The sequence below is a fragment of the Magnolia sinica genome, chromosome 9, assembly GCF_029962835.1.
Source record: "Magnolia sinica isolate HGM2019 chromosome 9, MsV1, whole genome shotgun sequence".
In the NCBI taxonomy this organism is placed as follows: domain Eukaryota; kingdom Viridiplantae; phylum Streptophyta; class Magnoliopsida; order Magnoliales; family Magnoliaceae; genus Magnolia; species Magnolia sinica.
Genome location: NC_080581.1, coordinates 7,130,860 through 7,191,807, shown reverse-complemented (window position 1 = coordinate 7,191,807; position 60,948 = coordinate 7,130,860). Strand labels below are relative to the sequence as shown.

The 60,948-nt window shown below is 39.6% G+C and overlaps 2 protein-coding genes and 3 long non-coding RNA genes across 8 annotated transcripts; 3 read left to right on the top strand and 2 right to left on the bottom strand.

The window, feature by feature from the left end:
• Nucleotides 1-956: 956 nt before the first annotated feature.
• On the top strand, nt 957-2,658 carry LOC131256788 (uncharacterized). The gene is made up of 2 exons (XR_009176950.1): nt 957-1,446; nt 2,120-2,658. It is a non-coding gene; the product is annotated as an uncharacterized LOC131256788 (long non-coding RNA).
• Nucleotides 2,659-7,518: 4,860 nt separating this feature from the next.
• LOC131256787 (uncharacterized) lies at nt 7,519-16,056 on the top strand. 2 transcript variants are annotated; one of them, XR_009176949.1, is made up of 13 exons: nt 7,519-7,876; nt 8,028-8,093; nt 8,313-8,369; nt 8,482-8,569; nt 11,617-11,682; nt 12,853-12,960; nt 13,082-13,382; nt 13,499-13,637; nt 13,823-13,920; nt 14,501-14,695; nt 15,232-15,383; nt 15,472-15,546; nt 15,677-16,056. It is a non-coding gene; the product is annotated as an uncharacterized LOC131256787 (long non-coding RNA). The 2 variants fall into 2 exon arrangements; XR_009176948.1 differs by lacking the exons at nt 14,501-14,695; nt 15,232-15,383; nt 15,472-15,546; nt 15,677-16,056 and adding an exon at nt 14,123-14,397 and having other exon boundaries at nt 7,530-7,876; nt 13,499-13,920.
• A 2,311-nt stretch (nt 16,057-18,367) lies between these two features.
• On the bottom strand, nt 18,368-19,267 carry LOC131256377 (mitogen-activated protein kinase kinase 7-like). Its single transcript, XM_058257306.1, has one exon. The coding sequence runs from the start codon at nt 19,265-19,267 to the stop codon at nt 18,368-18,370; it is 900 nt and encodes a 299-aa protein (XP_058113289.1).
• Nucleotides 19,268-24,268: 5,001 nt separating this feature from the next.
• On the bottom strand, nt 24,269-29,361 carry LOC131256786 (uncharacterized). Of its 3 annotated transcripts, XR_009176947.1 has the most exons (6): nt 27,552-29,361; nt 25,629-27,326; nt 25,417-25,500; nt 25,207-25,303; nt 24,930-25,052; nt 24,269-24,802 (listed from the first exon to the last, which is right to left on the bottom strand). It is a non-coding gene; the product is annotated as an uncharacterized LOC131256786 (long non-coding RNA). The 3 variants fall into 3 exon arrangements; XR_009176946.1 differs by lacking the exons at nt 24,269-24,802; nt 24,930-25,052; nt 25,207-25,303 and having other exon boundaries at nt 25,311-25,500; nt 27,552-27,595; nt 27,678-29,361; XR_009176945.1 differs by lacking the exons at nt 24,269-24,802; nt 24,930-25,052; nt 25,207-25,303 and having other exon boundaries at nt 25,311-25,500.
• An 11,528-nt stretch (nt 29,362-40,889) lies between these two features.
• LOC131256373 (F-box/FBD/LRR-repeat protein At1g13570-like) lies at nt 40,890-41,909 on the top strand. Its single transcript, XM_058257305.1, has one exon. It carries the CDS (start codon nt 40,890-40,892, stop codon nt 41,907-41,909), a length of 1,020 nt encoding a protein of 339 aa, XP_058113288.1.
• Nucleotides 41,910-60,948: the final 19,039 nt, after the last annotated feature.

The window sequence follows — 60,948 nt, the reverse complement described above, 5'->3', positions numbered from 1 at the left end:
TTTTTTTTTTTTTTTTTTTTTTTAAAGGTAAGGATAATTTGATTGGTCTAGTTCTTGTACCATGGCTTGCCCTAAATGTATTAATCAATGAATGGTTCGGATTGACGATAAGTCACTCATGTGCGGTTTAAAAGGCTTAGTGATGTTGCTAAGGTCCCTAAAGGTGGGGACTGTTACCAAAACCCACATTTACAAGCAATTTAGTTTGAATAAAAGGGTACTACACCAAAAATCTTAATTAGGAACGGCTATGTGCTTGGTTCAAAAACGGTTGTAAACCGTTTCCAATCAGTAACTGTTCAAATAGAAGCTACGTTCTACCCCTGCCCTTTATAAGCCCCATTATGATGTAAGGGTTTTATCCACGCTGTTCATTCATTTTCTTATATGATTTTATGGCATGATTCCGAAAACGAGGTAGAACCAATGTTGAAGTGGGCCACAAAAGTATGGATTGAATGCCCACATTTAAAAACTTTTTGGGAGCTGTAAAAGTTTCAGATCTAGTTGATATTTGTGTTTTCACTTCATCCAGGTATACTTGACTTTATGAATAGGCTGGATGGTAAATAAACGTCACGATGGCCCCCTGAAAGTTTTCAATGGTGGCTGTCATTATCACCGTTGTTTTCTTTGGTGTGGTCGACTTGAGTTGTGGGCCTGCCTCGTCTTTGGCATCGTACTGTAAAATGATCTGAGAAAGGGGATGAATGGTGTGGATAAAATGCTTACATCACAGTGTGCCTACAGAGCCCTTCTTAGACCGATTATCATCTGGCGGGGTAGGACCCAATGTACGCCGATTTTCTACCGAAGCCATTTCGCAGTTACAGCGCAATTGCTGGGTGGGGCCACTGCAATGTAAATGAGAAATCCATTCCGTTCATACGTTTTGCGAGCTTATTTCAGGACATTAAGCAAAAAATGAGAAGCATAAAAATCTCAAGTGGGTCACACGGAGGGAATCCATGGGGATTCGGTGAGAACTGTTGAAACATTCTCATGGCTATAAGAGTTTTGTATCAGCCTTTCTTTTTGGCGTTTTCACTTCATCATATTGAGAATGACCTTACGGTTTGGATAGCATATAAACTCAGCCCCAGCTCTCTGCCTCATCCAAAACCCTAACCTTACTTCCCCAAAATCCTTCCGCCACAACGCCCTCTTGTTCAACCTCATCATCTCCAAGCTCTTCCCCGACATGGAGCAGATCCTCTTCTAGATGAAGCAGTAGCAGCACCGTTTCGTCCCCAAAGAATCCCTCTTCTGCCACGTCATCTCCTCCTATGGCTGCTCCTGCATGCCCGGCCCCGTCCTCCTCACCTTCGACCAAATCCCTTCCTTTGGCTTCCAAAGAATAGTCACATCTCTCAATTTCCTTCTCAGTGCACTCTTGGGTTGTAGAGAATTCAAAAATTTTCAGGAATTTTATCTGCATCTTGATCGGTACACAGTTCCTAATGCCTATACTTACAATGTTTTGATAAATGCCTGTTGTTCGAATAAGTCTTTGTGTGATGCTTGGAACCTGTTCGATGAAATGCGTAGGAGGGGAATTTAGTCAAATGTCATTACTTACAGAACTTTGGATGACATGCTTGGAACCTGTTCGATGAAATGTGTAGGAGGGGAGTTCAGTCAAATTTCTGTTTTATCTCACAATGGTCACCGTAAATTTTGTGCTTGTGGATTGTACAAGTGGGAAAGTGCAGTGATATCATGTAATCCATGATTTTCTATTCAAGTCAAACCAGGGGAAACATTAATGATTACACTTTACCTTCTTTTTATTCCATGGATTCCCATGCATCAAATAGGCCCCTTAGCATCCATATTGAGTGTCTCCAACTTTGGATCGTGTTACTTTCAAGTTAGATAGTTTGAGAACAAGTCGCCAAGTCTTTTAACCATGTTTGGGAACTGTGGACACATCAATATTCTCATGAAACCATTGTTTTCATGCAATGATTCAATTTTCTGTCCTTGCATTGCTACTATGCTACGCTAGCGCATGTCTCTCTCAAATGCTGCGCATGAACTTGTGGTTGTGATCAGTTAATCATTTTACCATAAACATCTCTTAAGAACTCATCATTGCCTTGTGATTGTTATTTTTTAGGGCTGCAGAGAAGATGAAACCCAAGGAATTGGAATCTCAGGTCCCTGAGAAAGATGTTTCCAAAGACAAGCATTGATTTATCTTAGGCAGGTAGTTTGTAGTATTAACTTGCTGCTTTGCTTGTAAATCTTGAAACATCACCTTGGTCTAGAGCAGAGGAATTGTAGGATCTTCAACGCGAGGCAATTTCACATCTTACTTGGGTTATCAATTATGATTTTTTTTTTTCCTTGATTGGAATATCTTAGCCCCAGAATCTTGGATCTCCCTTTAGTCAAATGTTGACTTTTGCTGAATCCCTTTTCGTAGCCATAAATCTGTAGATAAGAAATTCAAAGGTTATTGGCCATGGTGGGGTCTTATATAATTCCTCTTGGGAGCAAGGTTTCAAATCTTGGACATTGACTTGTCTGGAGCATATGAACATTTCATGGGGTGACAGTTTTCAACCAACAAGACCATATGGACTCTATTTCCTCCAGTTGTTAACATGTTAGTGCAGAATCATATGAGTGAATTAGAAGCTTGGTTTTCAAGGAGGATAGACGCTCCAAAAGATTTAGATGTCACAAACACATCACTGAATTCGATGACCTGTCTTGACCGCTTTGGAAAATTAACCTTGATGCAGTAAGCATCCCAGAAGTAGTTGTCTGGTGGCTTGCTTAGTTGGAAATTGGGCCATAACATTGGGGAAAAAAAAAACTCCAAATTTACATGGCTCACCCGATGAATAGATCTGTGCACTGATTGGACGATTTAGATGTCACAAACACATCATTACGGCCTCACAATGCTAGGTTTTGCCACCATTCTTTTCAACGAGAAAAATAATAGATGCTACCCATTTCACTGGACAGAAGGACGCTCACGTACATAAAAAAATCGGAGGTAGTGGGCCAACCTATTCGAGGGGTTGGATGTCATGGGCTCTTCTTCACTGTAGCTCTGTTTTTATTTATTTATTATTATAATAGAAGTGAGGTAACTCTTTTGAAGGTTTCTTCTCCTGAAATTTGTGAAATTCTCAGGTACCCATTTATGTTCTTAATGTATAATGTCCTTCTGGGAGTAAATGATATCTGTTTTCAGTCTCATTTGGAGTTTTGATTGCATGCAGTGGTGCTTATTGTTGGGATTTTATCTGCTAGGTGTTCTTTTCTTCCATGCGAGCAGCTGCTACCCAACTGCTGCGTTGTTGATCTTCTTGGCCGGGCTGGATATTTGGCTGATGTTGTCCTTGCATCCCATGTTGCTGCCAGGCAATGGCCCGTCCACAGTGGGTCTCACCAAATCAAACAGTTGAGATTGGCTGTGAAGACAACCTTTCTCACAGCAGGCTATATGGTTACTTTCTCTTCATTTATTTTCAAACTCTCAGAGATGGGTGTTGGAGTCTGCTTTGGTTTCTTACTAGTTTTGGCAATTTGTACTCTGGTCCCACAGCTTGTTAGGTTCTACACAAGAATTGGGTTCAAGGCCGTGCATGAAGTTACCAGTTCGTCGATGGGTGACCTGGCTCACATGTTGGTATGGGGAGGGAAGGGAACTAGAATGGATGCAGATATTGAAGAGCTTCTCGTGAAATGGGGCAGCAGGTTTAAAGCTCAGAATTGAAATCCAAATGGAATTCAGACTTTTACAAACTTAAGCGAGCGAACTGTTTTGTTGATTTATTCTTGAGGTGAGTAGTGGTGGTTTTTTTTTTTTTTTTCTTTCTTTCTTTCTTTTTACAATTATCTGTCACATGCAATTTGCACAACATTTTTTGCTGAAATACATTCACCTAATCTTTACTGCTCATTGATCATCACAAATCCTGCACATGTTTTGTATGTCCGCACATGTAAGGAATCACTGTTCTTGTATAGACCCACTGATTTGATAAATACCCCCCATCCCTTCTGCTTTTTATCAGATAATAATACTAAATTAGAAAGTAGACATGATGGGTGCATTTTTATCAGGTTGCAACAGACACAGGGTACTTTCTCATATTGATCTCAACTGTTCATGTTTGCTAATTTCTTGTAATCATGCATCATTGATGTTCCTATAACCTTTGAATCCTATAACCTTTGAATCTTGGATTTGAACATGACTCATTAAAAATTTTACTTTTCAATATTCCATGTTCCTATTCATGCACAATCATCCGAAACCAATTTTCTTCAAATGGCACTAGTAGCATATAATCCACAACATGATTCGGTTCAGATCATCATCTAAGATACAATTCAGTGGTGGATAACACCCGCAATGGATATATTAATTTTCAAATTATATTTTCAACAGTAACGGGTTGGACGATATTTCATTTCTTTTATGGTGGTTGACATGCAGAGCTAGTGGAACCAGAATAGGATACAGAGACCTCTTCATAGTACATGTGGCAGAACCCGTCTCTCTAAGTTATAGCCTAAAATTTCTGATTGGTCTAGCAGTCCTAAACTCTAACTCAGGTACACTTGTTTGTTGAGAGAAGAATGTTGGATAATTTTTATTTTTAATCATCCAATAAATGTCCGCCAATCTGATAGTCAGATAATCAAATAAGCTAAGTGCCTGATTATAATCCATGACACTCTTCTAGGGCATCTAAGTTATTTTTTCTTCCAAGCATCGTCTTTGGAATATATAATAATTTAATTCCTAAGCTAAGTTTCACTATTGGCAATTTAGAATTTGGCTGGAATTCAATTCCTGATTTTAAGCCATTTACTATCCTTTCTAAAAGGCTACTTCTCAAATTCTTATAGATTGGATTCAAATTTGAAGTTGTCAAACACAAATAATGCACTGAAATTCTCAAGAATCCAATTACTAGTCGTGATTGAGGTCCCTGGTTTAGCCATGAGAAAGAAAGGGAGGATGCATTTTATTTATTTTTTAATGTATGTTAAATTGATCTCATGTGAAATTTTTTAATATGAAATTTTCAGTGTATATGTTTTTCATTCACACAGTAAGCATTTATAAATATAATGGTCTGAATATATTTATTTTCAAAAAATTGATTGATAGAATACTAATTGTAAGGATTAATTGGAATTCCAACAATACAAATTCAAATTTTGAATGGACCAAAATATACAGTCAATTATAAATTAAAAAAAGAAGTTCGAAGGTGTCTCTAACCTCTTTGAAGTCACCTGTGCTGCCAAAGGAAAAGAAAAAGAAGTTTACGAAGGAGAAGGTATGTTTTGTAGTTTTTTTTTTCACATGGCTGCTTGCTTTTGGGATATGGAATAGAAACGTCTTGGTTTTATACTATTTCCCAAACTCCACCTCCTTATTTTATGCATGACTTGGAGCTGCTTACACTAATAGATCCTTAAGCAGTCAACAGAAAAAGTCAGTCTTGCCCTTGGTTAAGCACAAATATCACTATTTTGCCATGCATTTGAATTAATCTTCTTTTATATACTAAAATTTAATTTGGTCTTACTAACAGGTGAAACCAGTCATGTCATATTTACTTCTTCGAGAGAACTCTGCTTTACCGATTGCTGCATATCAGGTAATTACAGTTGTTATTACGCCTTTCAAGTATATCTTACCCATCTTAAACTTATATTCTACCTCATTCATCATTGTTATCTTAGTTTTCCTTCCAGCCATTTGGGCTTGGTTGTTAAATGGCACATAAGCAAATGTTTTATGGTTGGTTATACAACCTATGAAAGAGCATAACTGCTCCATCTTTCTCTATGTTTGATTCATTCACTATTAGTTCGTCGACAAGACCTCTTGAAAAGGTAAACACTATATTTTTGCTATCGTCCAGTTTTTATTTATCTTGAACAGGGATTACCCTGCTTTCTAATTTTATCATAGACTAATTGTTTATCTCTACGCCTCTTTCCATTTCAGGCCGTTTTAGTCCCATGAATGTCAAGTTCCTTGAAGAGGATGCGGCTGGAAATTGGACTGGAGATTTTTCTATATTTGCACACAATTCAGGTATTGCTCTATTTCTCTTCCTTTTTAATAGATATTTTCTAGAGCTTTGCTAAGTGCACCTGGCATGTTCAATGAAGCTCATTTTCACACCACAAACATGGCACATGGCACATAGCTAGGTGCCAGATCCAAACCATCCATCAGGTTGGTCTGACCCTCTGCATGTTTTTCCAAAAGTTTATGCATGGGATGGCAGGAAGATTAACATTACCTGTAACCAGCTGTAGGTTAAAATGATCTAGAGCCATTCACAACACTCGCAAAACATGAGCAAGATCTGATCCATTATCAATGATGAGAAGGGCGTGGAATTCAAACAGTCTGAACAGGTCCCCACAATCGCATAGTGGTGGGCTTCACCTCTATGGTTGAGTTTCAAATCAAGCATCAGGAACTGAACAAAGAGAACTAGTGAGGGATGTTAGAGGTATGATCAACTTATCCATTAGTCAGTATCGAACAATGTTTCTTCTGAACTAATTGATTTGAAAATTTCAGCCTGTAATATCTATTCTATGATCAATGGTCCTAACTATCCTAAAAAGGGCAGTTTTGTTGTAGTGATGGTGGAATCAATTTGTATAGCCAACCCCGTTAGTAGAGATAAATATTTGGTTGTTCTGTAGAATTTATTTCTATATTTGGATTTTTGGAGTTGTTCAGCTTGTGATAGAAAGACAGACATTCCAGAATGTACTGGAAGGCTGTGCTATAAATTGCAGATCCATATGCATGATGTTATGATGATTTTTTATGAAATATAGCTGCAGTTTATTGCCTGGTTCCCGCGATGGGGAATTTCTGGGTGAGATGCCCTTCCTCCTGTTGTGTGATTACACTTGATAACCTTATATGGTGCTATGCCATTTATGGATTATATATCTTATTCTATCTAATTCCATTTGTATGATTGCTGTAAACGTTTTTTTTGGAGTTCTAGCTGGCACAGAAAATTTCAGAGTTAGGTTTGTTTTGATCTTGCTTCGTCACTTTCTTTTTAGTTTGGTTAAATTTCAAGAATATGATTTTGCAAATGCAGGGTTATGATCTCATCTAGTGGGAACAATTTAAAACTGCTTTGTCACCTTTTTGGACTGTATGTTTTGATTGTATTGGTGGACTGCGTCCCAAGTACATCTTGTATAGCTTGATTAGTTGTTTCTAGAGACTGGACATGATAGATGTAATGCAGGTTTTGGAGAAAATAGAGAGCAAACTTGGAAGATCTAGGCATTCTTACAGGAAGAGAGGTGAGATGCAACCTGAACTTCTCAATCTCCAGCAATTTAAATAATTTCCAGAATGCAGATAAATTTTTTATAACTGGGAATTGATTTTGTGCAACTAGGAATCCTTATAACTGTCTTCAGCAGTGATATGTCATTTTCCGGCAGCTAGGACAATAATTCAACCTCCAAAAATATAAATTCCAGCATTCAACAGATTTATTTTTTTTGGAATAAATCAATGTTAGTTATTTCCTGAATACATGACTAAATACAGAGTTATTTCCTAAATGCCTGCTATTCTTTATGGGCTTGGCTTTTAGTTATTTGTTCTCCTTGGTGTTTGTATGATTGTGCTGTGTAAATGTATTTAAATATTCTAATATTTAACTGCAGGCCCTTGACACATTCAACACAGCAGTTGTATCGCCTATATACTATGTGATGTTTACGTCCTGCGGTCTATGTGAAGGTAACACCTGAGGATGTTCATAAGTTCAACTTGCCCCCAGAATATGTCAATAAAACTCCATCTGGTGAAACTTTTGTTAAACCAAATTTACAGAAGGTTCTGTTACTAATCTGTCACTAAATGTTTCAATTTGTTCTCTGAAGCCATGGCCAGCTGTTAGATGAAGGCTTGTACATTTTGTGCAGAGCCATGGACATGTAAATACATATGCTCTCAGATAATGACATAGAGGTCATTTCTCTTTCAGGGCATACTTCCAGAAATTCTCGAAGAATTATTGGCTGCTCGTAAAAGGGCTAAAGCAGATCTTAAGGTGTTTTAGTTTATTTTATTATGATGAATGTATTTTACATTTCTAGCTGTTATTGAGCACTGTACAATTTACTTTTATATATGTGCGCGCGCCTGTGCATACGTCTTTATTTCATCGTTTCTTGCATGCTTATTGTTGATGATCAATGATTAAACCCTTTCTGGTTGTGTTAATCTTGCATTCTTTAGATGGTTAATTACAAGTTATATCATGTTTCAGGAAGCAAAGGATCCATTTGAGAAGGCTGTACTGAATGGTCGTCAGCTGGCTCTGAAAGTAAAACTCACCACCATCCTTTTGTTTTCTATTCAACCATTCTTTTCATGTGAATCTACCCTTGTGATATTCTGATGCTCTGTTCCTTCTGGAATGTGTGTTGATTTTTCAGATAAGTGCGAACTCAGTGTATGGATTTACTGGAGCTACAGTGGGACAACTACCTTGTTTGGAGATATCTTCCAGTGTGACAAGCTATGGTAATTAGAAGTTCTTTCCACATTACCATCTCCCTCATCATACTTATTTTTTAGTGTATTTTAAAAAAAATAAAATTAGTTGAGGAGATTTCAAAGAAATTCCTTTCTTTCCATGACCTTGTAACTGCCTTAAACATCCCAGGTCTGGATTGACTTGGATGAGAAAACCTAAGTGCAACCATAGCCACCAAGCGTTGTGAATTTGTCGTCTACAAGCTTCTTCGTCTGCTTAAAAGTAGACCTTTCGCCTCAGTTCTTATGCAACTGAGGCTAAAATGTAGACTTTTCTCCTCGGTTCTATGGAGAAATCGGGCCCACAGAGCAATGACTGCTAGTGGCAGGGTGAGTAGCTAATCCGTTTCTATTCCACACGCGCTAGGGACGGTGGATCCACAGCTTCCCCGCAATTTAACCCAAACACGTTTGTTGGTAAAACCAGGATCTACATTTTCATTTCTCTTCCAAACATGGAGTGGGATGGCCTCCAAGCCATGGTATTACACAAAAATCCTGGCACCATGTAATTATTACATTGTGCTAATTCCATCCCACCTAAACCTATCTAATCCCATGCACCAAACACCCCCTAAGGCTGTCAAAGGTCAGGGCTGAAGTCCGTCCACGCCTGACTGACAAAGTGAAAAACATAGTACCGAGTGTCTAGGCCATGATGGGCCAAAACAAATGGCCGGATCATGGACCATGATGCTTATGCATGACTGCTGCCCAACCACCTATTATCTGCCAGATATGGGCTGTTCATTAAGGGTCCGTTTGGATACTAGCAAATAAGTAGCTTTTTTAACTTATATAAGTTAATAAGTTACTTTTATTAAATAAGTTAGTGTACTTTGATTATTTTCTAGAAAAATTAACTTATTTTTATAAGTGTTTTTTTTTTTTTTTTTTAAAAAAAAAAAAATTTATTTTAATTATTGCTTTTCAATTTTCAAAAGTAACTTATTTCTTATGTTTTGGCGGGTGAAAAATTATTTAAGAGAATATGCTTTTTGTGACTACAAACCCTTTTTTCTGAGTTCATAAGATTGAAAATCATCCAACGAATGAGTAAATGATCTAGTGAGCATTACATGATGATAGCCCATGGCAAGGTGGTCCCACATACAATCCATATAAAAAAGGTCTGCCCCTAATGATTAATGGCTTGCATCCAAGGCAAGCCCCACATGATGAGAAACTCACATACAACGTGGGACCCACATGATGAGCTATCCACATCAAGGGTGAGCTCCACATGATGGGCAAGGCAATTAATAATGGTGGGCCCCACATGATGGATGATCCACATCAAGGTAGGCCCCACATGATGGACAATACACATCAAAGGTCGGCCTAATGATGAGTAGCCCGTATCCAAGGCGGGTCCCACATGATAGATGGCCCACATTGGAGGCAGGCCCACATGATGGATGGTCAATATCAAAGGTGGGCCTGACATGATGGCTAGTGGATATTGAAGATGGATTACACATGATGGACAATAACATTGGTGGTGGGCCTCACATGATGAATGACTAACATCAAATGTAGGTCCTATATACCTAATGAACTGTGCAGGTTAAAAGGTTAGTTCCTAATGATGAATGGCCCACAACCAAGGTGCACCCTCCATGATGAATGTGAGGGAACTAAATAGTCTCTCGAGGTAATTACTTGTGATGTTGAAAATCAAATATGCTTTTCTACTTTTTAGATTACCAAACGTACTGATCTCCTGATTAAGTAGAAATCAAGATAATGTAAAGCAACTTTTATTACGGACTGGTTATTAGTCTTAGAGTACATTTGTGGTCCATGCCACATTTCGGGAAAACCTTGTTTTAAATGATTGGAATTGCATTTTATTACGGCCTGGTGATTAGTTTTAGAGTACATTTGGTTGCCACTAAAGAGATTTTTCTTCTTATTTCACAATTTACAGAAACCTACTAAGAGCCTAAGAGTAGAAATTCCAAAGTCATAAATTTGTTTTTCCATGCCTGTGAAATGCTCATGAGCCAAATGCAGCCTGAATGACTTTCTAATGTAAGATGTTAGAAACTATTCATGAAATGTAGGTTCCAGGGTGTGTTTAGCAGTTCAAAGAGTGGTTGATGGGTGCATATAAATGTTGATTTCACTGTACAGGTTCTGATTTCAGTATCGAAAACCAATCTCATTCTCCTCTACATCAGGAATGTTGAAGAGTTTCTATTTAGATCGCAAAGGATATACACTTTATTCTGGAAAATTCTGAGCAAACTATCAGGACCAATATTGATCCTTGGTTCAAGGATGTTGGATCCAGGGAATGATTATAGAGTTGTGGATGACTCTTCTATTCCCTTACAACATTGAGATCAAGCCACCTGAAGATGAGACCCACCTTCTCAACTGGAAATCCCAACTGGAAGAAGACATGGAAGTGATCCAGTTTCGGGACAACAGAAACCACATCATGGAGATACTCACAGCAAATGATCTTGACTGTGATGATCTGGGTTCAATCTGCCTTGCGGATACGATGGTTCTCAGTAATTACATAGAAGATTTTTATTTTTATTTTTTTCAGGTCAAAGTCATATTTATGTGTATTTATGTGTTTGACACACAAAAGAATCCAAGAGCTGACTCTCTTTTGCATGCTGAGATCAATCCAAGGCCATGACAATGCCAAGAACAACCACCTAGTGACTTCTCTATTGCTCAGTTCCGGTTTCTGGAGCGACTACTTGTCGTCCATGGGCACTAGTGCTATAAGAGGATTACCCAAATGGTAAGAACTACAGAATCCCTTCTTTCTCTGCTTTCACTCAACACAAAATTGTATATTTATATGGGTTGCATGGCTAATTCGTACTCGTGGAAACTACATTGCATTCAGATCTGCTATTTATATGGGGGATTTTTGTTTTAGACATGATGTAGACGATTAAACCTTCATGTGTTTTAGATTATATTTTATTTTTTCTCTTTCCTTTTCTTGAAAGAAAAAGTATTGTACAATGCTTCTAGATTGTTACATATATTCCCTTCTTCCATGTTAGGGGCCTATTGTTACCACAATCCGAGCTTTACTGATACCTCATCCAATGAAGGAACTTCGAGTAAAGGTGAGCAGTCCCACCTTTTTATTTTGTGTTCCATCTCTTCTAGATTCTTAAATATCTTGTTTAGAAGAAATGATGAATTGCTGCTGATCAATAAGGCGACATGAGAAAGTTATTTTTTTCTTTAGCGAGACGTGAAATAGTTACTTTTCTTTTCTTTGGGGAGATGTGAAAATTGAAATAGTGTGGAAGTAGAAAACAGAAAAAGGATTCAAATGTCATTATCTTTTGGCATATGGTTTAATTGTTGTGCCCTTTTGGGAGTGCACCAACTAGGGAACTGCATTGGACCAGGCATTACATATCTAAGTCCGCATCAATAATGCATTAGTTTTTGTACTAAATCTATTTACAAGCTCTGACGTGTGGAATCTGTTCAGAATTCAGCAACTATCAGTTCAAATTCACAGTAAGACACAAAAATCACATCTCCAATCCAAGAATACAATCTTGGCTGTCTGGATTGCTGATTTTTCACCAGTATAGGATGATTATAGCTGAAATGAGGACATATTTGAGGTGGATTGTCATTCTCTGTGTAGTCTCTTTTAAAATCAATCACTCAGTTAGATGTTGTTCACTTCTTTTCTTTTTTTGAGAATTAGAAATATAGATAATTCAAAAAAAATCAAAAAAAATCAAGAACAATGTATCATCCTCCAGTAATCTCTACATGTTGAAATTATGTCATTATTTCATATCTCTATGATTTGGCCTTTGAGCAGAGAAATGCCTTTCGGGTTCTATAGCACACAATTCTAAAACATAGCATTTTGACTTGATGAAAGAGTTGCAGCTACTAATCTTAGATGCACGATCCTTCTATGAAGGTGCTGGTCCCGCTTCGAATCAGGCTTCATACTCACACTCCTCCCACTTGCTAGCTGTTTCATACTTGCTAACAGTTTAAAAGGGACACTTCCCTTCTCTTGTACCAGAATCTGTTGCCACTTTGCTCCATGCTTCATGCAACTATAATACTAATATTCTTATAGAAATTGAGTAATATATTTCTTGTTAAATCATGCACAATGGGAGTTGGTGTTAGGGGAAAGGGTTTGTGTGAAGCTTTTTTTTTTCCCCTTTCAAGATTCTTCATTTTTTGGGTTGAGAATATGATATTTTTTCCTTGGTTTTCGTTCATGGAGACTAATAATGCATCGTTTATGACAGTGGTATGCCAGAGTGTAAGCTTGGACTGAATGACAGACTCCTTTTGGAGGCTCAAGGTCGAACAACAAAGGGAAAAGCCATTGATCTGGATGATATCAAGTTTCATCAGTATGTTGCGAACTCGTTGTTTTAGTTTGATTCTTTCTGATTGTTTATCAACCATCGCAATGAGAGACTACTTGTTGTGTTCTGTGGCAACTTGCATTCTGACTGCTCACTTTTGGTCTAGGTGTGTGCGTTTGGCCCGTTTTGAAAATGACAGGACAATATCCTTCATTCCGCCCGATGGATCCTTGATTTGATGACCTACAGACTCAGTAGTCAGGTTTATGTTTTGCTTCCGCAATGTGTATTGGCTAATGCTGCTACTACCGCCAACCCAGTTTCAGAACTTACAATGTTTATTGAGGCTAATTCCATCTTCGGTTTCAGGTCAAACCTTTGATCTAGGTCGAAGCTCAAGTTGAAAGGCATTCGAGAAGTCATATAGAGATCATGGTAAAGGCGAGGAGTCAGTTCAAGGAGCGCAGGTGCATTTATATTGTCACTGGCCAATGGTTTTTTGCTGCTGGACACTTTCTTCTTAGTGTCAATAGGGGAAATTTGATTTGTTACTCTCCTGATTTTGCTCTGCTTCATTATACAGCACAGCTACAAATGTGGAGATTGAGCTACCTGTACCTGCAGATGCAACAACCCCCAATATAAGGACTTCCATGGGTTCTGCAGCATAACCTGAAAATGATGCGTTGCACTGGAAAATAAAATCTTTTCGTGGTGGCAAGGTTTAATGCTAAACTCCCCCTTTTCCAACTGCTGGCTGTCAGTGTTTAAGGATGGTCTCTTGATATGTTTTAAACTGATCAATTAGGAATATATGCTAAGAGAAGAATTTAGTCTTCCCAGTATACCTTTTTACATAATGGGATAATACAGAGCATCACTTCACTTTTCTCACATTTTGTCAAAGGTGTGAAGGAGCTTGAGGCAAAATGGATTGGATGGGCTGGTCTATATGTACCGGATGAAATTGGGCAGCAATCACTTACCAAAGCACTAGCAGAAAAGGTTTGTGAGATGTAATTTTCATTATTAACTTGTTTTTGGCTTTGAATTTATAAATATATTGGCTGTTTCCCTTTAGATCTAGCATTAAGAGTTTGATACCTTAGTTTTATGGGTTGACATAGATTTTCCTCTGTGAAGAGTCAATGTTAACATTTCTGGTTTTGGATTGCCTTATGAAGTGTGTTTCACTCATTGCAAACAGAAATGCGTTCCGATCTTCCTTGGTAAGGAGACAGTTAATCTGTACTATGACGGCTATTGTGACCATATCTTGTGGCGTCTTTTCAATTACCTTGGGCTTCCACATGAAGATTGTAGGCCTGCAACGACCCACAGTCTCCAGCCTCAGTTTGATTCATATAAAAAGGCAAACCAAATGTTTGCTGATATGGTGGCCAGGCATTATGAAGATGGGGATGTTGTTTGGTGCCATGATTACCATCTCATGTTTCTTCCAAAATTCCTGAAGGAGTATAACAGCAAAATGAAATTGGATGGTTCCTCCACACACCCTTTCCATCTTCTGAGGTCCACAGGACGCTGCTGTCTTGGTCAGAGTTGCTGATTTCAGTTCTTGCAGCTGATTTGGGAATGGTGGATTGGGTGAAGAGGCTTGCGAAAAATCCCTGTGATCCTGGTTTCGGGATGGCAACGGAACAACCTAGGTGGAGGGTGCATAGAATTGCAGGGCACTGGGAACGGGTGCTTCTAGCCCGAGCGGTGTTACTGCAAAAGAAGGCATGTCTGTTTGAGTGCTGAGGGGTCTCTCTTGCAGGTATGTTATTGTTTCTTTGAGATTATTGTGAGTTCTTCTAACATTTCTTTCATTTTCCATTCCTGTTATTTTAGTAAACCAGAATGTATCAGTACTTAAGTATAGCTGTTAAACTCAAATCAGGGTAAAGTCTCAGTGACTATCAATTGACAAATGGCAGATTGAATGTTTCATTGGATTTTCTTGTCATAATGGCAGTTGCTGAAATGTAATTCGAATGCATGTTGCCTAATGGATATTTTCTTACCTAAATTGGTTGGTTCGATGTCATACGACACAATTTAATTGCAGTTGGGTGTTCTGTTGGCATTCACCTAAATGTTACTTTCTATGATATTTCTATGTTTGTGCAAAATGCAGTTAGTTGATTGGTATGGTGGCTACATATTTCTGTGCTTGATCTGTATGTTACTATTTATAGGTAGCGATTGGTATGATGGCTACATATTTCTGTGCTTGATCTGTATGTTACTATTTATAGGTAGCGATGGCCTAGAAAAGATGAATTCATGATCTTTCTTGTACCAGAAGGGCAGGGACTGGCACTACTGCAGATATGATCGGGCAAAACTGATAGAGAAAATCGCTACGTTTGGAAGGAAGATTTGTTAATATTTTCTCTTCAACATCATTTTAGCATGACTAAACAATTGTCTTGGAAGATTTGTTAATACTTCGAACACTGATTGTAAGTTTGGCACCTTTTTTGTTTAATTCTATTATGAATTTATATCGGAAACCTGAGAATTAAGCAGTGGTATTGGTGGTGAGTGTAGAAACGTGAGTCGCAATCAACTTCAGGGCGAATTGGGTGGCCAATTTGGTGGACAACTAACTGGTCTCTCGACATTGTGAGTTAGTTCTCTCTTCTCATTAAAATAGCAACAATTCTTAGCTGCTTTAGCATCATGGGAAAATGTTTTCTCATTATTCTATTGTTGACAATGAGTGAAATTGCTTATGTTGAGTTTCCTTATTCAGGTACACTGTAGAAGCCCTGGAGATGCCGTTGTTGCCCATGGCAAAAGATGGTACTGAGGCTCTTGGCTCAATGGGAAATGATGCTCCTTTGGCTGTGATGTCCAACAGAGAGAAACTTACATTTGAGTATTTCAAGTAGATGTTTGCTCAGGTTACAAACCCACCGATTGATCCGATCTGAGAGAAAATAGTCATGTGGAAGGGGACCTTACTGAAACAGTTCATGTGGAAGGCTATGTAGCAGTTTGTTTGTTTTGAAAACTCTAAATACACCATTAATTGTTTTGTTGATTGTTGTCTTGATGGATGTTAAATGGGTGAAACATGCACAGGTTCAGTCATTGGTTGATTATAATATTGTTAGCTTTTGTTGATAGAAACTAGATTTAGCCTTGATTATTGATAAATGATGTTAAAAATTGAATTTAGCATTAGTTGATGCCAACAAAGGCTAAATCTATCTTTAGTCTCAGTTTTGCCTTAGTTACCTAAACTGAGACTACAACTCTCATGGCTAAAGGCTTTAGTCTCGGTTGTTGAGAACCGAGGTTAAAAATAGATTTAGCTTCGATTGGAGGCAATTGAGGCTAAAATTTAGATTTAGTCACAGTCGAAAACAATGGAGGCTAAAATTTTGATTTAGCCTCATTTTGAGAAAACTGAAGCTAAAAAGATTCTTTTAGCATCACTTGAAGAACGGAGGCTATAAAAGTCATTTTAGCCTCGGTTGCTAAAACTGAGGAAAGCCTTTAGCCACGGGGGTTTCAACATCGGTTTGGATAATTGAGACTAAAGGCTTTAGCCTGTTTACATTTTTAGCCACAGTTTTGAACAGAGGCTAAAGCCCTCTTTTCTTGTTAGTGGATCTCCTGATTAAGTAGAAATCAAGATAATGTAAAGCAACTTTTATGGGCTAAACACCCCCTACCCTACCATGCATGACACATGACAAGCCAGATCATGGCCTGTGATACTTATGCACTGCCGCAGCCCAACCACCACTTATCTGCAAGATCTGGGCTGTTCATTGAGTGTACCCCACCATGCATGACATATGACAAAAATGCCCTCGATATCCTAAATGTCCTCGCCTGACTGGCGTCTCTCATAAAATTTCTCGTAGATTGTGCAATTCCGCGGGCTATAGAAATGATCCCCATTTATGGACAGTCTAGATCATCAAACCATGGTGTCCACTTGCACAAATCTTAGGCCCTTAGCAGATTGAACGTGGACCCTTGCTGCATTTCTCTTCTTGCGAGTCTTTTTGCAACCCGTCAATTGAAAGGTGGACGTCATTATCCCAACTGTTTCCTGTAGTGTGGTCTGCTTGGTCTTTGAATCTCCCTCAATTTTGAGTTCATGGCCTAAAATGAGCTGGAAAATTAGATGGACGGCTTGGATAAAACATATACATCATGGTGGGGCTCACGGAGCTTTGGCACAAGCTAGCTGGCTGGTGCTGGGTCACTAGCCAAACCACGTCGAGGCTGATCCACTCCATGGATATGTACTGTTGTGGCCCATCGAAGCATTTATTTCCAAACATATAGAAAGCTCAGATCTCTCACACGTATTTCATACCTGGAAGCGTGCAAACGTGTGGAATTAACAAACTTTCATTAGACGGGGTTGTTCTCTCTCTCTCTCTCTCTCTCTCTCTCTCTCTCTCTCTCTCAACACTACATAAAGGGCATTGGCGTCATTTCTTGATATATTCAAACCACCAAAACCAAAGCCCCAGCCTCTTTCACCCGCTTCTCTTTCTCTCCTTCACAACAACAGCTTTTCACTCCTCCCTCCCTCTCTCTCTCTCTCTCTCTCTCTCTCTCTCTCTCACGCAAATGACAATCACCACTGTCCAATCTCTCCTTCTCCTAACCCTCCTCTTCCTTCTGATCCATCTTGGCCATGTAACTTTTCATGACCCTCTCTACATCAATTGTATAACCCACAAATGGAAGGGCTGGGATTGTCTCGTCGATGATATATTTAGGGAATGGTTTATTCACAGTGGCTCCCAACAGATCAATGGTCTGGATCACTGGATGATGGGCTTCACTAGTACAAACTAAAAGCCCGAGCACACGTGTGCATCTTCTCCTGTTGAAGATCATATCAAGAAATGCCTCAACGCCAACGGAGTTCGACCGGGGGACCCTCCATAGATTAGTATATAATCCTAAGATCGTATCAATCGGATGATCTCAACCGTTGATTAATACGCACCGGTTAGTTGAATGTTCACCAATAGCCTATTGGCCACATCAATCCATTGTAATAATCTTCTTACGACTGGGACCACAAAATGAACGGTTACATTTGATATCAGCGAGTCCCAGATCAACAATTTCTAACTGCATGAGTATGAACTATCATAGTCCGCCAGAGTATTAAAGTGTTTCTAAAAAAGAAATAACGGTAACCAAACGAACGAAACCGTCAAAGATACAAAGAAAACAATAACAAGAAAGAGAATTCCCATTTCGACATTTCTAATTTCCCAATATATCCACGTTTCACATCATCTTATCATACACCAACAATCCAGCAGCAAAAGGGCAAATCAGTAAAAAGAAAAGAGAGAGAAAAATTTAGCCACGAAAAGGGTAGAAAAACAAACAAAAGAAAATGCAGCAAAGAGAAGGATAGATCGAAGAAAAGGGTAAAAACGGAATCAGATAGAAAAATTCACTGAGCAGTGTGAGATGACGAAGAAGGTTCTTCATGTGGATTCTGATCATTCAAATGCTGGGCATTGTTACCGTCCTGGTGCTTAGTAATGAATGCATGCTCCAACAGTTTTATTGGTTTCCACCGATCAGACGGTTCTTTATGCATGCAATGCGATATAAATTTCTTGAAATCCTCTGATGAGTCTTCTCGCGTCAGCGGCCTCTGTTTTTCTTCCCACACGTACAGTTGGTACATTAACTCGGGATTTTGGTTGGCATATGGGCCCATGATCGGATGTCTCCCAATATGGCCATGCAGAATAGTCATTCCGAAGCCCCATATGTCACTGGCATATCCATCACAAGGGTATTCGCGGAGCTTGTCTGGGCACCTGTATCCATACGACGTCCCTTTCCATCTCTCAAAGGTGACCGTCTCCCCGGGCAGCTTCTTGCTATTACCAAGACCACAAATCTTGACCTGATCCTCACCATTGATGAGGATATTCTCAGGGTTGACGTCGCCGTGGACGATCCTTTTGCTGTGAAGGTAGTTGAGCCCTTGAAGGATCTGGTGGGCGTACCTGGAGAGTGTTGGCTCAGGGATGGGACCGCAGGAGCCAATGTTGCTGCCGTCCACGTATTCGAGGACGATTTTGAATTCGTCCCCCTCTCCAAAATTACCACGGTGCTTGACGATGAAGGGGCTATTAGAATCGCGGAGGTACTCGTTCTCGCGGTAGATTTGGAGACGGCCGATTGCTGAAATGGGGCGATCAACGAATTCCTTGACGGCGTGGAATTCGCCAGTGCAGCGGTCGCGGAGTTGACGGATAATGGCTCTTTGACTGTTGCTGATGATCTTGACAAACTGTAGGTTGGCCTCTTTGATGGACGATGCCGATGAAGACGACATGGCTGAGCAGGGAATGAGGACAGCGAAGGAAAATGTGGTGAGGGAGGGAGAGATTCTTGAGGAGACGGGAGTTTCTTGAGAGCGGAGAGACGAGAGTTTCTTGAGAGCGAAGGAAAATGTGGTGAGGGAGGGAGAGATTCTTGAGCAGAGAGACGAGAGTTTCTTGAGAGCGGAGTGACGAGAGTTTCTTGAGAGCGGTGGGTCGGGTGGAAAGCGGACTATATAGATGCTCGATTGACGTCAGCAAGTTCCGTGGGTCTGATCATGAGGTATCTGTTATATCAAAACCGTCCATCCATTTTTCGAGCTCGTACTAAGGCTTGAGACTTAAAATAAGAAAGACCAAACTATCAAGTGGACCACAGCACAGAAAATAGATGGACGGCAGGGATGAAACACATACATCATGGTGGGGCCCACGAAGCACTGACAACCAGCCATCGGCTGGTGGCAGGGGGAGTAGCCAATCCGTTTCCCAATCAAAACCTTACGGGTGGCACGCATCGATGACATCTACAATTCATTGGGTGGGCCCCACCATGAAGGGCTCTACAGCTTATCATTGATAGGTCCACGTTGGCTGACACGTGAACATATGGGAAATTATCCATCAGATTGTGTTCCATTGACGTGATTTTGGAGATACAGACTCCTTGAAAGGGCCCATCTGATGAACGGTCCAGATCTGTTCTCATTTTTCCACGCATATGTTTTATTTATTTAGTTATTAAGAAGAGGTTTTCTCTCGTCCGACGCACACAGGCCTAATGGTTAGGGCTGTCAGTGGGCATGGGCTGAAGTCCGTCCACGGCCGGTTGACTAGTACAGAGTGTCTGGGCCATGATGGGCCAAAACAAATAGCCGGATCAGGGACCACGACGCTTATGCATGACTGCTGCCCAACCACCAATTATCCACAAGATCTGGGCTGTTCATCAGGGGCTCGTTTGGATACTTGCAAATAAAGTAGCTTTTTTAACTTATATAAATTAATAAGAACGTAGTAACACACGCACGTATGCTCGGGCGTGGGCAGTGGCGCTAGTTAAGCCTAGGTGCGATGGATCTGAAATAATACATGACTTTATAGGTGACTGAGAACTATCAGATTTTTAATCCGAAACGGTTAGTCATTTTTTAAAATGGTTAGTTGCCTTGAAAACTACAAAGATTTGAAAACGGACGGGCTGTGATAATCCAACGGTTAGATCTTCCGGTCTGACGACTAAAAATGGCTGAAATTAACGATCAACGGTCAGAAACATTTTTCAAATGTTCTGAACTATTGATGACCATCAACCAATGATCCACTCCCTTGTGCCTATATAAACTAGACCATTTCAGTCCAAATTTCATTAACTCGAACATAAATATTTTCCCTTCAATTAGATTCTCAGTATAACATTTCCTTCATGGAATATTGTAAATGCATCCGCTATATGATTCTGCCAAAAGATCTACTGCATTGAATTGTTTCTAAGTGAACTCATCATGATTACTACATGCTAGATCTAGACAGACTTGTCTTAGGCCCGTTTGGCCGGGTGGATTGGAAGGGATTGAATGGTATTAGGGTGGATGGCATGGATTTCAAGGTAATGATGGTGTTGTCAGTGGATTATCTTAAGATCCATGGGATTGCTATATCCCGGGATTGCTATATTGAGTTTGTTTGGCACGCCGGCCAATCTTGGGATTAAACCTTTCCATCCCTTCCAATCCCTCGAACCAAACACGTCCCAGGCAAATTTGAACGGATTAGGGTGGATTGGATGGGATTTAAAGGTAATGACGGTGTTATCAGTGGATTGCCTTACGATCCATGGGATTGCTATATCTTGAGATTAGATCACCCAATTTGTTTGGCACGCCTAGCCAATCCCGGGATTTAACTTCCAATACCATCCAATCCCTTCCAATCCACCCGGTCAAACGGGTCCTTATCCTAGAATCAATTCGCCGGTAACTCATCAGCAATTGATAAGGAGTGCATCACACTCTAAGGAAAGCATATATTTTTACGTGATTCAGCTTATTGAATTATTTTTCATTTTTTGGTATATCTAACTTATTTTCCCAACTATACCACAAAAATGCCCTTGAAATCCTAAATGTCCTCGCCTGATGGACGTCTCTGGTAAAATTTCTCGTAGATTGTGCAATTCCACGGACTATCGAAATGAGGCCCATTTATGGACAGCCTAGATCATCAGACCATGGTGTCCACTTGCACAAATCTTACGCCCTTGCTGCATTTCTTTTCCTGCGAGTTTTTATGCATACCGTCAATTGGAAGGTTGACGTCGTCATCGCTACTGTTCTCTGCGGTGTGGTTCACTTGGTCCTTGGATCTCCCTCAATTTTAAGTTAACGCCCTAAAATGAGCTGGAAAATTAGATGGACGGCGTAGAAAAAACATATACATAATGGTGAGGCTCACGGAGCTTTGACACAAGCTAGCCGGCTGGTGTGGGGTCACCAGCCAAACCGCGTCCAAGCTGATCCACTCCTTGGATACGTACTGTTGTCGCCCATCTAAGCATTTATTTCCAAACATATAGAAAGCTCAGGTCTCTCACACGTATTTCATACCTGCAAGCGTGCAAACGTGTGGAATTAGCAAACTTTCATTAGACAGGTAGTTCTCTCTCTCACACAAGGTTGTTCTCTCTCTCTCTCTCTCTCTCTCTCTCTCTCTCTCTCTCTCACAACACTGCATAAAGGGCATTGGCGTCATTTCTTGATATATTCAAACCAACAAAACCAAAGCCCAAGCCTGTTTCGCCCGCTTCTCTCCTCTCCTTAACAACAACAGCTTTTCACCCATCCCTCCCTCTCTCTCTCTCTCTCTCTCTCTCTCTCTCTCAAATGACAATCACCACTGTCCAATCTCTCCTCCTCCTAACCCTCCTCTTCCTCCCTATCTCCTCCCAATCCCCTCATCTAGGTCTTCTCTCTCTCTCTCTCTCTCTCTCTCTCTCTCTCTCTCTCTCTCTCTCTCTCTCTCTCTCTCTCATCTTTCTTTCTTTGTTCCTTCGGTTCTTTCTTTCTCACATCTCTTCTTTGATTCTTTGCAGAGTCCACCAACTACATCTTCAATGCCACCGAATTCCCTCCCGAGGAGGAATACGACTACATCGTTGTCGGCGGCGGCACCGCTGGCTGCCCCCTCGCCGCCACCCTCTCCGAAGACCACCGCGTCTTGCTCCTCGAACGCGGCGGCAGCAGCACCTCCTTCCCCACCGTCCTCACCCGAGAAGGTTTCCACCCCACCCTCCTGCAGACCGACCTCTACTCCTCCCCCGCCCATTATCGGGTCATTGGAATCGGATCGCTCCGGGTCGTGGATGGGTCCACCTTCTACGCGTCTCCTGGCACCAATCCCCAGGCGACGGTCATGATGATGGGAAGGTAAGCTCGCGCCCCACCAGAAGGATTTATTTGATATTCTACTCTGGCAGAGTTGTGGTCCTTGATACACAGGCATACATGCCTGGTCCACCCAATGAGTTGGGAAGCCTAAATCTTATCTTGGTGGGTGCATTCACCCACTGGCCCACCTGATGAATGGCCTGGATCTCGCATGCATGTGCCATGCCGTCGCGTGGAACGTGACCATATACATGTCTGCTAAGGACTAACTTCCGCCACCGTGCGTGTTTTCTGTCTGGGTTTTTATGAAGATATGCTGGGCAGAGGATATTGGAAGAAAGGAGGACAGAATCCGGGAATCAACGAAGGCCGTGAACTCAGAAGGGATTCTTTTTTGTTGTTTCTGTTTTCGTCGTTGTTGTTGATGAGCCTTGTCATGGAACTAAATACGTACGTACAACCACAACAAAAAACCAACCAACCGTTGTGGGTGAATTCTGTATCGTGTTTCTTCTTTTTCGTTATAGTTTAGTTTTGCTTCTCTATTTCCTTTTATTATTAATATATTACTCTTTTGATTGCGGCTGTGTTTGGTTGAACCAAATTTCATGAAATTATGCACCAAATTAGACAGATTAATCATGAAATATCATGATATTTGGTGCAACCAACCGCATCCTAAATTCTATTTCGTTGCATATGTTGAATCATCATCCATGCCAACATATATCTTATTGCCATGTGCGTGGATGAATTTGATTTTCAACCAATAAGACCTCTACAAAGATGGCCAAATGGTTGGAATGGACCTTACCAGTTAACTGATCCAAACAGTCGATCTAATGGGCAAAGATCCTGAATGCCCCGAAAGTTTCCCATATTGAAAGATCTAACCCTTCAATCATGCTACATATAGACAATTAAGGAAATAGTTGAAAAAATAGCAATGGCCCAGTACCAATGGAGAATAAAATCCCTGAGACCGAGAGGTGATAGATCCCTCCAGCACTGGCCAACTAGGCTCGGTTCTTTTAGCCGAGTTCAAGCTTTCAAGCCGACTTCGAGTCAGAGCTTTCAACCAGGCAGCTAAATAAAGAGAATAGAGAGGGTTGCAGATTCGAGTGCTCGGACAAGGACGAACGGCCAGACACTACAAGAAAAGGGGGTTTTAGCATCAGTTCAAAACTATGGCTAAAAAGGTTAAAAACTGAGGCTAAAGCCTTTAGCTTCAGTTTTGCCTCAGTTATCCAAACCGAAGTTGAAACCCCTGTGGCTAAAGGTTTTAGCCTCAGTTTTAGCAACTGAGGCTAAAATGACTCTTATACCATCGGTTCTTCAAGTGAGGCTAAAAAACCTTTTTAGCTTCAATTTTCTTGAAATGAGGCTAAATCAAAATTTTAGCCTCCATTGTTTTCAACTGAGACAAAATTCGAATTTTAGCCTCAATTGCCTCCAACCGAAGCTAAATATATTTTTAACCTCGGTTCTCAACAACCGAGGCTAAAGCCTTTAGTCACGGGAATTTCAACCTCGGTTATTAACAACCGAGGCTAAATTCAAGCCTCAGTTACAAATTGAGGCTAAAAATGTTTTTTTTTTTTTAATATTTATTTAAACTATTAATTCATTCATTCAATCCACTCATGAAACAATCAATCATGAAAGCCACAATACCAACAAAACAGTTAACAACAGTCTATTTAAAGTTTAACTCAATCAAATTGTTACACAATACTAGGTTCCACAAATAATACAAAGTCATGGTTGCGCACATCATCACCGGTGCCATCGTGCTTGGCGGACCTTGAGATAACACTACCCGTCCATCTTCTGCTGCTTCCAAGCCAACGTCATCATTGCCTCCACCAGCATTCTCCATTCGAATTGTGCGTAACAGGCCCTGTAACCTCAACATGTAGCTCTGGCTTGCTGGCCGCAACACATGAAATGAAACTCTCAAACAAGAAATGAAATGCAGATGGATGTGTGTAGGGAAAGGAAAGAGAGTAGAATTGAGAGTTGGAAGTGCTGGAAAGGAAACCCAAAAGGAGGATCTAATAATGAATGAGAAAACAGACAAGATGTGGATTATAGTACATTCTCAATGACCCGAATTTGCTTAATGCGGCGGACCTCATCAGGTCCATGTTACAGACTCTCAGCCTGTAGAAATTGATAAAAACCAAGATGAGGTAGGGGAAATAAACTTATGCATTGTAACATAAGACTTTTATCCTATGAAAGACAATGCATCATAAGATATTCATTCTTTAAAAGCAATTGATATGACCTTCTTTTTCTGATCCAAGCTATGCTTTTCACAATAAGCCTTGTGCTGAAAAAACTTGCCTCCACCAGTCTTCACATCCATGATACTTATTATTTACAGTATCAGGAGTTAAACACTCACAAACTTCGCTCATACCCAATGAGAATCCAAAATTTAACTCAGGAATGTCAGGGTTAGACAGATGCAGTGCCATAATTGGCTTAACCATAACAAATTATAATTTTTTTAAAAAGAAGAATTTAGAAATAATTATTATTCAAATAAAATAGCACATTACCTCAGTCTTCATATCTATCCCATATATACAGAAAATGTTTTTCAATGGTCTATCCCAAGGTGTAAGAGGATTTAGCACTGGATCACCACGATACAACCTGAAATTTACAGCATTAAAAAACATAAGCCTGCTGGAAATGATATGACTCCAAAAATGCAGAAGATTAGTACAGCACATGCAATCAAATAAAATAGCTTTTCCACCATCTACCTCGGGTAACAAGCCAATCCGCATCTATAAAATCAAAGGGCAGAGGAGAACTTTAATCAGGCATGAAAGTGGACGGGTCAAAACCTGCAGGCCGTAGAAAAGCATTTACAGGCAATTTTCAGCATCCAAACACAGACTATAAACCATTTACCTGTAAATCATTTACAGTTAACCCCATTCACAAGCATCATCCAAACACATCCAAACCATACCTATAAATAATAAAACTTGTCACCTTCTTCTCTGGCAAAAGAATAAAACTTGTCACCTTCTTCTTCTCTGACAAAAGAATAAAACTTGTCTCCTTCTTTTTCTTCTTCTTTGGCAAAAGATTTTGAAGTTACCAACGCATCCATAGGCAATTCAATGGCTCAGTGGCAAATTGGTGAAGTAAGCCAAAGAAAAGTTCTTACCATTGCTAAATCATATGCATGACTATCTTCTTGGAGAAAATTGTATAAACATACAGTACCTGAGTATGGATACAGCAAGGATCAAGTACGGCAGATCCCCTAAATCCAAATTTTCATGACAGATACAGCAAGGGATTGGTCAGAACTCATAAGATAATCATGTTATGGAATGCACCATGTTTGATTGATGCTTTCTACTTTGCCTAGAACAGATGAAAGAAAGGCAAAAGGAAAATATTTATATGGTGTCTCTCCTTTCTAGCAGTGGTGTGGTCAATCTAGAAAGGAAGAAACAACAGGTACTTCAGCAATTGCTTGGAATCTGTGGAAGAGATCTTTCATAAGCTAAACAGTTGGATCCATCTTGGGCAATGGGTTTGCCTACAATTTAGAAGTAAAAAGGAGGAATTATTGGGCTGTTGTGTCTTTTTCTTCCTTAATGCCATCTTTAGGGGTGAATGCAATGATCTCTCTTCATCCCACATTGCTTATTCTCATTTTTCCCTCTTTTCAGTGGTTCTACTAAAATTTTCTTGTGTTACTGTTCAAAAAAGATAGCCAAGTTCAAATGATGCCCCAACAATATCAAGCAAGCTGGACTTGCAACCCAATTGGTAATATTCATTTAAAATTCTAAATAACTGATAGCTCAACAGTTTAAAAACAGAATGGATCTAGATTTCAAGTCTTGTGAAGGCAGGTCTCTTATCCATACCTTATCCTACTGTTTGAGTATCGAACTCAGATACTCCACTTTTGAAGGACCCACATAACATGGGTAGAAACTATTTATTAAAAAAAGTCAGTTTAAATATTTGAGATACCAATGAGTCGAGATGATTTGTAATAGTGGTGCAATAACTGAAATTGGGCTGTTAATACAAATTCAAGCAGTAGTGGTTCACTGAATATGCTAAACATTGATTCTAAACCCCATCTGTAAATCTGGGGACCTTGCGTCCACCCAAAAAAAAGAAGAAGAAGAAGATACCTTTCCTTTCCCTTATGCTAATTTGGAAAGAGCAGACCAACAAAATAGTCTTTCTTTTCCCTAATGCTCATTTGGAAAGAGCAGACCAACAAAATAGTCTCACAAAAGGAACATGTGCATGCATAATTTCAAGCAATTCCAATCCAGGTGAATCATTACTTTGAGCAATTCAATATTTGATGTTGACAAAAAGATTTTTATTTTTTGAGGTAATCCTAGCCTAAATTTATTCTCCACCTCTAACCAAATGTGGGCCTTTGACCATTTTTCTTTTGGGGACTATAAGTTTAGAATTATTATATGGCTAAAAGCACAACTTATGGGGGTATTTATCGAATCAGTACTGGGTCTATACACAAAATATGTGGCATTTGTAATGTTTTCCAGACAACTAAGATTGCCTGAAGGTATTTGAGCCAAGAATGACAAGGGAAAAGCATGTACATACATACCTGCTGCTTCTGCTTCTTCTTCTACTGCTTCGATGACTCCTTTAAGAAGCAAGCCTAAAAAGGTAGAAAAAGAGGTAGAAAAAGATGAAAGTGAGGTTAGAAAAGTCTTCACAAGCTATTCTGCATCAACATCAAGCAAACAAAGAATCTATTGTTTCGTAGGTTTCCTGAAGTTGAGAAGCAAACAGTAGTTAACAAGACTTTTTAGCTTCTAACTATAGCGGTCATTACAGATACAAATGATAGGAATTTTGGAAATCTTAATACTAGCAGACATACCATCAACCTCATCCATAATCAATACAGATTTTGGATGCTTTGACCTGATTCAGAGATAGATAGCATTAGAAAAATGTCAATTATTCTCTGGAACATTAGAATAAGCAGAACAAAGTAAAGACCAACCAGTCCATGTTAGAACTCAGAGCTTCGTCTGAGAGAGAGAGTTGGCAGCATTTAAATTCCCACTAAGGCAGTTTGCCTCCCTACTCCAACCAAAGCCTAATGAATGGTGATCTGATGTCCTCATCAAAATCTTTCCACTAACTTAAAATGTTTTAGCTTTTGGCAAATTAGAAAATACATATGAATAAATCTCCCCTAGAATGAAGAAAAAACCCTGAAATTTTTCATATTATCAGCAAACATAACTTTTCAAACAAATGTGGATGTTTCATTTTGGGTCCTTTATTTGGGGTTGGTTTTACATTATTTTTCAAGAAGACTGTGAATCTTTAGTGAGAAGTTACATCTAAAAACAACAGTGTTTAGTGCCCAAGAAAGCTGAGGAGATTCAACTCGTCTTAAGAAATGCTAAAGGGGGAATTTTAGTTACAAGAAAAGGAAAGAGAAGTTGATAAGAGCACACGAGAAATCAAGTACTCAAAAACTTGATCTTGTCTTTGAAAGTTGAGAAAATAAGATCATGCAAAAGCTTTCAAAACTCAATAAACTCGATCAAGGACTCAAAATGACTTGAAGAAAGAGATATAATAAGATTGTTAAACTAGAAAGTCAATTGAGCGTGCAGAATAAACTTGGAATTTTATGTTATTAACCTTAGCATTCTAATTGTATGAGAACTTGGTCACTTTGGACTTTTGCTCCCATCAAGTCCATGATGAAAGACCAATAATTATGTTTGTCATACATGAACAGATTGCATCAAAAAATTAAAAAAAAAAAAAAAAAAATTTAAAGCAAACAAAGATGTTCCATAACTCAAATAGTGTTTCTTCTATCAAGATTTGAAACAGGAATTCTCATGACCGCTTGATAGAACTTCAGGCCAGCTACCTACATGACATCAACCCTCCTTTTACCTGGTCTGGGGACTGGCTGGCTGAGAAATTGCTGAGAAGGACATTTGAAATTCCATGAATTTGTAACACAGTATTCATGTCACAAACATTTTTTAAATCTTTTTAGTTTCACCAAGATATTCCCAATAATATCCTTAGAAAACCTTGAAATCTAAAATCTCCCCTGAATTCTACTAGCAGAGAAATGACTGAGAATGATATTTATCTCTGTGACAAGGATGTTTGAATTTATTTTATTTTTTGTGACAAGGACATTTGATAATTCCACTCATTTATAACCACAATATTCATGTGACAAATTTAATAGATCCATCACATGGATCATACATAACGTGCAGTTTCCTTGGCCAAGAAAAGCAGGTTGGTCCACTAATCAAGTTGAGAACACTTGTGTATATTTAATGCAAACTGCCATTTCTTCTCTATATTTTGGCCTACCTTATATAATGAGCGGACTAGCCAGATTCTTCAGGCTGGACGACTAACAGTCAGCTTGCATGCCATGTGTCTGTTTTCATATTTTCTCAGTTTTTAACATTGAACATTGCATCATTTGTAGCATTTTCTCTATTAATAATGTTGGCTTTTGGTTGCAGAAACGATTGATAATCTAATGGACTCAAGTCGCAATTGGGCAAAGAATAAAAATGACAACGAAGGGATACAGAGCTTGGCACCACCACAACAACAATGTCGTGCATTCTCCAAGTCTCGCAGCTCTTCCCCTGAGACATTTCATCAAACACATGTTGTGCGCACCTTAAACATTCACAACAAATGATCAATGACAAGACTATTCTATGTCTACATCCATTGTATACATGGCATACATCTATAGCAACCCAGGCCATCTAGATCATTGGTCCCATTACAGAGTTTAGGAAATCCCATTACAGGTCGAATTTGGGAATTTCTTCCCAAAAGGAATATCAAAGTGAAATAATGGAATTTATTATGAGAATCAAAACGTACAAAACAAGATTTTTAGAAAATGCATTTTTGAGCAAATCATGACACAGACATGCATTAGGCACGAAAACTGAGAAATTTGGGGGGAAATCTGATACTGGAATGATACCTAGGACGTGGCAGCCGCGAGGACGCCGGGATGGTAGAGTTGCTGCTTTTGTAGCAACGCCTGCTGCATCAGGGCTTGTTGCTGTTGCTGCTGCTTCAATCTCTGCTGCATTCTCCTAACCTTCTTGTATGTATTGTCCAGGAACCCAACGGACAAAACAGCAAATCTCGGGCAGGAACCCTAGAAAGGAGCGGCGAAGAAGGATTCCAGCTCTTTTACAGAGATTGAAGCTGAGAAAACGAGAAAAAAAAAGGAGTAAAATCTACGAATCGGGAGCAGAAACCCTAGGCGAAAAAGCGAAGAAAGAGATCGAGGTCTTGACAGGTTCTTCAAAGATAGAAGAAATCAAAGAGATTTGTAGAAAATTAAATGAAAAAAAAAAAAAAAAAAGGAAGGACGATCGAGGTGTGAAAATCCCAGGGGAAAATCCTAGAAAGAGAACGAAGATCTCTCTTGCTAACTTGCATGAGAAAAGGAGTCAGGGAAAAAGCATCCATTCGGGCCCGTCGAATTTATATTTTAGAATTAGACTTTTAGCCTCGGTTCGTATGCAACCGAGGCTAAAAAGTTTGTGTGAAATCTTTCTTCTGCCCATCCGATTTCATTTGAAATTTCTTATATTTTTTTTCAGAATTTTCAATTATTTGAAATTTCTCAATTTTTTAAAAATTTTCAAATTTTTTCAAGATTTTTAAATTCAAAATTCTTTTTTTTTTCAAAAATTTCAAAAATTTTCAAAATTCTTAATTTTTTAAAAAATCTTAATTTTTTTAAAAAATTCATACTTTTTCATAATTATCATTTTTTTAATTCTTAATTTTTTTAAAAAAAATTCTCAATTTTTTAAAAGTTCTCAAAAATTTTAAAAATTCTTAGTTCTTAAAAAATTCAAAATTCAAATCTTTTTCAAAACTCTCAAATTTTTTTTTTCAAAATTCTCAATTTTTTCCCAATGGTCTCCATTTTCTTTTTCAAAAATCTCAATTTTTTCACAATTGTCAAAAATTTTTAAAATTATTAATTCTTTCAATATTCTCAATTTTTTTCAATATTCCTAAATATAGACTTTTGGCCTCGTTTCTTATAAAACGGAGGCTAAAAAGTAGACTTTTGGCCTCGGTTCCTATGCAACTGAGGCTAACAAGTAGATTTTTCACCTCGGTTTTGATGCAACTAAGGCTAAAAAGTAGACCTTTCGCCTCGGTTCCTATGCAACTGAGGCTAAAAAGTAGACCTTTCGCCTCGGTTCCTATGCAACCAAGGCTAAAAGGTAGACTTTTCGCCTCGGTTCCTAGGCTAAAAAATAGCTTTTTACCTCAGTTCCTATGCAACTGAGGCTAAAAGGTGGACTTTTCGCCTTTGTTCCTATGCAACTAAGGCTAAAAGGTGGACTTTTCACCTCAGTTCCTATGCAACAGAGGTTAAAAGGTAGACTTTTCGCCTCGGTTCCTATGCAACTGAGGCTAAAAGGTGACTTTTCGCCTCGGTTCTTATGCAACTAAGGTTAAAAGGTAGACTTTTCGGCTCGGTTCTTATGCAACTAAGGTTAAAAGGTAGACTTTTCGGCTCGGTTCCTATGTAATTGAGACTAAAAGGTAGACTTTTTGCCTCGATTCCTATGCAACTGAGGCTAAAAACTAGACTTTTCGCCTCAGTTCCTATGCAACTGAGGCAAAAAGGTAGACTTTTTGCCTCGGTTCCTATGCAACTGAGGCTAAAAGGTAGACTTTTCGCTTCAATTCCTATACAACTGAGGCGAAAGATGAACTTTTAGCCTCAGTTCCTTAACAACCAAAGCTAAAAGACATATTTAGCCTCCATTTTTTCAACCGAGGCTAAAAAATTGTGGCTAAAGGCCTATTTTCTTGTAGTGAGACAAGGAAGCTCGAATGCTTGTTCGAGCGCTAGGACAGAGACAACTGAATGGACAAAGACTGTCGAGTGCTCAGATAGGGATGGACGGCCGGACAGGGGCAATTGAGCGCTCGGACAGCGAAGGATGGTTGGAGAGAGAGAGAGAGATTGATATTTGGGAATGAGAGGGAGGGAAGGTCGGTCGGGTCAACTAGAGCAAAAAACAGAAAAAGGGATTTGAGTGGCTAGTCATATGATCTGTAAGATGAAAAAAAGAAAAGAAAAGAAAGGAGATTTATAGCTATATTATATATATTGTAGACACCCCACCTCGGCGCAATAAACTTGATTGAGCAGAAATTTCAATCCATACCCTTAATCCTAGGCCAAATCCTAATCCATACCCTTAACCCTAATCCAAAGTACCCAAAAAACTTGATCCAAACTAGAAACCCTAATCCGCACCCTTAACCCTAAGCCAAACCCCAATCCAAACCTTAAACCACATCCAACCTTTAAAACCAACCCTAAAACCAAGTTAACCTAATCACAATAACTCGAAAAAACCCCGAAAATGGTCCTAAACCTAAACTTTAAGAAAACCCAACCCATAAAGTTAACCCTTGAGTTAACCCATTGAGTCAACTCACCCAGTCTTCCCACATAGCCTACACAGTCAACTCACTTTGTCAAGCTAAGTTCATAAACTCATTTTATCCCAAGCCCATTACAAAGCCCAATTCGGAGGAAAGCGGAAACAATAAGTGTAATGACTCAGGATTTCAGTGCATAACACATGCTTGCATGTACACTTGCGTTCATTAAAGCACACATGCATAGGTCCATGCATACATTCATGCATCCATTATTCTATGAAACTTGTGACTATTGATATGCATTTTCCATCTAATTAGGTGAACAATGACTCATGTGATTGTTAATTATGTGATTTTTATGTGCGTGTGTATGTACATATATACTTGCACTCTCATCACTTATGCCTATAGAACCAATCGCCTATTCATATATTCATCCAATCTTATAACTGTTGAATATGCACTAAACTCACCTAGCCTTTCACTTGTCTATCCATGTGTATGGTCATGGTATATTTCTCTAACCATCAATCTAAACTTTTCATTGAATGAACCATTTGGCAGATACCAAAAAAAAAAAAAAAAAACACAAAAAAAAACCCACATATAATTATCTTCATCGTATGTTAACCTAGTTACGTGATTACACTCTTAAACATGTAATTATCTTCATTGTATCTCACCATCTAACTGTATAATCCACTTGTATCCTTCAATTGAGTCACCCAACTATTAAAGTAAATTGTCCATTTCATAGCTTATAAAGTATAATCTAAATCCACTAGTTAGTATCCAAATGGAACCCTCGTGCATGTCACGTGAGATTCGGAGAGAGGGAGCCATTGAAATTCTATTTTTGGTCCACCATCAAGGATCACAGGTCGATATTAGACTCATTATGTAGATCTTGTCAAATAGTAGGCCATAGTCAAGTTCTACCCTAATCTAATGGTCCGAATATAAAATACATTAGATTAAACATTGAAAGATGAAAAAGAAAAAAAGGCATGAAGCATCCGGACCTTGTAAAGTAAGTTGGTGTAAAAATAATTTTTTTAAAATGAAATAGAGAAGTATAGGTGAGTGTTGCTCATGCACCCATTTCATTAATCTAGCCATCCATCCTTCGATCCCATTAACTATCCCAACCATTTATCATTAAAGATAATTCAACTTAACTTATTTTCCTAACTACCCTTCAATCCAATCGACTTATTCATCCGCCCATCTAAACTATTCATACGTCTCAATCATCTATCCAAACCAAGTCTTCATTCTAAACCACTCTTTCACCTCATTTGTTCATGCATGCTTGTGTGCATCACACCTTACATGAATTTGTTACACACATGTACACTAGTTAACTAGTTAATTACCACATGAGTGTGTGTATCCATGTATAGCATACGCATGTGCGCACTTATCAAACCAAGAGAATGGATTTAGGAGTCCATATCCCTTATCTTCCTCCAGCTCAAAATGGTTTCTCTTATTATTTTTATTAAAAAAATAAAAGTAAAAATAAAATTAAAAATTAAAAAAAAAAAGAAAAAGAAGAAGAAGAAGAAGATAAAAATAAAGAAATAAACGGTCACCTTGCTCAATTTCTCCTAGCGTGTGGCCCACTTAAGTCTTAGACCTTCCTCATTTTTAGATTCACGCCCTATCTTAATATGATAAATCAAGGGAATAGGCTGGATTTTTAAAAAATAAATATCATAGTGGGCCGTTGATTTTAATTGTTTAAAAAAATAATAATAGATAAAACGTTCACAATAAATATCTCACGTTACTGTGTGATGAGGGGAGTCTCACCCGAATTTCTCTATTACTTACATCTTCTTCTCACTATAAGCTATTCGTGGGAACCACCGCATCTTCATCCTATTATGGTGGGGATCAAACCAATGATCTGGACCATTCATTGGACTGCCCTACTAAATTAATCACCCCTTTTATATATATATATATATATATAACATACCTATTTTTAGTCAACCCATTACTACCGAGACTCTCCTTCCACTATCCTTCTTCACATCTTTACAATGATAATGGCAGATTGAATACGACAACTTGAAAAAAAATAGCATCTAGAAACTATAGGAGAAAACAAGAGTCGAAGATCTAGTACTCGGTATCGACATAAGTCATCCGAGATTCGACTAAGAATAACTCGGTCATGGGCTCGGGGGGCCGTGGGCTGAGATCAACTCGGATGCATATGTGGTCGAGGATCATGCTAAGGGGTCAGTCCCAGTGAGGCATGTTGGAGAGTTGTCTAGTGCACGATCTAAGGATAATAACTGACATTAGTGCATGCGTAGCTCCCGCTTTTTTTTTTTGGGTTAGCTTGTTAATACACACCCATGTCAGTACACACACTCTATGTTAACCACCCCCACTAGGGATCGATACCAAGACCTCAAGTGTTGAAACGAGGTATCTCCACTCAGTCTGCCAGTTGGGCTATGGATCTGGGTGTTGCGTAGCTCCCGCTTGATGGAAGAGATCGTGCCGAGATTGACGACCACGTTCTCTTTGATCCACAGGTATAAATAGGAGATGAATCCGTTGGAACAGGTACACAATATTTGGTACTCTAAACCCCCAACTACACTACTTAAACCCAGATTCCTAGCTTAACTTTGGCATCGGAGGGTCCCCTGCTCTAGCCAAGGTCTCCTTTATCCTTTCCTTGTGCAAGTTCACAGGGTCGGAGCTAACTATCAAGTTTCTTGGTTAGGGAAGCTATATTTTTTCATCAACAGTTATAAAAAAAAAAAAAAAAAAACTTTTTGAGCTACAAAATTTTTAGATCAAGTTGATATTTATGTTTTCTTCCATGCATGTGGATGTTTTCCTTTCATACATTTATGTGTGAAATAAGGTTAGATGGCAAGTAAACATTACAGTGGGCCTTTATAGGTTTATAAAGGTAGACATTCAACCACCACAGATTTTTTATGGTGTAGTCTATCTTGAATTTAGATATGCCCAGTTTTCAGCTCATACTATACCAAAAAGGAGCTGGCAAGATAGATGTCGTGAATAAAACGCATGAATCAGACGCGGATTTCGTTCCTGTGCTGGTAACCTAGGTGGGGCCCACTGTGATGTCGTATGGAATCCACCCTTTCCATCCGTTTTGTGAGCTCATTTTAGGCTATGAGAATAAAATTGAGCAGGATCCACGACTCAAGTGGGCCATACTAAAGGAAAAGATGGTTAGGGAAATTCCTACCGTTGAAACTTCCCTGGGTTCAACAGTAATGTTTACATGCCATCCATACCGTTAATAACGTCATTTATACTGGGATGAACAGAAAACACAAATATTAGCATGATTCGAAACTTCTGTGGCCCCACAAATATTTCAACTGTCGACATTCAATTCTCACATTCGGCCCACTTGAGATTTTGGTACGGTTCATTTTTGGCCTCATGTTGTAAAATGAACTCACAAAATGGATGGACGGGGAGGATTTCTCACAATCATCACAGTGGGCTCACCTGGGTTCCCAGCGCAGGAACTTCCTACGAGCCTTTCGCAGGAAATTTGCGTTCGTCTCACTTCGACTCGGAAATGGATTGGTTACCTGCCAGTCTGCCACCAGCTAATGGCTGATGATCGGTGATCTATGTGACTCACCGTGATGTGTGTTTCATCCATGCCATACCTAGGGGTGCACATTTAACCGGTAGAACCGTGGAATCAGACTGGAACCGACCAAACGGTTCGGTTTGGTCCGGTTCTAGAGTGCACCGGTTCCGGTTCCGGTTCCAAAAATCAAAGAATTGGTGACATCGGTTCGGTTCTCGGTTTGGGGGTATGTAGAACCGAATCGAACCGTGAATCGATCCGTCGAACCAAACCGTGGATTTGATCCGTAGAACCGAACCGTGGAACCGAGGTTCGATGTATTTTTGCACACCTTATAATTATTTTCTCTAGAACAATTATTTTCGTAAATGTATTTTTGCACACCTTATACAATATCTAAACCATTCATCAAATGGACCACAACATGGATGGACATGGGCTTACAATTGGGCTGGATTATAAAAAGCCCAGAATCGTGGAACCGATTCGGAACCGAACCGGTTTTAACGGTTTGGTTCCGGTTCGGTTCTAGGGTGCTAACGGTCCGGTTTCGGTTCCGAATTTCCTAGAACCGTTAGGAACGGTTCGGTTCTGGTTTCACCCCAGAACCAGACCAAACCGAACTGTGGGCACCCCTAGCCATACCACATTATAGGAAACAATGTTTAATGAATGTAGACCATTAAAAACTTGTTGAGGCCCATGAAAGTTTTTGATAAAGCTAATCTTTGTTTTTTTTTTTTTTTGTTTTTGTTTTTTTCCCCTTCATTTAGGCCTATATGACATAATCAACAGATTGAATGTCAAATAAACAATAAAGTGGGCCTTAGGAGTATTTTAATGGTGGATATCCAATCACTATTGTTTTCCTGTGGTGTGGTACACCTGAGATTTACATCCCTCTCAGTTTTTAGATCAAACCCTAAAATAATCTGTAAAATGGATGAACCGCGTGGATGAAACACATACATCATGGAAGGGCCCACATAGCACCGATCACTGGGGAAGTAACCAATCGGTTTCCCGTCTACTCTCCTTTGTTGTTGACAAGTGGGTAAACGCTTCCAAGTTCTCTACGCATCTTAGTTCCGTGAGACGGCTTCCAAGTGGGTAAACGCTTCCAAGTTCTCTACGCATCTGGCTGGTGTGTTAATGTCATCAAGTTCTGTGAGTCCCATCTTTAGATATGAGTTATATCCCAACCATCCGTCCACATGTCATGCCAAGACAAGCTCCAAGTTATATCAACAGTTCAAATTAGATCAAAGTCCGTTCAAATTAGATTAAAGTTATAGGAGCCTCACACTGATGTATTTATTATATTCACACCTTTTTTCATAAAAAAATAGTCTATTTTAAAGATTAAGTGGATCACACAATGACTATCACCGTTAAAACATTCCTAAGGCCCGTCCAACTTGTTCGTAAGGCCACAGACATAGATGAAGAGAAAAAATAAAATAAAAAACCATGTCAATCCAAAACTTATGTGACTGAAAATAGTTTCAACGATAGACATTCAATCCCCTTTTTTGTTTTTTAGTGCGGTTCACTTGATCTTTGGATCTTTCTTATTTTTCCGCTCATGAGCGGACGGTTGGGATATATCAAATAAATCATGATCCAACACAGTAATCAAATTGCGTAAGTCAGTAAGATAAGGAGTAAACTCTGTTGGGCCCACCGTGAATGCATGTGATTTATCCACGCCGTCCATTCGTTTTCCCATATCATTTTAGGGGTTCGACCCAAAATTGATGCATATGCAAAGCTCACGTGGACCATACCACAAGAAAAAGTGGAAGCATTAATTTCCACCTTTGAAAACTTTTTAAGGCCCTAGTGATGTTTACTTATCATCCAACCTGTTCATAAGATTAGACAGAGCATGGATGAAGGGAAAACACAAATATCAACTTGATCTAAAACTTTGGTTGCCCCCGAGAAGTTTTTAACGGTGGATGTTCAATTCACACTGTTTCAGGTAGTGTGGTTCAATTGAGGTTTGGATATGACCCATTTTTAAGATAAAGCCATAAAATTATGAGGTTAAAGAGATGAACGGAGTGGATACAATGCATGAATGACAGGGGGCCCAATGAGTTTACTCATAGGCGCTTAGCGTACCGAGTTGCTCGGTTACTCGGTACGCAATCCGCTTCCAACTGGGTGACGTCAAACACCCGCAACGGACTCGGATTTCCCGCAAAAGCCATTTTCCACGGGAAGGGATTGGCTACTCCCCTGACACCAGCCAATGGCTGGTGGTCGGTGCTATGTGGGCTACACCATCATGTATGTGTTTCATCCCTGCCATCCATCTGTTTTTACCGATCATTTTATGGTATAAGTCCAAAAATTAGTTATATCCAAATCTCAAGTGGACCACATTACAGGAAACAATATTGAATGAGGGTCGACCATTAAAAACATTTTGGGGGCCATAAAAGTTTTGGATCAAGCTAATATTTGTTTTTTCTTTTCATCTGGCCTGTATGACCTGATCAACAGATTGGATGTCAAATAAACAGCATAGTGGGCCATAGGAGGATTTTAATGGTTGATATCCAATTACTATTGTTTTCATGTGGTGTGGTCCATATGAGATTTATATTCCTCTCATTTTTGTGACCAAAAAAAAAAATGATCTTTAAAAATGGATTAACGGAATGGATGAAACACATACATCATGGTGGGACCCACAGAGCACCGAACACTAGCTACGGAGTTGGTGTCACCGGGAGTAGCCAATCCGTTTCCATTTTCCACGGGAGAAACGGGAAACGGATTGGCTAGTCCCATACTGGCCAATGGCTGGTGGTCGGTGCTCTGTGAGGCCCACCATGATGTATATGTTTCATCCATGCCGTTCATCTATTTTTATGGATCATTTTAAGGTATAAGACCAAAAATGAGATATATCCCAATCTCATTTGGACCATGTTATAGGAAAGAGCTTCGACCATTAAAAACATTTTGGGGAACATAAAAGTTTTGGATCAAGTTGATTTTTGTTTTTTCCCTTCATCTGGGCCTGTATGAGCTGATCAACAGATTGGATGTTAAATAAACAGTACATTGGGCCTTAGGAGGATTTTAATAGTGGATATCCAATCACTATTGTTTTCATGTAGTGTGGTCGATTTGAGATTTATACACCTTTCATTTTTGGGATTAAGCCCTAGAATTATCTTTAAAAATGGATGAACGGAATGGATGAAACACATACATCATGGTGGGGCCCACAGAGTACCGACCACCAGCCCGGGGTTGGTGTAAGGGGGAGTAGCCAATCCGTTTCCCTCTGGAGGTGGTGAAATTCCATTGCGGCGTGAAAGTGTGTGTGCCTGTGAAAAAAAGAAAGAAAGAAAGATGAAGCATTCTGGGTAGGGCTCCTTTTGATGTTTGTGAGAAATACAACCCTTCCATCCATTTCACGAGATCATTTTAGCACATGCTAAAAATAGGTGGATCCAAAACTCAAATGGGCCACAAGAGGAAACAATAGGGATTTAGTAACCACTGTTGTAACATGTATATGATCACAAAAGTTTTATATTGGTCTAATTTTGTAGTGTTTTCACTACGTCCAGGTGAAAACGATCTTATAAACAGTTTGGATGGCATATAAGCATGAAGCGGAGACAAGAAGGTTTTAACGGTAGGAATTCATTTCCCTACTGTTTCATCTCCCATTGTCTACTTGAGTTTTGGATCCTCTACATGTCCTAAAATGAGCTCAAAAAATGGATGGACGGATTAGATTTTTCATAAACATTACAGTGGGCCATACCCATAATCCTTGCGCATGAACTTTATGCGGAGGGGCTTCCCAGGAAATTCGCGTCCGACCAAAACTTGGATTCGAATAGGTAGGGTAACATACAGCATCAACCTCGGTACCGGTAGGCGTTTGGGAAGTTCTGTGGGACATACACGTAACATTTTACTGGCTCATTTTATGGCTTGATCCAAGGATTTATGTAGATCAAATCACAAGTGGACCCCACCGTAGGAAAGAGTGGTTGTAGAATACCTACCATTAAAAAATCAGAGGGGCTGTTACAAAAGTTTTGGATGAAGCTCATATCGGTGTTTTCCCTTTAGTGAGGTTTGTCTGACCTGGATAACAAATAAACAGTAATTTACCATGTAAAGTTTTTGATGGTGGACGTTCAATCACCACTGTTTCCTGTAGTGTGGTCCACCTGAGATATGAATCTGCCTCTTTTTTAGACCAAATCCTAAAATGATTTGGAAAAATGGATATATGGCGTGGATAAGACACATAGGCCCACTTTCCAGCACCAACTAATAGTGTTGGGTATCCGGATCCCAAAACTAACTGGAGTCTTCTACTACTCCTGTCTTACGCAGTGTTAGCTATGTGGTCAATTACGTTTAATATGAAAAATCCACTCCATCCATCAAGTTAGAACAATTTATTTAGACCGTACCTGGAGAAGTTACAAGCGATGAACGGTTTTGATGAAAGATATACACATGGTAGCCCCACACAAAGGAAATCGGATTGCTCTCAGTAGGCACTTATTGTACTAAGTAAACTCTGTCGGGCACACCGTGAATGCACATGGTTTATCCATGCCATCCATCCTTTTTTCAAGATCATTTTAAGGGTTGAACCCAAAATTGAAGCACAACCAAGACAAAAAGAATGAAAGTATTGATTTCCGCCGTTGAAACTTTTTTAAAGCTTCCAGTGATGTTTATTTGTCATCCAACCTGTTAACAAGATCAAAAGACCCGAATGAAGTGAAAACACAAATACCATATTGATCTAAAACTTCTGTGGTCCCTAAGAATGTTCAATGGTAGACATTCAATTCACATTGTTTCCAGTGGTGTGGTCCACTTGAGCTTTGGATATGATTAATTTTAGGTATACAGTGCTAAAATTATCTAGTAAAATGGATGGACGGAGTGGATAAAATGCATGAATGATGGTGGGCCCCATAAAATTTACTCAGTACGCTAAGGGTAATGAGTTACTACTAAGCACGTAATCCACTTCCTACGCAAAAGTTGCATCCCGTACAAAATGGTGGGGCCACAGACCCTGTGTGTCTTACGCAACAAGGTAGAAAGTTTAAAAAGAAATAGAACAACCAACTATTTACATTCAATAGAATCGGAACTAGAGAGATGGATACCACAAAGAGAGAGATGATGAAAGAAAGAGATATTCTCAGCTCTTTGCCCGACGACGTTCTCTCCTCCATAATCTCCTATCTACCTCCCAAAGAAGCAGTGAGAACAAGCATCTTATCCCGAAGATGGTCACGTACATGGTGGGGTTCCATCACTTCCCTCAGCATCGATGTCCATACCATGAACCGCCAGCCCACTTTTTCTGGCTCTATTTCGGCGTATGCCTCTGACTGGATTGAAAATATCAATAAATGGATCGACGTTATCGATAAAATCCTCAGAAGCTGTCAAGGATCGATCAGAGACTGCCAGATTAATTGCTGTCCGCCGAGGTATGTAACCCTCACCTATGAGCGATTAGCCCGTGATGTGATGGAAAGGTTGGTATTCAGCTATGAACGGTGGGCTGAGATTCTGACACGTGGTGGCATCGAGAGGTTTGCGTTTTTTAGTAACGATGGACGAGACAAGGTGCCTTCTGTCATTCTCAACTGCAATTCCATGAGATTCTTGGTACTGAACAACTGCCTGTTAGAGCCCAAATTCTCATTTGATGGTTGTAGATATCTAAAGGTTTTGACGCTTGTGAAGATAAATTTTTTAGGCCATCCAATCCACCATGCCATCTCGAGATGTGTTCACTTGGAGAAGTTGTATTTATTCCATTGCTATGGTACAGAAGATCTCACCATTCATGTGCAAAATCTCAAGTATTTATTTACATGGCTGGACACTAAGATGACCATAGACATCAATGGTCCAAATCTCACTGCCATGGTTCTGGTTCTGGAGGCCGAGGTGGGGGTGAAGCGCTTTTGTGTCCGAGCTCCTAATCTACAGTCGTTTTATGTCAACACGTCCAGGACTTGGACTGAAGAAATGCTAGAGATATCAAATCGGATTCGGTCATACTTCGTTCAAGAAGTGATGAATATATTTGAATTGTGCATCCCATCAAACGTGAATATTCTTGCATTGCTGCCCGGATCTATGGAGGTACATATAATAGATTAATACATTCACCATTTGAGTATATTTCTCTCACACACACACACACACATATAGTCCCGGTCTCCTGCACACAAGGCCCTACGGAGCTTCAATGCAAGCTTATATATAAGCTGTTAGATTACACTCACGCTGGGATTCAGTAGCCATGAGAATGAGAGAGTCTACAAAACAATAATTCACTCTCCTCGTGCTCACGGCAACGGCTCCATGTTCCCAGTTATGTAGCTATTGTACAATGCTTTGTGGGCAGATTATGATCTATCTGTTTTATCAACGCCGTTCATCTATTTTTTTTCATATCATTTTGGAGCATGACCTCAAGACTAAGGTAGATCTAAATTTCAAATGGACCACACCACAGGAAATCAACGGTGATTGAACACCCATTGTACATTAGGTCATACATGGATGATGAGAAAACAAAAATATCAAATTCATCCAAAACTTGTAGCCCTCAAGAAGTTTTTAATGGTGGGCATTAAATCACCAATGTTTCCTGGTGTGGTCCATTTGAGATTTGGATCTACCTCATTTTTAGGTCATGCCCTAAAATAATAATTTAGAATGGATGGATTGCGTGGATTTCCTGCGAAAGCCTTTAGCAGGCTTAATCTTGTCTGTTAGTGTGATCCAATGACTCTTATTCCAACTCGCATAAATGTTGAGCATGTCAAGAGCTCTTAATCTTGTCTGTTGGTGTGATCCAATGACTCTTATTCCAACTCACATAAACGTTGAGCATGTCAAGAGCTCCAGTGGACCACATGAAAGGAAGCTGAAGTGATAATGACACACTGTTGAAACCTTTCTAAGGGCCACCGTGATGCTTTTTGTACCATCCAACCTATTCATAAGGTCATGTAGACGTGGATGAAGTGAAAACACAAATATCAGCTTGATCTGAAACTTCTCCTGCTCCCAAGAAGTTTTTAAAGGCGGACGTTCAATCCTCACTATGTGGTACCTTAAAATGATCTAAATAAAATGATGAACAGCGTGGATAAAATGCTTACATCATGGTGGGCCCCACAGAGCCCTACCCGGACGGATTATCGTTCTGGCAGGTGTAGGACGCAATCCGCGTTGGGGAAGGGGTTAGTGCGAAGGGATGGGGATTTCCTGCGGAAGCCTTTAGCAAGAAGTTCCTGCGCTGGGAACTTAGATGGGGTCAGAGGTGATGTTTTTGAGAAATCTACTCCATTCACCCGTTTTTTAATCTCATTTTAAAACATAAGATAAAAAATGAACCGTATCCAATACTCAGGTGGGCCAAAAAAGTGAGTATTGAACGTCAACCGTTGAAATATTCATGTGGCCATAGAAGCTTTGAATCCGAATAATATTTGTTTTTTCATTTCATCCCAATATGAATGACGTTATAAACGGTATAGATGGCATATAGACATCACTTTCGATGCCAGGAACATTTCAACGGCAGGTATTTCCCTACACACATTTTCCCTTAGTGCAGCCCACTTGAGTCTTGATTATACTCAATTTTGGTCTCAAGTGCTAAAATGATAAGATGGATGAACGGGGTGGATTTCTGAAAAACATCACGGTAGGCTACACCTAAGTTTCGAGCGCAAAAACTTCCCGCGAAAGGCTTTCCCAGATAATCTTCGTCCGTGTGCTAAGGAAGCGGATTGGCTAGTGTTCCACCCGCACCGACGATGTGGCTGGTGTGTTGACGTCACCAAGTTTCATGGGTCCCATCATGAGGTATGAGTTATATCCTAATGGTCCGTCCACTTGGTGAGCTAGTGGTAGTACTTGAGCTGAAAAATAAGACAGATCTAAAAACTAAGTGGCCCACACAGTAAAAAGCAGTGGGGGATCGAACGCCTGCCATTGAAACCCTTTTGGGGTCACATAAATCGTGAATTAATATGATATTTGTTTTCTCTCTTCATACAAGTCTGTGTGACCTGATGAACAGATTGGATGGAAAGTAAATGTTAGGGGGGCCTACAAATGTTTCAACGGTGAGAATCACGCCCAATGTTAAAAACTTATCTGAGGGCCACAAGTTTTAGATGAAATAGATATTTTTGATTTTTCATTGCCCAAGTATGTGTAATCTAACGAACAGGTTAGATGGCAAGTAAACATTACAGTGGGCTTAAGAAGTTTTTAACGATGGGTGTTTAATCACAACGGCTATCCTGTGGTGAGGTCTATTTGATATTTAACGATGGGTGTTTAATCACATCTGTTTTCCTGTGGTGAGGTCTATTTGAGATTTTGGATATACTTTGTCACTGGGCTCATGATTGAAAACGATCCAAAAAATTAGATGGACTGCATGGATTAAACACATACAGTATGATCAACCCAAAGAGCACCATCCAATAACTTCCTAGCTGTACGACATGCGATTCCTGTGAGAGTACGAAAATCTTGGTGTGCGAGCGAACTTGTGAGTAGGAGACCGGGACTCTCTCTCTCTCTCTCTCTCTCTCTCTATATATATATATATATATATATATATATATATATATATATATATATATATCGATGCGCCCCCTTGACAACCTTGGGACCTGCACGAGAAGAAGGAGAAAAGTGACCCTGGCTTTACTGGGGGACCCTGATCCAATGCTTAAGTCAGAACCTGGGTCTTTAAATAAAGGTTTTGGGGCGAGAGTTTTTTTATACCTTTTACCATGAAGATCCTTATATTTATAATAATGTCGTGCCCCGTAGGGTTTCCGTAATCAGAATGAATTTCAATCTACTGGGATACGTAATCCCTGATATTCCTGGATTTTTTGGGAGATCCTAGCCTTATCTCCCAAAAATCTCTAATAGAGATCCAGAGTTTACTAGGTAACTTCCAGATATGGAGCGATATAGCTCAGCTGACACTTATCTCTTCAACACGTATGTGCCGAGACAAGTTTTACAGCTAATCTCCACCCACTTTATTGACCGACTCAATCTTTGAGTTGGACTAAAGCTCAGGCGGCTCTAAGGCTAACTGATCTTAGGTCGGCTCGGGCTTTCCTTTGTGAGACTTTCGATTGAGCCTTGAGGTACAGTTCCTCCTAAGAGGCTTCGCTTCATGGCTTAGGACGCTCAGGCTACGGCCGGGCCAGGAGCCTCACAATCCCAGCTATGTCTCTCCATCCAGCGTTTTATGGACTTTGGGCTTCGTCCAAACTCGACATCCAACGAGTCCGAGCCATTGCTTCATTAACTTTTTCGACTCTTGAACCGACTCAAGGGACTTGTTATATTTTTCCCCCAACAATATATATATATATATATATATATATATATATATATATATATATATATATATATATATATATATATATAGTAATGCTCGCCCGCGCAACCTACCGCAAGTAGGTTATATGCGAGCCCTCATATAAGTCGTGAAATGACGAGAACGGCGAGGATTCAGCTGCATTAAGAGAGATTGAGAGAGAGATTCTTCAAAGAAATTGATTCTCTCCTGTGCCGAGGGAGGCGGATTAGCTACTGCCAAGTTGAGTAGCGAGACTTGAAGTGACGTCACCAAGTTATGTGGGCACACCTTGATGTATTTGTTGTATCCACACTATCTATCCAATTTTAGAGATTATTTTAGGACGTGAGAAAAAAGATGAGCAAATCGAAAGCTAGAGTCGACCCCACCACAAAAAAACAATAGGGAGAGAAACGCCCACCGTTGAAACCTTCCTTAGGTCCACTGTGATGTTTATTTAAGATCCAACCTATTCATAAGTTAACATAGGCATCAAAGATAGGAAAACACTAATATCAGCTTGATCGATAACTTTTTTGGCCCTTAAAAAGTTTGTAATGGTGAGCGTCACTCTCCACTATTTTCTGTGGTGGGGTCCACTCAAGCTTTAGATATGATTCATTCTTTGGCTCATGCCATAAAATGATCTCTACAAATGGATGGACGGTGTGTATACAACACATACATCATAGTGAGGCCCACATAATTAGGTGACATCAATTCGGTAGCGAGTCTTGTTGCTCAACCTGTCAGTAGCGAGTTTGGATGCGGATTAGGTCCTACCCCCGCCTGAACAGGCAGGGCTCCGTGGGGTTGACAATAATGTTTACATGCCATCCGACTTAGTTCATAACATCATTTCTACTGAGATGAACTAAAAACAAAAATATTATCTTGATTCAAAACTTTCGTGGCCCCACGAATATTTAAACCATGAACATTCAATCCTCACGTTTTCGACACACTTGAGTATTGGATCCAGCTCATTTTTTACCCCATGTCCTAACATGATCTCAAAAATGGATGAATGGGGTGGATTTCTCATAAACATCACGGTGGACCCCACTTAGGTTCTACCGTAGGAACTCCCTGTGAAAGGCTTTGGCAGGAAATCTGGGAAACGGATTGGCCGGTAACCCTTTAGCCAATGGCTAGTGGTCGGTGCTCCGTGAGCCCCACTATGATACGTGTGTTTCATCCATTCAGTCCACCCATTCTTTTATATCATTTTATGGTATGAGCTCAAAAATGAGGTTGATCCAAATCTTAAGTGGACCACAAAGTGTTGATTGAACGCCCGCCATTAAAAACTTCTTGGGGCCACAAAATTTTTGGATCAAGCTGATATATATATATATATATATATATATATTCACTTCTTTTAAGTTTGTATGACCTAATCAATAGGTTTGATGTCAAATAACCATTATAGAGGCCCTATGAGGTTTTTAATGGTGGACGTTCAATCAATTTTTTTCCATGGTGTGGTCCACTTGAGATTTAGATCTAACTTATTTTTTTATATCAACATATAAAATTATCTTTCAAAATGGATGGACGGTGTGTATAAAACACATACATCATAGTGGGGTCCACATAACACCAACCACTAGACACCTGGCTAGTGGCTAGAGTTGGGCATCGGACCGAGTTGGATCGGATTGGGTCCAACTCGATTCGGTCCGAAATCTACGTAGGCTGACCCGAACTTGATCCAATCCGGAACCGAGTCCGGGACATCGGACTCGAACCGATCCAATGCACGGTTGGCCTGACCCGAACCGAGTCCGACTCAATCATGGAAACCGAGTCGGATAGGGTTAAGTATGATTCAGATCGAATTTTTTAATGGTAAAAATCGTTATCCTCGCTACTATTTTCGTTGTGGTCCATTTGAGCTTTAGATATAATTCATTTTTTTTTCAAATGCTCTAAAATGATCACGAAAAATGGATAAACAGTGTGGATATAATAAATACATCATTGTGGGCCATGTAATTTTGATCGCATTTGAGCCGTTCATACAACTCAGAGCTCAAGGCACGTCTCTGCTTGCCTTTGCATGACATGTATCTACACAGCTGCAGTGACGTGCTCTGCACGAAAGTGCAGATGTGCATTGCTTTATTGTTGTATTGACGTTAACAAGTTCTGTGGGTCTGATCATGGGGTATGTGTTATATCCAAACCGTCCATCCACTTGGCGAGCTCATCTTAAGGCTTGAGACAAAAAATAAGACAGATCTAACTATCAAGTTGACCGCACGAATTGTTTAACGGTGAAAATCATTATCTCTGCTATTTGTGATGTGGTCTAGATGATCTTTGGATATTATTCATTTTTTGGATAATGCTTTATAATGATCTCTAAAAATATATGAATGGTGTAGATATAATAAATACATCATTGAGGGGCCCATATAACTTTGATCTCCTTTGGTCTGTTCGTACAACTTGGAGCTCGAGGAGCGTCAATGCTCGTCTTCACACAACACGTACCTACAACAAATATACGCTCCAGGACAAGTGGCTGGAAGATTTTGGTTTATCTGCGAAGAGATTTTGTAAGCGAGGAGGAGATATTCTCATGTTCAAGCACCCCCGCCTACATGCACCACACATGCCAATACGTGGACATGATCCGAGACATTTTGTGAGACCCACGTAAACATTCCTTAGCCTGAAAAACATTCTTTATCAGGTGAGCTAAACATGTGAAGAGAAATGGATGGTTGGAGAAAAAGTGATAACATTCATGGCACACGTGCTGCTTGGCTAGCGAGCTTGCCATTGCAGTTTTGGGATGGGTCGGCCACTGAGGTAGGGGCCTCTGATGAACATCCCAAGTCACCTGGAATAAGCACTCCTCATCATAGGTGGAATTGTATGATCCTGAGTCCGCATCTGACAGTAGAAAATTTGTAACATCAGATGGATATAAAATCGGAAATCATAATTTCACCAGAAAAGGTAGTTGGTGTGTGTTACACCAGCAAATCTGCTTCTGTAAATCGGCTCTTTAATCATACTAAGTAAACTCTATTGGGGCCCACTGTGAATGCATATGGTTTATCCACTCTAGATCGGGTCAGATCGGATCGGATAGGATTGACCACGATCCAAACTCGATCAAAAAAACATTCGGATCTGAATGGCCCAACTCAATCTGCACCAATCCAGGCCGTCGGTTTGGTTCGAATCAGGTTAGATCGGGTCGGATCCACCGGATCGGGTTAAACATGCCCAGATCTATTAGTGGCAATGTAACTAGCTAAACCACGTCCATAAGTTTGGATTGGAAGCGGATTGCGAGTAACTCAGTACCCTAAGCATACTAAGTAAAACCTGTGGGGCCCACCGTGATTTATTTATTTTATCAGCTCTATTCATCCATTTTACCATATAATTTTATTGCATGAGCTGAAAAATGAAGCCTATAAAAATCTTAAGTGAACCACATCATAAGAAACAATATGGATTGAACGTCTAACATTGAAAAATTCTAGGAGGCCACAAAAGTTTTGGATCAAGTTGATATTTCAGTTTTCCCTTCATCCATATATTTGTGATCTTATGAACAGGTTGGATGACAAATAAACATCACTGTGGGCCATAGGAAGATTTCAACGGTGGAAATCATTGTTCCCACTGTTTCCTGTGGTATGGTCCACTTGAGCTTTGGATATGCTTCAATTTTGGGCTCAACCACTGTAATGATCTCAAAAAATGAATCGACGGTGTGGATAAACCAAATACATTCACTGTGGGCCCAACTGAGTTTACTCAGTACGCAATCCGATTTGGTCTGGATTAGACGTTGTACCACACACGAGGGAAATAGATTGGCTACTCCCCCTGCCACTAGCCATGTGGGCCCCACTATGAAGTATGTCTTTTGGTTCATCTATTTTTTCGTCTCATTTTAGGGCTTAATACCAAAAATAAGACGAATATAAATCTCACGTGGGCCACACCACAGGAAAACAATAGCGATTAGATATCCACCATTAAAATCCTATTAAGGCCCATTGTACCATTTATTTGACATCTAATCTATTGATAAGGTCATACGGACCTAGATAAAGGGAAAAAACAAAGATTTATGGCCCCCAAAAAGTTTTTAATGGTCGACATTCAATCAACGCTGTTTCAATCTTTCCCTATTGTTTTCTGTGGTGGGGTCCACTCCAGCTTTCGATCCTTTCATTCTTTTTCTCGTGTCCTAAAATGATCTCTAAAAATGGATGGATGGTGTGGAGACAACAAATACATCAAGGTGGGCCCACAAAACTTGGTGATGTCACTTCAAGTCTCGCTACTCAACTTGGTGTAGCTAATCCGGCTTCCTTGGCGTGAGTATAGGAGAGAGTCAATCTTTTTAAGACTCTCTCTCTCTCTCTCTCAATCTTTTTAAGACTCTGTCTCTCAATGTAGCTAAATCTCACCTGTTCTCGTCATCTCACGGCTTATATGAAGGCTCGCATATAACTTCCTTGTGGTACTGTGCGCAGGAGACCGATATATATGTGTACACACACATATGTATGTATGTATGTATGTACATACATACATATATATATATATATATATATACATATATGTATGTATGTATGTATGTATGGGAAATGGTTCTATGCGGTTGAGCTCATGTGAACTTCCCATGAGGTTGAGCTGTGTGGGCCTCACTGTGATGCATGTTGAACATCTACCCCATCAGTCAGATGCACCATTCCATGGTTGGCCGTAGGCTTAAAAATCAAGTCAATCAATGACTTGTGTGGGCCACACCACATATAAAGTTAAGAGGGGTTACCTTCCCATTAAAACATTCATAATCATCTTTTGCACCCACCGAGATGTGATTCAAAAATATCCAGCCCATCCATTATGTGTGTCCCACTTTGATGAGTTGTCAAACTAAGTTTCAGACATATCCAAATTTTAGGTGGACCCCACAAAGTGCTTTTATATGTTTTAGGTATGTCTTCATTGATTTTTGGGACATCTCATAATTTAAAGGGGATCTATAAAATGCACGGTGTTAATGTTCGACATGCATCACAGTGGGGCCCACATAGCTCGACCTCATGGGAAGTTCCCATGAGTTCGACCGCATAGAACCATTTCCATATATATATATATATATTAAAAATATTAAAAATTCCTTATTTTTTAATATAAAATTTGAAACAAAATACAACAATTTACTAACCTTTGTTATTTTGTTCGTTCATAACTTCTATTATGTTACTTTATTCCCCTTGTTCATTTATTAATATTCAGAATCCAATGATTTGAATTTAATCTCTTTTACCCGTGTTTTTTTTTCCCCATAGGTTTTGGCAGCAAATAATTTGTCACGGTGCCTTCCAACTCCATTCAATATGCTAAGAAAATTAAGCATCCAAGTAGATTTGAAATCTCAAAGGCAGGCCTATGTTGTCAGCGTCCTACTCAAAAGATGTCCTTACCTGCAGGAATTGATTGTCAAGGTAAGTCGTTGCTTTTGAAGAACGCTAATTATTGCAAGCTGTCAATTCTATCTTTGAAATTGAGCCAATAGACACGAGCTAACCCACTTAACAAAAATATTATAAAGTAGCTGATAATGAAGTAACTTTCTTGATAAAATAAAATGGAAGTTTTAGCTAAATGTTGTTCTTCCTCAACTCTATTACAGTACGTTTGGATAAGCTTAGATTAGTTCTTATAGACACACACACAACTACATGGTATATGAGGCTGGAGGATATGTATCCATAGCAGTATGCATATCTACAAGATATTAATCTAAGCTTTTCATAATCTAGTCTAACCAGATTGGCCCTTAAAGTGTTGGACACAGTGGTGGATTTGTGCAAATCCAAAACCGTGTAAGGATCTTATGAGCCAGCTGTGCATAACGTGTAAGAACCGTGTATGCTAGCTGTGTTGTTAGATTTTTTCTAAGTTTAGAGTATTAGCTGGGTTAAGATAATGGTAGATATTTTCTGGATTTTTTCTTTCTTTACCTACCCCTAGGAAGCATCTAGATGGGGATTTTTATGTCATTTCACGTAAGGTGAAAAGCCTATAAATGGCACTAGTGTAATCATTTCTATTCATTCAAAAGTTCAGCAGTTCAATTCTCTTTCTCTTTCAGTTTTTGTTTTTCTGTTTTATGGTGGCTGTAGCCACACGTTAGCAAGAAGTGGGGTTTTAAACCCAACAAATTGGTATCAGAGCCGTTGATACTTGGGCCTCATCAGTAAGAAGCAGGTCCCCTGCACTCCTTGTTTTGTGTCTGAAAATACCCAACAACAAGCAACAACATTTTCAGCAGCAATAACAAGCAAATGAGCAGCAGCCTTCATCTGCAACCAATTTTCAAAATTGTTCAGATTCTTTTGTGAAAACAACATCTGATTTTTGAACGTTTGCAAGAATGTCACCTGCACCAACTACTTCTCCTCCTTGTTTTGGTTTTGAAAAACCCAACAAACTTCTTTTGGTTTTAAAAAACTCAACAAGCAAAAAAAAAAAAAAAAAAACAAAACAAAACAAAAAAATCAGCCGTGAGAAGGAGGTTGAACTGCATTTCCTCGACACGGGTGCAAGCAATCACATGTACGGTAACAAGAAACTCTTTGTGGAACTTACAGAAGGAGTTCATGGCGATGTAACATTTGGAGACTCATAAAAAATGCCGGTGAAAGGTAAAGGCAAAATCAAAATCTTTCAGAAGAATGGTGTTCCAAACTATATCTGCAATGTATACTACGTGCCCAACATGAAAAGTAATATATTGAGTCTTGGACAACTCTTCGAAAAAGGGTATGTTATACACATGGAGAACTCTTCTCTTTCCATAAGAGATATGTGTGGACGTTTGATTGTGAAAGTCCAGATGGTGAAGAATCGTATGTTTCCTCTCCATATAAACACAATGCTTGAGAAGTGTTTTCATGAAAAAGCAAAGAATGATTCCTGAATGTGGCATCTTCGCTTTGGCCATCTAAATTTCAGTGACCTGAAACTTCTGTCCTCATCAAGCATGGTGCATGGCTTGCCTACTATTGAAGCTTCAGAACATGTGTGTAATGCGTGCACACTTGAAAAATAACAAAGGAACTCCTTTCCGAGTAGAGTATCCCGAAGAGCAAGAGAACCGTTGCAGTTGGTTCACACTGACATCTGTAGCCCATTAGAGCCAATCTCTCTTGGAAGTAATAAATACTTTATTACCTTCATTGACGATTTCAGTAGAAAATTGTAGGTGTATGTAATCAAAGAGAAGTCTCCTGCTTTTACTATTTTTAAAAGTTTTAAGGCCCCTTTTGAAAAAGAAATTGGTCTTAAAATCAAAACCCTCCGATCTGACAGAGGTGAGGAGTACACATCAAATGTTTTTCGAGAATATTGTAGGGAACATGGCATTAAGCAACAACACACTGCAACGTACACGCTACAACAAAATAGAATTGCGAAATGGAAGAACCGCGGTAGCGGATTGCGTACTGAGTAACTGAGTACGGTAAGCGTATTGAGTAAACTCCGTGGGCCCCTGTGTTATTCATACATTATATCCACTTTGTCCATCTCTTTTAACACATAATTTTAGGGCTTTATTCCAAAAATGGAGTATATCCAAACCTTAAATGGACCACACCACCGGAAAAGTGTAAATTGAACATCTGCCGTTGAAATATTCTTAGGGACAATAGAAGTTTTAGATCAAGATGATATTTGTTTTTTCCCTTCATCCAAGTCTTTCTGATATTATGAACAGGTTGGATGACAAATAAACATCACTGGGGGCCTTAGAAAGTTTTCAACGGTTGAAATCAATACTTCCACTTTTTCCAGTGGGATGGTCCACTTGTGGTTTGTAAATGCATCAATTTTGGTTTGAACCCATAAAATGATCTAGAAAAATGAATGGACGGCGTGGATAAACCACATGCATTCGCGGTGGGCCCAACTGAGTTTACTCAGTACGATAAGAGCGTACTGAGTAACTCAGTACGCAATCCGATTTCAAGAACCGCACCATCCTCGACATGACGAGAACCATGCTGAAGGAGAAAAGTCTGCCAAAAAATTTCTGGGCAGAGGCAATTGCATGTACTGCCTATTTGCTCAATAGGTGTCCGACTAAAAGTGTCAGATTCAAGACACCGCAAGAAGGATGGAGTGGATACAAGCCGAGAGTAGCGCACCTTAAGATCTTTCTTTGTGTCACCTATGCTTAAGTTCTAGAAGCGAGAAGAAAAAAAACTTGATGATCGTGGCGAGAAGTACATCTTCATCGGCTACAGCGAGGAGTCAAAGGCATTCAAGCTCTACAACCCACTAACCAATAAGCATGCGGTGAGTAGAGATGTGGTGTTTTGTGAGGAAGAAGTGTGGAAATGGAACGAGGGAAACTCGGTCAAAGAAAAGTAGGTCGAGGTTGAAGAATACGAAGAAAAGAGATATGAGAAGCAAGAGCAGACACCTACATCACCCCTTTCAGATCGCAGAAGTCCAGGAGTACGTTCCATCTCTCCTAGAAGTACTTCATCAAATCAGAATTCAGTTACCACATCTTCATCCAATTCTCCTTCACCTTTGGCTCCTATTAAAATGCGAAGCCTCAATGACATCTATTAAGAAACTGAGGAAGTGAATTTGCTCTACCTGTATGCGGACCACGAGCCTCTCATATTCGAAGAGGCTGTGAATGAAGAAAGTTGGAGAAAGGCTATGGAAGACGAGATTCAAGCCATCAAGAAGAATCAAACATGGGATCTGACCTCACTCCCTAAAGGCCAGAAGACCATTGGTCTCAAATGGGTGTACAAAATCAAGCGGAATGCCAATGGTAAGATCGAACGATATAAGGCAAGGCTCGTAGCAAAAGGTTACAAACAGAAATATAGGGTAGACTATAAAGAAGTTTTCGCCCTAGTTGCTCGCCTTGACATTGTAAGAATGATTATCTCTCTTGCAGCTCATCACAGTTGGATGATCTACCAACTAGATGTGAAATTTGCATTCTTAAATAGAGTACTCAAAGAAGAAGTCTACGTTGACCAGCTTGAAGGCTTTGTCATGCAAGAGGAGGAACACAAGGTGTAACGCCCTGAAAATCAGGGGTCGAGCAGGAGCCCAACTCCCGAGTCCCAAAACATCACTTATGCAACATATATGATGATGATTGAATGTTGTCTGTATTAGTGCATTAAACATGAGGGGAATTATACCAAATCAATATATCATACTCCAGAGGCAGCTAAATAACGCAAGCGGAAGACTGAGAGATGTACATAAGCATATATGGAAAGTATAGACCATTACCGGTCTCTAGAGTATGAATACATTGCCAGGTCAAACAATTACATGTATTAGTTCAAAATACAAAATATTAAAGATAGTCCAACTACAAATGATAAGCCCTATAGCCCCCGTCAATCAGGATGGTCTAAGTAAACCCGCCTGATAACTACATATAGGAGAACTCCTCCTCGTCGTCGTAGAAGTCAGGCTCTGCCTCATACGTCGCATCGCTATCTGCAACTAAGACAGAGTCTGGTTGGTGTTTTAAACACCGTCCCAGATGTGGGAGTGAGTGATCAACTCAGTGGAGCTATAAGGCAAAGGTTAACATGTTATCAATTCAATCAAGCAGAAATGATAAAGCAGTACAACAATCAAGCCCTAAATACTCTTGTTAATGCAAAGATGGTATGATATGATGCATGCCCTCGCCTGCACTCCCTCTGCGAACTTCATCTTACGGTCGCGGCATGCATCACTCCAGACACGTGCTACTTCCTCACCAAAGCACCATGCAATGCAATGTTATGATCATGTTAACCAAGTTCTTACTTAGGTTTATTCATACAGCAGAGTTGGGAAGCTAAGGTACCTCTCTTATATCAATTCCCAAACAATGATCCATTCTAGGGTCGTCAGTCTTAGTAAATCTCATACAATGTTGAGTTTCTAGGTCACTACAAAGGGCTCGTCACTTGATTAGTGTAGGCCTAGTTTATACTCTAGTTACTATGGAAAGGCTTGTCGCCTCAACGCAGTCTCAGAGTATGCTCGAGGTCACTACAAAGGGCTCGTCACCTGATTAGTGTAGGCCGATAGCTCAAATATAGTGTCCTATACCATCGTATTTGGCTCACGAGGCGGTGTTGCTCACTGGTCACTACGGGGAGGCTCGTTGCCCCAGTGTAGGCTGACAGCTCGACCACGGTGTCCCATACCACCATGTTCGGCTCATGAGTCTTAGCGGATCAAGGTACCAAAGTTAAACAGGTTTCTACTGGTGAGCTTGGTATCTTAGATTCAAGCAGTAGCGTCCATACATGGTGAACATATATCGGGCCAATCGGGTTACTTGACAAGCTCAACCGGTACAAGCATACGTCGAACCGATCGACATGGAGCGCGTAAGCACTCCGCGTGACCTAACCACTGTTGACTAGCAGTGTAGGACTCGGATTCCTCGAACGTGTCTGGTGTGGTGAAATAACCTCGGCCGTTAAACCAGGACCTGTTACCGATTGCCTGGACTATACGATAGTCCCAAACACACTCCAAAACGATTCCGTTCACATGCGATAGTCAAGTACAACATGTGACGACCAAACGACATAGAGATCTCATTTGAGCATTTCAACAACCATATAGTGCACATGTTAACACACAGGCATTTCATCCATAATTCACACCATAGTAAGATAGGTTACGTAAAGGAAACTATAACTATAGATTAGGGGATCAAAAATTCTATCTCAACACCCCTATATCATACATTTAAACAAGCATTTCCTCATTCAGACATTTTATCAAACACTTAGACTACACATTTCATCATACATATATTAGACTAGTTGTAACCTATATCCTGGCAAGCGCTTTTTACAAAGGAGTTGCCACATACACAACAAGCATATATCCATAGTTAACAATCATGGCAAGCACAAATCCAAATTCCATACTCATTCAATCATATCAACAAACACATGGAATACACCATATTCAACATAGTTCATAACTATGTGTAAAGCGTGGAAAACATCGTATCTAAGCATGTGACAGCATTCAAGTTAGTCATAAATCATTTACTGACATTGAAAGCCCATAACCTAAACATTTATAGTCCGCACCTTTCGCTGGTAGACACGTAACAAACTTTGTTCATTCTCTAAACCGTCGCCTACGGCACAACTGCAACCTACAACGTCGTCTACAGCACAACTGCAACCTACAGTATGAAATAGATTAGTTATTTCATCCTTTACTCTATTTGAAACCCTAAGATATGTTAGGGTTAGGATTTCTTACCCGAAAATGGAACTAGAATTGCTGGTATAGCGATACGGTAGCGGTGATACGATACGTAGAGCGGCAGGGAAGAATCTCTATAGCAAACCCTAACTTCCCTCACACTTTCTCTCTCTTTCTTTCTCTTTCTTTTCTCTTCTCTCACCTAGGTTAGTAAATTCGTATGGAGTGAGAGAGAGGGGGTTTTAAGCCTTTATATTGGCCCAGGACTGATGGAAATGGCCCCAGGGCCAAGGTATACTTAGGTTATATCTAAAGGGCGTCTGTTTCAGTCCAACGGAGCACTTCTGGTGGCCCCTTTTCTGCATGTGGCCGGACTTAAGCTTCCTGACGTTGGATCTAGGTCAAAGATTTCGGTCCGATCGGATTAGTGAATCGATCGTAGAAGACCCTTTTCAGTTCAATGGTCATCGTTATTCGATCAGAGCCACAAGTATGCTAATGGGTGCAGGAAAATTTCCCTGATCCAAGGGTATAATTAGGTCAGATTCTAACGGTCTGAATCCTTAGATTTGGCCTGCAAGCAAATGACTCAATTCACTTAAATCTGGGTTTGCTTTTTAAAGATATTTGCGTTTCTCACACACTTCGCTCTAGGCTCAAGTTGTACGTTTCTAGACACTTTTAGTACTTGATTTCTGAGATAATTGTCAAGCCCAGCAAATCGGTCATATTCATATAGTTTCACGGTCATCGAACTTTCGACGTGCGATACAGGTCCGATACGGAGTTTCAACGTGCTCCCGAGAGCAATCGGGTCTAGAGATTGATTCTAGATTTCAGGGTAAAGTAGCGCCAATGATTCTGCATATTTTGGGTCTTGCAGATCATATTTAAAGTGATTAGTACTAATTTTACAGGTACTCTAGCGTAGCACTAGGTAATTCTCATCTAATTTCTAAAGGATTTGGTCCTGAGTGATTTCTGCCTGAGGTGATACTCGAGTCTTTATACGAATTTTTCCGAGATGTTAAACAAGGTGTATCGACTTAAGAAAGTTCTATATCGGTTGAAGTAAGCTCCCCGTGCTTAGAATGCATGGATCGGCGGCTATTTTCAAGAGAATGGTTTTGTCAAATGTCCGTATGAGCATGTCGTCTACATAAAGAAGAATGCCTATGGTGATGTGCTTATAGCTTGTTTATATGTTGATGATCTGCTATTCACTGGAAACAGCCAGGTGATATTTGAAGAATTCAAGCAAGCTATATTTAAAGAGTTCGAGATGACTGATGGTGGATTGATGTCTTTCTTCTTAGGCATTGAAGTGAAGCAACAAGTCGGTGGCATTTACTTATCCCAGAAAAAGTACAGAAAGGAACTTCTTGAGAAGTTTCAGATTGTTGACTATAAAGTTGTAAATACACCTGTTACAACAGGCCTGAAGCTCACAAAAGATGGAGAAGGAAGAAATGTCGACTCAACCCTATTCAAGAGCCTAATCGGAAGCTTAAGGTACCTCACAATCACTAGGTCAGATATAGTCTACAGTGTTGGGCTTCTAAGCCGGTGTATGGAAGCCCCAAAAGAGTCACACTGGCTAGCTACAAAACAAATACTGAGGTATATCAAATGGACTATTGAATTCGGTCTCTTTTATCCGTACGATGATGGGGTGATGCTGTATGGATACTCTAATAGTGATTGGGGTGGTGGCCAAGATGAAAGAAAAAACACTACATGCTATGATTTCTATCTTGGGTCGGCGACATTCACATGAAATTTAAAAAATAGAGTGTGGTCACTCTATCCACATGTGAAGCTGAGTACGTAGCAGCTTTATCCACTGTATGTGAGGCGATCTGGCTAAGGAATCTACTAAAGGAGCTAAAGCATCCACATGAAGAATCCACTGTTATATACGTGGACAATAAGTCGGCAATCGAACTTTCCAAACATCCAGTTCAGCATGGAAGGAGCAAGCACATCTACACAAGATATTACTTTCTTAGAGATCAAGTAAAACAAAAATTGGTTAAGCTGGAATACTGTCACACCACTGAACAAGTGGCAGACATCCTCACCAAAGCATTGCCGACTGACATATTCAGGAGACTAAGATCAATGCTCGGAGTGAAGCCAGTTTTGGTTTGAAGGGGAGTGTTGGACACAGTGGTGGATTTGTGCAAATCCAAAACCGCGTAAGGATCTTATGAGCTAGCTGTGCATAACGTGTAAGAACTGTGTATGCTAGCTGTGCTGTTAGATTTTTTCTAAGTTTAGAGTATTAGCTGGGTTAAGATAATGGTAGATACTTTCTGGATTTTTTCTTTCTTTAGTTGCCCTTAGGAAGCATCTAGATGGGGATTTTTTTTTGTCATTTCACATAAGGAGAAAAGCCTATAAATGACACCAGTGTAATCGTTTCTATTCATTCAAAAGTTCAGTAGTTCAGTTCTCTTTCTCTTTTATTTTTTGTTTTTCTGTTTTATGGTGGTTGCAGCCACACGTTAGCAAGAAGTGGGGTTTTAAACCCAACATAAAGAAAGGGTAAGTAGCCAAAATTCCATTTTACACAAGATTGCTAGATTGGGCGGATGTTATTTTAAGCTAGAGTACATTCACCCATGGACGGATGTTATTTAATTAAGCTAGGATACAGCTCCCACAAATGCATTTATTTCTAATTCTAACCTTTCTCCTCTTGCCACTAATCGATCTCAACATCCTCATTCCAACTATCTCATCCTATGAACAAGTTGTTATTTAACCATCCAACATTCAATCTATGTAAAGCACACATGGTCGTATACTTATCATCATCATCATCAGCTAAGACTTATCTCAACTAATTGGGTCGGCTACATGAACCCTTATCTCAACTAATTGGGTCAGCTACATGAACCTTTTTTTGTCTTTCTCCTTAAGTATTAAGGACATCAAATCTTATAGTTAGTTTTTTTATTTTTTATTTATTTTATTTATTTTTTTAATTTATTTTAAGTTAATTAGTGGTACATAACAATGTCATTTTATTCAGATTCATGATAAAAGTTATGACATAATTAAGTTTGATATTGACCGAAAACCTAATGCAATCCTCCTTTGCCTAAGCTTGGGACCGACAATGAGAGCACAAGACTCTCATAGGTGCAATGTAATATTAGACTATTACATAAGCTGATTACCATCAAGCGTTATCTAATAGTCTAGCACATATGTTGACCACAATAAAAAATGATCATGATATGTTTTTATTGAAGGTATTAAATAAGTTAATAATATGTAGGTTTATAACCTGTTACTCCTAATGTTCTTCTTGCTTCTCCTTAGCTTGGTGGCATGGATACACATTATTTGGAAGAACCCTATCATGAATATTCGGATGTTGATGAGCCCTTTTGCTGTCTCGACGCATGCTTGGAGGAAGTATGGTTGAGTGATTTCATGGGTTTTGATTACGAGATGGAGTTTGCAAAATTTATCATGGCAAATGCTCGAGTGCTCAAGAGAATAACTATTGTAGGGGATGACCTGTGTGATGATCTCAAAGCTGCCTTAGAATCAATGCAAAAGGCTTCTTCATATGCATGTATAAATTTAAAATTTTGACACTTGGAAACTAGTAGATTTGAATCACGAAACCATGGGCTCCCAAGCAAAAGAATCTTAATGTGAATGAGGAAGGGGTGTATTACAAAATTCTCACTTTGTATGCTACACAAGCACCTTCTTTTATCACTATATATATCCATGTTTCCAATTCTGATAATCTTGACTATCAATCTATTTTCTTGGTGATAGTCATCCACGTGCAGTGGGATGCAATCAATCTGATGTTGGGATTGTACTTAAAGACAGTAGGATTCACTATCTAGTTGGTTAATTTATTTGAGTTAGTGTATGCCACGTGTTCAATTTCCTAGCTCCAGCATAACAAGTGTGATGAACAACCAGAGAATCATATGACTCAGGCTGTCAATGGTCAGGATTGGGCCTGTCAAAATCAAGATTTTGAATAGGCCCAACCTGTTCTGAACAGTTTAAAATCCTGTCCAAGCCAAGGCCCGGTCCATTGACAGTCCTGATATTAACTCCTCTTTGAGATTTACAAGCCACTGATGTGGGATGCATGCTAGAACACAATCTACAATAGCATAGGGAGGGACTAAAGCTATTGGATTTCTGATCATATTTGGATCAAAACCATTTAAAAGATGGGCCATGTCCTTCATAGGGGATACTAATTAACGATGAAACTCTTCACTTGGAATAGTTTAGCACTTTAATTATCCAAACTTTTATATAGATTTTGGACCGTTCCGTTGATGGTTGCTTTATAGCCATTGCTTTCAAGGTCTTTGATTTTCTAATCTTAAGATTTTTGAGTCAATCTGTTTATGTGATGGAATTGATAGTTTATTCGTCGCTTGGCATGAATCAAGCTACACAAGTGAGAAAGTTGGTGAGGTCAGTAGTCTATTCATCTCTTAGTAGAGACCAAACTTTAATTTGTTTGGGAGATGGAAG

Coding starts and splice junctions, on each gene's coding strand:
- LOC131256377 (XM_058257306.1), bottom strand. CDS start 19,267: ATGTCGTCTTCATCGGCATCGTCCATCAAAGAGGCCAACCTACAGTTT.
- LOC131256373 (XM_058257305.1), top strand. CDS start 40,890: ATGGATACCACAAAGAGAGAGATGATGAAAGAAAGAGATATTCTCAGC.